General features: G+C 31.6%; 2 protein-coding genes across 2 annotated transcripts in view; one reads left to right on the forward strand and one right to left on the reverse strand.

Moving 5' to 3' along the window:
• Positions 1-17,495: 17,495 nt before the first annotated feature.
• LOC145277879 (porphobilinogen deaminase-like) lies at positions 17,496-58,510 on the forward strand. The gene is made up of 11 exons (XM_080129868.1): positions 17,496-17,689; positions 41,237-41,306; positions 43,960-44,009; positions 46,739-46,872; positions 48,253-48,330; positions 49,597-49,672; positions 54,996-55,109; positions 56,014-56,172; positions 56,383-56,436; positions 57,169-57,270; positions 58,156-58,510. Exons 1-11 carry the CDS (start codon positions 17,588-17,590, stop codon positions 58,342-58,344), a joined length of 1,128 nt encoding a protein of 375 aa, XP_079985994.1. The 5' UTR covers positions 17,496-17,587; the 3' UTR covers positions 58,345-58,510.
• Positions 58,511-63,719: 5,209 nt separating this feature from the next.
• LOC145277880 (prefoldin subunit 2-like) overlaps positions 63,720-72,089 on the reverse strand; it is a 12,795-nt gene continuing 4,425 nt past the window's right edge. Inside the window, exons 2-3 of the mRNA XM_080129869.1 lie at positions 65,738-65,861; positions 63,720-64,130 (exon numbers count right to left, since the gene is read on the reverse strand). Coding sequence (XP_079985995.1) covers positions 63,969-64,130; positions 65,738-65,861 — 286 coding nt within the window. The 3' untranslated portion in view covers positions 63,720-63,968. The remainder of the gene's footprint in view (positions 64,131-65,737; positions 65,862-72,089) is intronic.

Below are 72,089 nucleotides of genomic sequence, written 5' to 3' on the forward strand. Positions count from 1 at the left end.
TATCACCAGGACCGTTAAAAGGTAAATTTAATGTAATTTCTGATTTGCAAAAGGTTTCCACCAAATCGCACCTTCACCCATGTAAAATAAAAAGATGTGAATAACTTTGGGAAAATAACGACATCTGACAAAGAAATCACTGTATTGGAAGAAATAACATTTATTTACGTGTTTAAGAAACAGTAATTCAAATCGTTCCAACGTTAAGGTTTTTGGCAACGAGTATTCATTAGGCAAGCTTTTGTGGAAAAGGCATCAAGTTTAAGATTATTGATTTTAATGAACAGTGTGACACATGTGATTATTTCCTGAAGGGAAAAGAAAGTCATAACCTACATAAGCGTCATGAGTGTGTGTGTTCATCACATATGAAAAGAGTAGTTCGAAATAGCATTGTTGAAAAGAAGAATAATTCTTGTTTGATATGGTAATTTTCCATGCTGAGAATTTAAGATGCATGACGTGGGTTATTTAACGTCCTACAAGGACAAATTCTCTTAGACACGAGTCGGGTTGGTGAAATCTAAAGAGAAAACTGATTTGGTTTTTATGGCATTCTTGGCAAAAATATTTTACATCTGAATAGACAGAGCCCATGCTGAGGACAGGGCAGCATTGATGCTTACTCATAGAACTGTATCCTGGACTGGTTTGATTTTTGCGGGCAAAACCTTATATACGCATGTTCTAGAACGTTCTAGTTTGTTTGTTGTATCACTGTGCATGGAGCATAACGTAGTCCTTTTGTCGCATGTGTGCGGATGGGCAAATTACAACATTGTATGCCTGTGCATACTTCATATGCGTGTTGAAAACCGTGATTGCTGTGAAAATGTCTCTGCCAAAGATTTGCTATAGCCATATGTAGCTGTCGCTACAATTTAAATCGTCTATTGGGGAAAGAAAAATTATGTTCTCAATTTCTTTATTAACTCAATTTTTGAGAAGTAAAAAACTTCAAAGGAATATTTGAATATTTATGTGTCTCATATAGAGATCAAAGCCAAGTCCAAGGAAGGGGCCCCCTTAGTTTCTGAAAACTTCAACCAAAGTAAAATGAAACAAAAAGTGATGCCAAATTTTATCAACTAGTAATGCTTGATTTCTCAAGTTGTAACAGCATAAATAAGTCCACCATATTAATTTGTGGTTATCTTTATGATTACTGTTTTCAGAATTTTATTTTTAGCATCATCAGTCATCAAGCGGTGCCAGGAAGCAGGGTGGGGATTTAGCCTTTTTTTGTCTTTCTAGAGCCCACACTTCTTGACCTAGTGTGACTGGCATCATCATCATCATTATTATTATCCAGCAGTCACCTTCCTTGTTATGATAGCAGTGAGGACATAACGAAGGGCTTTTTGCCCAGTTGAGTTTTGCCAGTCCTAGGAGAGGGCGTTCTCCATTAAAAAAAAGTTTTTGATGTCAAAAATTATGTTCCAGGTTTTCTCCTTTAGGGAAAGACATTTCAATCTCATTCCCATTTAATTACAGGGCAACAAGGTCTTACCAACTAGGAAACCATTTGTCTCAAAAAGGACCAACGAAGAAAACGGTTGTTTTGGGGAGATATTTTTCGGTAAGAGACAGATATTAACTTTGCCAGCCTTTCTAACAAGAAGATGAGCAGGTTATCAGCACATGTGTTCTCTAGGAAAAGAACTTAAAGAAATAGACCGTCTTGGAAGACAGTTCAATCAAAATTCCCTTTATGTAAGGACATTTTTATTTTAAAGGAAAAAACAACAACATTAGTACCAGAAGGTTCTAGAAGATTGAGAAAGTTCCTCTCAAAGAAAGATTGACAGAAAAGAACATTTTAGAGATTCTTTTTTGCATGTTTCTTGCCTTTCAGGTTTTTACATATCAAGTAAGACTGTTTTATGTATTATTGTTTTAAAAGGAATAACAAATATTTTCCTGTTTTAATTTGTTACTATTGTTTGGACGATAAATTTAACGTTGTCATTCCAGTCGATAGAATTAATTCTAGAATAGTCTCTTGATTAAAGACCCCTTTATTGCATGTTCTATTTTTTAATTTTTTTGTAATTATTACCCTAAGGCTATTTTTTTGACCCTTGCTTTGGGAATTAAAAGCATCAGCATTTTATTTATTTTTAATAAAACTTGACTAAATTTATATACTTTTCAGGTCTAGTTTTCATTTGCTCCTTTTTTTTTTATTTTGCTTTGATTTTGTTTATTGTTATCTTTGCCTTTATTTTTCTGAATCTTATGTATTTACACTCTACATAAGATATTGGCAGAAACTTTGAGTAAAGTACATGAAGCAGATCCCATTGGAAGAGACGTGTATGGACGGTAAAGAAATTACAGTCTGGGTGGCTGCGAGTTGCAGAGTCACAGGAGTGGCATTGGAAACGAATGGAACGGTCATTGAAGATGTGTGTTGGCTATGTCCAACTAACGATGCTCAGCACATCAATCTAGCTGAACTTGACACAGCACTTGGAGGGTCAATTTGGTCCTTCATTGATTCGGCGTGCATGCATCGGTGGATTTCTGACACTTTAACTGGAAAAGCACGTTTGAACAGGAGAGCAGCTGGTGAGATGCGCATCAGGCGATGGTTAGGAACCCTGCAATTGCTGGCGAAAGAATATGGATTGACCATCGATGTAAAACTCGTGAAGTCCTATTAGAGCCACACAGATAGTCTCACCAGACTACTGCGCAGGTGGATGAATCTACTCAAGGAAGGAAGAGAGCCGGTGCTCGGGAGTTGTGCAACAGTAGGACAGTTAGATGAGGACCAGGTGGCTGACATCCATCATCAAATTGTGAAACAAATTTTACATTTTGCCAGATTGGTTGACCCGCAAATGTCCAAAATTATGTTACCTTACTTTGCTTTACCTTCCCCCCACTCCATTCTATTTGTTACACCAAAAAACGTATTTTGTTTACGACACTACAAAATACGTCACTATTCCCATTTCACTTCAACGTAATCAAAACAGCAACAAAGTCAATCAAACAAACAAGCGGGTGAAGATTTGGTCAATGCATCCTTGACCAGGACGAAATCTGCATTGGTTTAGTCTATCTTGCGCATCCTGCTGATATAAATATCACTTTAGCAAAATAGTAACAAACATTTTAAGAGCAATTTAAATAAGACTTATATCGCAATAAATATTGAAGCAACATTTCTCAACTTTCTAGAGAGGGAAAGAACAACATCGCTTCAGTCCTAGGGAAAGACTTCAGCTTCTCAGGCGAAATTTTGGGAAGAGGTGGAATTAGAATGGTGAAAGAATGCTTATAGATCTCAATTGGAAGCCATCTTCACTAACTATCTTATTGTTTTTTAGTTTCTTCATTGTTTCCATGATTGCACCTATGGTTGGAGGAGTGGTGTTACAGTCGTAGATATCTGTGTGGACATTTGGGGTCAAGTTTGATTGAATTGAATGATTTAGCAATGCTGTAAAGTGATCATTCTATCATTGAAGTCATTCATCAAGGTTAGTTATGGACTCCTTATGCTGATTGAGGATCATTTCACTGCTGCCCCCCAAATGGTTTTGTGCTTCATCAAAGAAGGTTGTACAACTTTCTGAGTTGCCAACACATAATGCTTTCTGTATATCTTTGGCCATTTTTTGCTAGCATGCATTGTGATCAGCCCTTGCAAACTTTGCTCACACTCATTAATCTGTTTAAAACCTTTTAGCTCTCCGCTAGCACAAGATTTGTGTTTCTGGTCAGGAATCACAAGTTTTCAACATTCTGTCTTGGGTCTATCAGGGATGTGTTTTGTTACCAGCTCTGTTCAACTATGCCATCAATATACAGCACAATCATGGTGACACACAGGTTATCGTCAGATCACTGAAGTTAAGCAACACTGAGCATGGCCAGTACTAGATGGGTGACCATTTGAGACTGTCAAGGTGCTGTATATAGGTGGAAGATCAGATCAGTCCTCCTACTTTCCAATGTGTGTAACGGTGGGGTGTACACACATTAACAGCCATATGAAAAAATGATGTAGTTTACCAAACTCCATTATCTCAACTGTGATCAAAAAATAAGGATAATAATGCCATCAACTGGATTACCTCCAGGGCATTGGCAAACTTTCTTACTCTCACTCTGGGCCATAATTTCCAACTGTCAAACTTTGAACTTTGTGCAGATGATATTGCTATACTGTGGGAAGGTTTCGCTGACATCTAATCTGTGATAGATGACATTCAGTGTTACGCCTTCAATATTGGCATGAAGATCAATGCCCAAAAGACAAAGCTCCTGATTGCTTGTTTTCCCCTAAATAACTAATTGTTTTCAACGAGGAAGTTCTTAAAGAGGTTGATCATTTCAAATACTTTGGCTTTATTATCGCCATAACAAGTCAAGAAGATGAGGCTATCAACAATCACACCAGCAATACTTGCCTCATTTTCTGCCGTGTACGATATCGGTTTTGACGTGAAATGAAACTTGGTACTATCAAGCTCTTGTCTGCATTATTCTATTGTACAGCTGTGAAATCTGGCCAATGGGAGCATATGATCTATGAAAGCTTGAGGTGTTCGATCAGCATGGTTTACATCACATCCTTTGTGTTCACTGGCAACAGTTTATCTCAGATGGCGCTGTTTGTTTTCACTGCAACATATCCTTTCTACATCAAGCTCTCCTCTCGAGAGGTCTTTGTCATGTTTCTTGTTGTAACCCAGATGATTTTGTCCACAAAGTCATTGATCCAGCTCCTCCTCAGAGTTAGAAAAGATGATGTGAGGTCCAGCTGAAAGCTTAGCTTAGAATGGTGAAAGATACTGAGCTGATTCTGGACCCTCACCTCTATGGGGTTCATGGCTGAAACCGTGATTGGCTAACACTTGTATCTGCTACTATGGTAGATCCTTACACCTGATCAACATTTGTTTAGGAAGCAGTAAATTCTCGGAATAGGGCCAAACCATTTACTCAAGAGTGAATGCCAAAACAAATGCAAGTAAATTAGGAAGAAAATCAGTCTGAAAAAGGTCACCTGGTGGAATGAGCCATGTCTGATTAAAATCGATATTGAATAAGAAAAGGGTTACCATTTTCCAAGAATTACGCCAATATCTCCACTAAATATGCACCAACTTTTATTCAAGGAAACACTGGAATATAAAAAAGTTGTTTGGTAAACTGGCTTTTGTTGATAACAGGATACTGTATCCTGGATTTCCATCTTGGCATGCCACTTCTTGGAAGAACTCAGGGACAGGATAATACATTATATTTAGAGGTAATCCACTCTGGAATTGAACTGAATCATTTTTTGATGCTAACTTGCTGAACGCACATTGATCTATTGCAACTGTGCAGTCGTGTCCTAATGCCTATGCAGTCATCATCACATGTGATCGAAGCAAAACTACAAATCAATATATAATGTAAGATATTGTGCATAGATACATGTATGTATGTACAAAATAGATCTTTCATACAACTTCTAAAGTCTAGACATCCATTTTTAGCATTGCTTTGGCGAATAAAAACCATCTTGTGTTTTAATCCTGTCCAAAAAAGCCCTTTACTTCACTCAACCTTTCCAGCTTGCTATTGATGCCAGTGATCATGGAATCAGATTCATGTTACTGCAGGATGGTTCCGACAACATAGAACACCCTGTCAGCTACTTCTTTAGGAAATTTAAAAGTAACCAAAACTACTCTACTATTACCCACACAATCATTCAAATCAGAGAGAAGCAACAACTTGCTATCAATAGACATAGACACCATGGCAGTTCTTAAGAGACTCATAGAGGGAATTGTGATACTGTCAACACGGCCCCACCCCATAGAGTGTTAGGAAATAAAAATAAAATGAAGAACTATAACAAAAACTATAACAGACAGTTTTGAGTTTGTGGCGGTTGACAACAGTTTCCAGTTTGGGATAATTGAAGACAGGAATTGTGATACTATCACCCCCCCCCCAAGAGTTAAGAAGTGAAAAAAAAAAAAAATAGGAGAAACTATAACAAAGAGAGGAAATAAGTTAATCAACAGAACAAAGGTTATAGGAAGTGAGGTTAGTAGAAAGACAATGGAGTAGAAGCAGTATACAAATGCGCACAAAAGCATCTGAAATAGGATTGTTAATCAAGGTGTGGCAGTAACTATGACAAAAGGTTGGACACAGAGGTCAATATATTTAGAATTAATTTATAAACTGTTCTGGGGTAATAACCACCCCTATATTCATAATATGGATTCGTATAGCCCTATGTAAGCCAGACATTTCTGCTGTCGAGCAGAGAGCACACTCACAGTTTAACTGCTTGTAGTGGACACCAGGACTCTTTCACCTTAATATTGTGACCCCTAACCAGGAGCATAATATGAACAGTTTGTAGTTTGCAAAAGTTGAGGACAGTTTTCCAATTTGGGACAGTTGAAGGCAGGTTGCGGCTTGAAGCAGATCGAGAGGAGCTAATGTCAACTGACAACGATGAGGCTTTTCCAGACTATGTAGATGTAAACGTTAATGTTCAGACGGTTATTTCTCATGATGGTGCCACACAAATCCCGACTGATATCTACGGAATGTTTTGGAGTCTGTGTTTTGCGTTGTTTATTCTTGTGAACATGTGCCCACCTCTTCAGAACTTGCCAATATGAGAGACAATGACATGATTAGAAGAGAAGATGAAGAAGAATTATGGTTGATGATTGTTGTTGAGCAATGGATAACATGGTAGCACAGAGTGAGGACTTTCTCACCTATCTGCAGAGTAAGTGTGTAGACGAAAAAATTTGTCACATATCAACCATGTGTTTACAGAGACATTCCAGTTCATAACACAAACCATACAGTTGAGAAGAGATGCTCTAATGTTTGTTGTTTGGATTTATGTTTATGCAGTGGACAGCTATATTGTATTGTTTAAGTTCAGTTTTTAGTAGATGTTTGCTTAAGGAATAAGATCCAGATCTAAGACTTATGTTAAACTAGCCTAGGTGGCCGGCGTTGCCCAGGTGTTTGCAGGTGTGTGTTGAGCAAAAAAAAAAAAAGTTGTAGGTGTGTGTTGTGTGTTGGTTGAGCAAAAAAAAAAAAAAGTTGTAGGTGTGTGTTGTGTGTTGGTTGAGCAAAAAAAAAAAAAAAAGTTGTAGGTGTGTGTTGTGTGTTGCTTGAGCCAAAAAAAAAGCAGGAAAATTGCGAGCGCAAAAAAAATAAAATAAAAAATAGGAGTAGTAAGCAGGCTCGAACCCATAATGCACCAGAGGAAAATGAGGTGAAAAATATCGAACTGTCTTACCGATGTGCCTACCGTGGTTGTGACGTCATGAACGGTCGAAATAACATCTTTTATGCGACATTGAGGGTTGAATGATTTGCAAAAAATGTCAGCGAAAAAAGCGACCCTCCCTGTAAAAAAGTGCCTAGTTGAAGATGAAGAAATTAATGTTTTTGGCCAATTTTTTGATATTTGTTGTCCGAAGGGTCGAGCATCAAATTGATACCAATCTCATGCAAATCCGTCGCCTCTGTCAAAAGTTTTAGGCATACATACATACATACATTTAAACAGACAGGTGAGATTTATATTATAGAACTAGCGAGGGGTACCCGGCGTTGCCCGGGTGTTTGGAGGTGTGTGTGGGGGGGGTTTTAAAAAAAAAGTAAGTATGAGGATCGAACCCGAACCGTTGAGGCAAAGTTGTAAATTAAAGTGTGAAAAAAAAAAGTGCGATGTTAACCGTTGCCCCACCGTGAGATGCTAACGGAAACATGTTTGAATTTATTTAATTACTTGGATTTGGCAGGTGCCCGTTTTAATGAGTTAATGAAGTCAAGTTTGACTGCGGGATAGTATTCATTTACTGCTGAACGCTTTTTTTTTTTTTTTTTTTTTTTTTTCCCAAGATGTTATAGGAAAAAGACTAACCTACTTGTGGCGAGCGACAAATGTTGAATATTTATCTTCCTGAAATCAAGCAAATTAAATAGACAGGCGAGCTTTGTTGTTGACTGTGAGATATTACGATTTATATGTGATATAAAAAGTTTTAAAAAGTTGTGAAGCGAGCGACTGCTTCTCTGAAAAAAGCCTTTTGTAGACATACAGAAAAAGCGAACACACATACAAACATACATACATTTTCGCTTTTATATTTATAGATGTAGTGAGAGAAGGATTAAAGTACTTTTGATGCATTTGTAGCATGAAAGAGAGAATTCAGTTTTGAGGAGAGTGAAGTTTGTAAAGTCAAAATTGCTGGTAAAAGTACTTCTTGGTATGACATATGCATGTTAATGGGATTATTATGCTTTAAGTCTTGTTTATGTTTGTAAATGTGGGATTTTATATTTCTTGCTGTTTTCCCTATATAAAACATTGGACATGAGACATATTTTATTTTGTAACTTGCGGCTAGGAAACAGGTGTAAAAATTTTTTTAGAGTAAAATACTTTTTCTATCCCCACTTTCCCATTTTAAGGTCTTTATCGCACAATTTTTTAAAATAGTTACATATGTGCAAAAATCTCCCATTATTGCATTTTTTTTTTAATGCTTTTGTTGTTATTTAAAAACTTTCATTTGAGTTTACCTACCGTGGAATTGGATGATGCTTTAGTTATTTGGTCTTCTCTCAACAGATGTGTTTCTGGCAGAGTTAATAGTTGAATGCTGCTAGCAAAAAAGTTTGCACTCATATAGCGAACATATGAAAGTGTAATCCTGTATCTGTGTTCATTCACTGCACAGACCATGATCGTCCAATCCTTGTGCTAGTTCAAAGTTGGTGCTCGATTTTTATATTGATCTCAGTGCCAATCATGTAGTCTCATTCAGTGCCACAACAAAAGATTCTCCTTCCAAGCAAAATCACGACTCTAGTTTAAAACAAGTAACACAGTTTTATTTTGGGAGACATTACATTTTCTTCTACTGAATAACAGACTTGCAAACCAAAACTCTGAACTGATCAGATCAAAACACAAGTCCAACAAAACCTTACTAATTTCTACTGCCCTTCTATAGATATTAGAGTTCTTTGTTGTAGACCACCCAGCCATCCACTTGAAAATTACAAACATAAAAAAAAAAAACTTACTGCCCAAGGTGCCATGTATCTGGATGAATATTACTTTTTTTTTTAAGTATTCATCTTTCATGCAATAATTGGAAATCAAATTCTAGATCAAACCAAATGCATTTCTTCCTATTTCTTTCATGGTCCCTTTTCTCTCAGTTAAATACTCCTCTCACAGCAAGCCTCTTATCTGCATACATTGCAACTATGCAGTTGACTAATCATGCAGCATTGCATATGTTTAGAAATGAATACAAGGAGTATCATTCTAACATTTAATAAACAACTTTATTGGTTATCTTCGTTAGTAGGTTTAGAGAAAGGGTTAGTCATGGAAGAGTTCACTTTTTTGTTTCATTTTACGTCAGTCAAAGTTCTTATAAATCAAGGGGCTCACTACCTGGGACTAACACTATATAACTTTATATGATATACATAGATATTCGAATGTTCCATTAAAGTTCTTTATCTCTCAAACACTGAGTTAGTAAAGAAATTCAGAACATAATTTTTCTCTCTCCAATTAACCATTTTCATATGTTGTAGTATATCTTTCGTTTTGATCTTTTGGTCTTACTTGATTCCAGGATAAGAATTTATCTAGTCTGGTGGAGTATCCAGCTTTGTGCTATTACTTGAGGTAACATCACTTGGAAAAGATGCACCATTCCTCATAAAAGCTAATGTGGGTTAGCTATAGAAAGGAGATCCTATTTGGGCTGCGAATACTATGTGATTTTGAATATTTGGTCAGCGTTTTTTTTAAGAGTTCATTTGGTGTGTTTGAGTTAACTGGCTGTCTGAAACAAGGTGTCGACAGGCATTTTGCCGAAGGCAGCACAGGTAGATATGCTGGATTATTTGTATTCATATCTTAGTCAAACCCTGAACCTAAAGGCTGGGATGGGTTGTGTGGCATCCTACATGGAGATGTTGCAAACTTGAGAGCTTAGTACAAAAAGAGAGAGTTGCCAGTTTAACCTTTTATATACTTGATCATATTACTGAGCATTGGCTTCTGATCGGACAAGTCAGAAAAGAAGTATATTCAAAATCTCGAGCCATGAGAATTAACTCTAGTTGGTTTTCCTTGCAATCCTGCCTGCTACATATATTCACAAAGATATTATTTCCTCAACTAAGATTCTGAATGAGATCAAGTCTGTGTGGATCTGTTGGCTGTAGAAGTATGATTTGCTTCAACATGGATGTATGGCATCTTGTTGACTTGCCAATGGCTTTCTGCTTATTTATGCCATTGTCTGGGCTTTTATGTCAAACATTCTGGAATGGTTTTCTATTTGTGCTTAATTGATTTGCTGGTTAATTGTTCCATATGTATTTTGTTTGCGTCTGCACATTGTTATTTTATTTTATGTAATCAGACTGGTAAGATCTTGAATTCAGTCCCGACAATCCAATAAATTTCAACCAATGAGAATTTTTGTCTTTACACGAATTTTTTGGAAGGAAATCACTTCAGAAAAGGCATAAAACCACATGATGTAAAGAGCTAATATTGTAAGAACTGAAATTGATTTGACTTACCGGGAGTGGGTCAGAGGGAAGAAAAGACACTGAACTGCTGTTTGCCGTTACTGAGAAACTGGGTGTCTATTTTCTATTAAGTTAAATAAACATTCTAATCTCGTTGGAAATCACGTTGGAATTCTTGCCACTGAGAGTTAGTATGTATAAAAGGAGTTGTCTCACTACGGGTTGGTGATTAGTTAAGAACCTAGTTACCTAGCTTGCTAGTCGGTTGGCGTCTCTTAGACTAATTACCTCGTTACTGTTGTTCGGCAAACGTTACCTGTTAATTGTTACCTTTATAAGGAAAGAAAAGACTGCTTGTAAGCAACGTCACCATTTCGTTGCAAGCCCTTACTGCCTTTTCTTACCCCCCCTTCTTGTTGGTGAAATAATCCTGACAAAATATATATATATATATATATATATATATATATATATATATATATATATATATATATATAATGCAGATTGCCAGGCATTGCCTGGTCATAAAATATGCAAAAATATTATATTTTAATTCATATAGAAACTGAGACATGTGCAGTCGAGTATTATGTTTTTTCTAAACACTTCACTTTTTTTTGTAAAGAAAAATAAATACTCGAGCTGAGATCAAAACCAAGTCAAGTACCCATCCATTCAGCATGGCCGTAGCTGAGATTGAACTCACAACACGAGTTTGTAGTGTAATTCAAATCTTGTCGGTAGCTGAATACTTGATGCTTTGTCAGGGCTATCAAGGGTATTTTTTAACATGACGCCATCACTAGATGGAGTGCCTACTATGGCTTAAGAGAGTCTCATCTACCCTCGAGAGAAGGATAGACCATGCCAGTTTCTCAACCAGGTATTTTACCTCATGGTACATACGGCGTCTCACCTTCCCAAATAGTCACTCATCTGGTACTGGCCAGGCTCAACATTGCTTAACTTCGGTGATGTGGTAAGAACTGGTGTATCAACATGAATTATGCCGTATTAAGTCAAATATGATGATCTTTAAAAAGTGTTTTCAAACCTACTTATTCTTAATATGAGGAATCTGTCACGTGAATGATTCACGTGTGCGCATTGGTGAAAATGTTAGCAAACAGATAAAAATCCAATGGCCCCGACGTACAAATTTTTCAATTTTGACCCCTTAGCAACCCTTTTTCCAGATGAAAACGGATTGAAAAGTTTCCACATATTTGAATAACTTATATACCAAATTTCTCTGTAAATAAAAAAATTTGTTGAGTATATAGGTTGAGAATGGTCCTCACAAACATATTCTCATTTTTATAGATATATAGATTACTCCCAGGTCAACAAGTGTTAGATAGATAGATTCCAACCAAGAAAACAGCAATTCTTCCTCTTTGTGATAAACGTAGCTCCTGACTAAAGGACAAAATAAGGGAAGCAAAAGTTACAAAGTTGTTGAAAGTAAACCCAAGATCCACTTGCTTCTCTCCTTAGCTACTACTAAATTAAAAACAAAATACCGATATCTATTTTCAAGATAAAATACAAACTTGATATAAATGAATTCAGTAATGAAATATTAGCATTTCTGTCAGTGAAACTTTTTCTTAAATAAAATAAGGCCAAAATAATGAAGATGATTAAAAAAAAAAAAGGCATCCCGGCCTTTGGGCTAGGATCAAAGTGTAATATCTAATTTGTCTTCAGTCAGTCAAAGAGTCCCTTTGGACTAAGGCAATTTTTTTTTATGTTCTCCTCCAAAGAGCCCCTTTTTGGGGAATTGGATTTCCCCACATTAAAAACCAAACCTTGTTTTTAACTCTGTCCTGGTAGAAAGCAAGTAAATAGGGGCTAAGGTGTAAGTGTAGAGGGAAGATGGATCAACTAGTCTCTGAAGTCATGACGAAGTTGAGAGCATGAGTCGAAACACCTTTCTTTAACAAGTAACAAAAAAAAAAACGTCAGCAAATAGGTACGACTCTGGAACTGAAATGACTGAAGAAATCTTTTGAGACTGAGGAATGTATCAAGTTAGCGTAATTTAATGAAGAAAACTTTTCGAATGTTGAATACTGTGGAGAAACAGTTTGTAAGCATAGAATATTCATTCATTGTTGCTGGTGTTAGCTTCTTTAATGAGAAATAGAATATTTCGTTCATTTGCAGCTTTTATCTGACACTCTAATCTGTGCATATTTGAGTACTAGCAGTTGAGTACGCATGGTGATAATTTTGAGTAGGTTAATCAGTCTGCGGAAGATCGGGGAATCATTGCTGGGATTTGCGGAACGGCTGTCTGAATGTAGTAGTCCTTAACAGTCCTTCGAAGTTATTTTCCAGTGGCATTACAGGTGGCGATGATAGTGTCTTGAGAGAACTCTGTCTGGTATTTGGTATTCTTGTCGACTTGGGTTAGCCGGACACTACAAAAGGTTAGAAAAACGTCAGTACTTATCTTTCTAAAAGCAAAACGATGCTTTTCTTCCCTATTCATTCTATACTTTGTTGCCAATTTAGTTTTTTAGATTTTTTTGTAGAAAGTAAAAAGCAAACAAGATTTTGAAACCGGTTTTACTATTTTTGCACGACAAATTAAAGCATGACAAATGTACGAAAAAGCACAACAACTGCTCCTGCTTATTCTCTATTTGTGTGATATTTAGGCATGACAATTTATTTTGTAAAAAAAAAAAATAATTTTTCTTCAGACTTTGGGGAATATAAAAAAAAAATAGAAGTCAGACATAAAAAGAAAAAGTTCCCTTAAGTTAAAAACATAGTTGTTCACTGTTTTAAAATCGTAAATGATTTTTTTATAGTAAACGAGCCTGGCTGCCTGGCATTACCCGAATGTTTGGAGGTGTGTGTTGAGCAAAAAAAAAAAAAGGGATAGTAGGCAGGCAGGCTCAAACCTGTACCACGAAGGAGGGAAAGAATGTAAAAAAAAAAAAAAAAAAAGTGACGTCTTTGCCGTTGCGTTCATTGCCAAACCGGAAGTGGCAAAGGTTTAAATTAAGGCTAGTCAATCGAAAAGAGAGGATAACTTTCGAAAAAAATTATTTCAATGAAAGAAGCGAAGACCAAATTTTAAAATAATGAAAGATTTAATAGAAAAATATGCAAGATTTTTTTTTAATCGGTTTTCTTTAAAAAAGATTTCAAGAAATTCAACAAATTTTAGCTTACTTTGAATATAAAAATATATATAAATTCCAAAATATCACTTACCTATAAAAAATAATAATCAATGGGTGCTTCCATTCTTCATTATTAAGATTTATATTTTATATTCCATGTACTTTTTAAATAAAATAATTTTTTAAGCAAGGATTCAAAGTGACCGCGATTTTAAATTGTCACATGAGAGGTTCACAACAGAGTTGTCTCTCTTTCTTCTAGTTGAGAAATACGAAGGCTGAAAACCGCCATAATTAATTATTTCAAAAACGTAACAACACATTAGACCAAATATATTTCAAAAGTAATCCCGGTAGTAACTATATAAAGAAATAAACATTTGAAGTGCTGATATGTGTCTTATCTCTCCTTTGAATTTCTGACATGTGTTTGCTGTCAACAACCAAGTTAGTCAGTTATGGGTAACCGTATATGAAAAATGATCACATTTCACTCATCAGTTGAATAATGAAGTTTACGTTTATACACACACTCGCCGACAAATTTTCCATATTTTTTATTCTCTTAAAGAATTACATGAGTTTTTGATTTAAAATATTTTATTTCTTCTTTATGCAATGTATTTGTTTTTCAAAAATCTAAAAAAAACAAACAAAAAACAGCATTGAATGAAATAAAAAAAATTGATGTAGGTGTCCAATTTTTACAGGACAATATTTTCAAAATATGACGTTTCACTTAAAAAAAAAAAAATCAACGTGTATTTAAAAAAAAGAAAAGTTTTTAAACTTTTGATTTGACAGGTAAATTTGCACATAACTATTCTTTTGTTTTTGTTTTAAATTAGATTATTTTATTTATTGATCTCTTATTTTCAATTTGTGAGAAAATTAATTATTTTCTTTTTAATAGACATTTCAAAATAAAAGTGAATTAAAAAAAAACGTTTGTCTAGAATATTATATTCAGTTTCTTGGAAAGAGCATACAATTTCACATTAAACCTGAAAATATCTTAAAAATTGAACCAATAGAAAAATTTTGATAGATTTTTAAATTGAAAAAATTGAAAAAAATTTAACTCGTAAAATTCAATTCATTTCATTACATAGAAAAAATAGCTGTATAAGCATGCGCATGCACTTTGTAAACACTTTTCTTTTTTTAAAATAAAAAATAATATTTCTATTATTTTTTAAAAAACTTAAATAGTTTATTTTGGAAGTATATTCCATAAAGAAATTAAACAACCCACTTTACAAAAAGAAATTACAAGTTTTGTACATTTTATTCACAGTTTTGTGTTAAGAGTGTCAAAAATTCCCTCCAAATTCTGACACACCTAGACATACGAGGGACGTGCAATAAGTAATGCCCCTGAGCCTCTTCCAGTTGTCTAATCTAGTTGAAATTTTGCATGTGCAATGATTTATATATCTACAGGTTATGTGGCAAATTACAGCTCAGAACTAATTGTGGCTTCTGTTTTACAGGTGTTTCAACTGAGTCAGGTGTGAAATGGAGCCTGTTAAATGTCAAGCAGTGATCCGGTTTTTGTATTTGAAAGGACGCACACCACAGGAGACTTTTGATAAAATGAAAGAAACTTATGGTGATAATGCCCCGTCATATGACCTTGTAAAACGCTGGCATCGTGAATTCAAACATGGCCGGAAGTCTGTGGAAACAGCTCCTAGACCTGGTCGCCCCTCCTTCTGCTATTGATGAGGCATCTGTCTGTCAAGTTGAAGCTGTCATTTTGGAAGATCGGCGCATTACTATTCGCCAAATAGCCCAAGATGTCAAGATTAGTACAGGGTCTGTGGAAACTATCATTCATGACCATTTGCATATCCATGAGGTGTCTGCCAGATGGATTCCCAAGCAAGTTGCTCACACCATTCCAGAAGCGAGAACGCGTCGAGTGCTCGAGGATGAATTTGAAGCTGTGCCAAGAAGATGAGTCAAAGTTTTTCAAAAGACTGATTACACAGGATGAAACCTGTGTCCATCACTATGATCTAGAGACCAAAGTCCATTCAATGCAGTGGAAGCACTTGGACTCACCACCTCCAAAGAAGGCAAGGGTGCAGCACTCCGCTGGCAAGGTCATGCTCACAGTCTTCTGGGACCAGGACGGAGTAGTGATGATAGATTTCCTGGCAAAGGGTACCACAATTACAGGAGCCTATTATGCTTCACTTTTGAGGAAATTAAGGGAAGCTATCAAAATCAAGAGGCAGGGCAAGATCAGCAAAGAGACCGGTCCGGTCAACGATCCAGTCCACAACTCGCATGTGGCCAGATCAGAAGCACAAGCGTGTGGTTATGAAATCCTACCTCATCCTCCCTACTCTCCTGACCTTGCACCCTTTGACTTTCACCTCTTCCCAACCATGAAGTTGTTTTTGAAAGGAAAGTGTTTCTCAGATGTAGGGGACTAGGATATATAAATCCTAATCCCATTACAAAAGAATAATGAAACGAATGGAATTGAAAGAAACAAAAACTCAATTGATGGATAAGATAAACATCGTTTATTTACTGTTGAAAGAATGAATGTTTTAGATATAACATGTGTTCATGTCTGTGCGGGTGCAACCATCGTTTGTAGAGGACTGGCATTGTAGAAGGAAAAGGAAATATGTGTTCATCTCAAGTTCGGGTCACTATCGTTTGTTCGCGCGTGGGAAGAGAAGTGAGTAATGTAATAGAACGAGAAATGGCAGTCCATCGTGTAGACAAAAAAAAGGACAGAGGGTTGACGTCAGTTAGCAGTCAGCTACGCGAAGGTGTTCTCAGGGACCAGTAATAAATAGAGGGAGAAAGAGTGAGAATGTGTACGTACGGTCTGTTAGCTTTTTGTCCACCATAGTAGCAAGTGGTGTGAGGTACGAGCGGTCTGTCCGTAGACCGACCAGCTCGAAAGCTGGGCCGAAAAAGGGTTAGAAACAGCTTGTCTCTTCCTTTTATAGTTGTTTCCGGTGGTCTTTTGCGCATGTGTGGATTTCCTTTGAAAGGAAGTGACGTCGTCCATCTGTGTGCGTACGTGTGCGCGTGTGTGAGTACATGTGTGTACGTTAGCGTGTGTGTATATACACGTGAATGTGGGTGTATGTACGCGAACGTGAATATATGTACGTGTGTGGACGTGGGCGCGTATGTTTGTGTGCGTGTATGTATATGACAAGTAATATAGCTTGAAATGTGAATGTGTGTTTTTGTGTGAGACTAGAAAAGGCTCGCGCACAGATGATGCAGCCTTGATTTCTGAAGTCACATCGTGGTTGGAGGACCAACCTGGGGTTTTCTACAAAAACGGTCTCCAGAGCTGTATCAAACGATGGGAGAAATGCATAACTCTGAGTGGTTTCTATGTAGAGAAAGACTAATAACTGTGCCAAGTTTCGTTGCTCTACTGCTATGGGAAGTGGGTCAGGGGCATTACTTATTGCACGCCCCTCGTACATACATACATACATTTAAAAAGACAGGTGAGATTTATTATAGTAAATGTTTGTTTACAAAAAGAAAAAAATACAACGAAAATTAAATATATCAACAAATTATTTAATTTTTCTAAATTTCTGCTCGCCAGTCCGATTAAAAAAATTTTTTTTTACAAAAATTTTTATTGAAAAAATAAGCGGCATACCAGTCCGCGTAGATTGAAATATGTTGCTTTTAAGAATCTCAGATTGCTTGAATGGCGTGTCTAAATATCACACGAATAGAGAAACATCAGGAGCAATTGTCGTAAAACTCGTTTTGAAACCTTTTATCTGTTAGTACCGTGAGCATAACGATTAGGCTACATCCATTCATGCGGTAACTCAGAACGAGGCCGTTTGATCCGTCGTTTACTTACACATCGCGAGAGCATGGAGTCTTCAACTTCAGCAGCATCTCCGTGCCTTACTTCGGTTTCTGATCATTCTCCTTCGAATAACGATGTCATCAAAGTTGGTACGAGAAAAAGTCAGGTAATTAATTAATTTTATTATTATTATATCCATTTAATGATAGCGATATATGACGTATGACCGCACGCCGGTAAAACTTGCATGAGGAGGCGTAGTTCCTAGCGACCCGGCGTGAATAGTATATTCCATTCGAATAAAATAATATAAAGTTTATAATAAATTTAAAATGGAATAAGTTTTTTTTGTTTTTTTTTTAAATGACAATATTTTACATTGGCATTGCTTTTAAGAATTGCAGTCTATATAAATCGTTTTTTGTTGTTTTTAATTTATGCTACGTAAACATGCTTCCAAGAGAGGGAAGGTCAAATAAAATTAAAAGTTGGTAGTTTTTTTGTTTTTTTTTAAAGAAAAAACATAAGTTTTACTTTTTATTTAATTTAAAGATATTTGATAATTGCTGTCTTTATTTCTAAAATAGTGAAACTTAAAAAAAAAAAAAAAAAAAAAGATTTAAGGACAAATACTTGACTTTTCGTTTTATTTGCAACCGAAATACTCTCACGTTGACAGCTTAAAGGCTTCAAAATCACTTAAAATATTTCTATAGAGAACCACTAAAAGGAAACGGAACAATTTTTATTTGGTATTGTACGGGGAACGTGGACCCTGCATAAACGGTGTTTTTTATTTAATGATTGCTCCCTTTTAACTTTCTTCGTATATATCTCACAGACTTTATTTTGGGTTTGTATTACTGTACACATAGATTCGAAAAAGTTGTCAAAAAACAAATATATAACAAATAAATGTTATCAAAAGCAAGATAAGTTACTTTTCTACCAAACTGGATATATTTTTCGTGTTTTTATTCAATGTAACCTGTTTATTCAGCTCGAAAAACATAGTGTTTACCGATGTATTGGAAAATTCAAGATGGCGTCTGATTCTCTCTTTAACACGATAAGTTTGGGAAAAGGTGTTATAAATAAAAACCCAGATAAAATACTGTTAAAAACTCGCTCAATATATGTTACCGTGACATAGGTTGACATATATTCGGCGGGTTTTTAATAGTATTTTGTATAGTTTTTTATTTATAACACCTTTTCCCAAACTTACCGTGTTAAAGAGAGAATCAGACGCCATCTTGAATTTTCCAATACATCGGTAAACACTGTATGTTTTTCGAGCTGAATAAATGTTACATTGAATAAAAACACGAAAAATATATCCAGTTTGGTAGAAAAGTAACTTATCTTGCCTTTGATAACATTTTTTTGTTATATATTTGTTTTTTGACAACTTTTTCGAATCTGTGTACAGTATACAAACCCCCTCAAATACCTTCATAAAGTTTTCTTGATTAAATGAACCAAAGAAAAACTTTTGCGCATGCGCTTTGAGGGAGCAGTCGTTAAATAAAAGCACCGTTTACGCAGTGGTCAACGTTCCCCGTGAAGTAGCTTTTATTTGTTTAGTTAACGAGTATCTACTTCCTTTTTAGAAAATTGTTGTTTTCTATCTAGTTCTACTATAAAGACCGTTGGAATATTTTCCCTTAGTTCGCATGATTCCCTCTCATATTTTAGACAAAAATAGGTAAACGTTCTCAGTCCTGGAAATGGCCAAAGCAGCTTACGATTTGAAAGAAAAACCAAACATAACAAACGTTTCAAAATTTAATATGACATAAAATAATACCCGATTTCCATGCCATTCTAGCGTTTAAGGACAGTTAACTAAAAGGAAGGGTTTACAACTTTTGGGTGCATATTCAGAATTGTGGCAATTAAATGTAAAGAAAATACAGAAAAGTCTGTATGATTTACGTACCAGTCATGGGACGAACGTGACATATTAACATATTAAAAAATCACATAATTTGATCAAGAATTCTTTTTAGAAAATCAAATTTTACGACTAAGCGAGTCGTAAGTGTTTTCGTCGGGTATGATGAAATAAACAATGGGGGAGAGAACTCCATTTGAAGTGTCGCGGTAAAAATCAGCCTTATCGCTAAAAATCGTAAATTTTTATTTTCTTAGTTTACAAAAAACTTGACCAATATACGTATTTTTTTTATTTATTTATTTTTTTTTTTTTTTAATATGACCTGACCTGACTTGGTCCCGTGACGAGTACGTACGTTTTCCTGTCAAATATTTAACCAAAACTGCTTTTAAAATATAAGTTAATTAAAAATTGAATACGTATTGAACACTTCCTAATTTTTTTTACATTAGGTTCACTTCCATAATTTTCTTTAAAATGACTATTACAGGTTTTCAACTATGCTGAATCATATTTAGATTTTGCAGAGATAAGTAATCATCGAGATGTATTATGCACTGTAATTCTCTATCGGTCATGTTTTTGATGCGCGATAAGCAAGTCTACTCAGCGAAGTAGACTTTATCGCGCACGCGCGTAAAACATGGCCGATAGAGAATTACAGTGCATAATACATCTCGATAACTACTTGTCTCTGTCAAATTTAAATGTAATTTTCGTATTTACCATATTTACTTATAAACATCGTCATTTTAAAGAAAATTGTGAAGGTGGACATAATGTAAAAATTTATAAAAATTTCATGAAAATGTGACCATTGGTTGATTTTTGCTAGACTTTTTAAACACGGGTGTGTTACTGTTTTACGGCTTCAAAATGATCACTACATAGAAACGTTGTTTTAACGCGTCGCGTCGGTAATGTAAACACGATTTTGGTCTGGCACTTTCATTATTTTCGTACGTTGTAAAAAAAAAAAAAAAGAAAAAAAAAGGTACTTGTACAGTTTAGTCAAGACATTAAAAAATGATTATATCGAAAAAAGTTTAAATTGTATGTATCCGAAGTTCTCCAAAAAAAAAAAAAAATTCACTTAATTTCATCAAGTAGTTTTTGTTTTTTTTACAGCGGAAAAACACGTTTTTATGAGAGCACGTTGAAGCGTGGCCTTCGTTATAAAGATGGCCGGCCAGCTGAAAAAATGACGTCATCGCCGAGGTCCCAACAAGCAAGATATGTGGAACTCTTAGACTGTCAATAATGAACAGTAATTTTTACAGACAGCGTTACAAAACTTCAAAATTGGATTAAAATAAAGAAATAAAGAAAGAACACGATTTATACTGAAATTTTATTATATATTAGATAATATTAATAATAAAAAAAATAATAAAAGAAAAACACAAGTTATTTGTTTAAGTATATTATAAGCAATTGAATATTTCGTTGTATTATAGATTTTAAAGATTAGAATGCGTTCTTTAATTACTTATAAATTACATTTTAAAAAAGTGAAGGAACACGATTTGATTTGACATAAACTTGAAGTTTATTTAATATAATTAAATGAAAATTATGCATGTAAGATTATGAATATTTGAAGCAGAACACAAGCAAAACATTTGATATGAGTTAAGACAATAAACAAATATGAAAATTAAACTTTTTTTTAAAGCAAAATGAATATTTTTTTAAATCAAAATGAATATTTTTAAATCAAAATGAACCACAATATTTTTTTCAAAATCAAAAACAATATTTTTAATAAATTCATGAAATATTGCACAGTAAAAAAATTAACCTAAAGAAAAAATCATGTTTCTTATTTAAGATTATTTCACCACATAACAAAAATAACATGCAAAATCATTTTTTTATATCCATATTTTCAGTTTGTTAAAATACGTGGGTTTGTATTACTGTACACATAGATTCAAAAAAGTTGTCAAAAAACAAATATATAACAAATAAATGTTATCAAAGGCAAGATAAGTTACTTTTCTACCAAACTGGATATATTTTTCGTGTTTTTATTCAATGTAATATGTTTATTCAGCTCGAAAAACATAGTGTTTACCGATGTATTCGAAAATTCCAGATGGCGTCTGATTCTCTCTTTAACACGGTAAGTTTGGGAAAAGGTGTTATAAATACAAAACCGGATAAAATACTGTTAAAAACTCGCTCAATATATGTTACCGTGACATAGGTTGACATATATTCGGCGGGTTTTTAATAGTATGTTGTATAGTTTTTTTATTTATAACACCTTATCCCAAACTTACCGTGTAAAGAGAGAATCAGACGCCATCTTGAATTTTCCAATACATCGGTAAACACTATGTTTTTCGAGCTGAATAAACATGTTACATTGAATAAAAACACGAAAAATATTTGGTAGAAAAGTAACTTATCTTGCCTTTGATAACATTTATTTGTTATATATTTGTTTTTGACAACTTTTTCGAATCTATGTGTACAGTAATACAAACCCAATTACGTTAATGAAATGAATTGTACTTATTTACTATGCCTCCCCACGGGACAGAGTTAGACACCAGGGTCGTTTTTTAACGTGGAGAAAAGGTACAAAAATAAAAATTGTCTCAGTCGTGAAGGATTTCTCCTCCACCGAAAGAGAACAAGAAATAGAATGCAGCATCTGGAGAACAGATACTACACTTTGATCTGGCCCCGAAGGCCAAGACTGTTTAAGACCACGAGTGAACGCGCGTTTTTTTTTTTTTTTTAGTTTAGTTTCATATATATATATATATATATATATATATATATATATATATATATATATATATATATATAAAATAAGTATTTTTAAATTTTATCTTTCTAGCTTTAAAAAAAAGTTTAAAAATTTTATCAGCCGGCATAATTTATTTTTAAATATTGAAAAATTTCAGGAAAATTAATTTTTATTAGATTTTTAAACGTGTGTCAACAGCTTAAAAAAATCGTGTTTTAAAGAGTCGATGTTGTCTCGCATTTTCATTAGTTTTGTATGCTGTAAAAAAATTTTTTTTAATATTAGCAATTTATTTGAAGCTTCTTCTTTTGAATGGTAGAACATTTAGGATGATAATATTGAATTAAATTATAGTTACATCGTGTTAAATACAGGGGGGGCACGTTAAAACTTACTTTGCTGAATGGAGATGGTGTAAAATCTTTTTTTTTTTTACTGCATTATAATTCTTTATCTTTCGGAAATGAAAATACTGTCACTTTTTGGTCCTTTACGATAATTTCCTCAGCAAGTTGGAACGATGCACCGTGAAGGCATTTTAATAAAAAAAGAAATATTACACTGACTTCAAGACGTTACGAATGCCTACCGGTGACTACCGGTGTTACCGGTATGGACTATCCGTGATGACGTCAGCAGATTAAATTATTTTTGCTCACCGGCCATCTTGTCTTTTAAGACGGTCTTGGTTGAAGGCGGCAATATTGGATTAAAAAAAAAAAAATTGTTTGAATAAATTTATAAATGACAAAGGGAGATAACTCCAGTTAAAGCGCTGACTAGAAATATTATTTTTTATTTAAAAAAAAACAACAGTGGTTACAAAGTGCCGGCGCGCCTTCATGCAGCCATCTCTAAATACCAGCTTTTCTTCATAAAAATCGAACATTTTGCTCGGTATCATAACAAATTGTGTTTTCGCTGTAAGAAAGAAAAAAAAAAAAAAATACTTTATGAAATTAAGTGAAATTTTTTTTTCAGAGAACTTCGTCCCATAACGGATACATACAATTAAAACTTTTTTTCGATATTTTCATTTTTTAATGTCTTGACTAAACTGTACAAGTACCCCCAAATATATATATATATATATATATATATATATATATATATATTACTAGTTTATTTGAAGTTTCTTTTAAATGGTTTAAAAGTTATTAAATTACAGTTAACATCGTGTTACATATAGGGGGAGTTAAATCTGTATCTAGCGTTGGAGGTACCTAACGTACATCAAAGATTTTTTTTTTTTTTTTTTTTTTTTTTTGTACTTTGGGTATCTCCACAGCTGTGTATAAAACGTCATAATTGTACACATTAACTGCAATGTCATCATTTCGTGTGGTTGTGTCAATTTCTATGGATGGGCATTCGGGTTATAATAGTTAATGGAAGTAATTTTTTTTTTTTTTTTTTGCTGTGGATAAAGATTCTTTATTAAAGAACAATATAAGACTTAGCTTTTGTAAAATAAATAGATTTTATTAACGAACTACACAGACGAGAGTTAATAAAATTAATTTTTAACGTCTTCTGTTGACACTTATGTATCTAAAGATAATGTTACAGGCCGCCATACTTTTTTAAAAACGGTGCAAAACATAAGGATCACTAGGTGTATCAGAATTTTTTGGGAATTTTTGACACCCCTAACACAAAACTGCGAATAAAATATAAAAAACATGTAATGTCTCTGTTTAAAGTGGGTTGTTTATTTTCTTTATGGAATATACTTCCAAAATAAACTATTAAAGTTGTTTAAAAAATAATAGAAATATTATTTTTTATTTAAAAAAAAAACAGTGTTTACAAAGTGCTGGCGCGCCTTCATGCAGCCAGTTTTTTTACATAATGAAATCAATTGAATTTTACAAGTGAAATATTTTTCAATTTTTAAACTTGAAAAATTGATCAAAATTTTTCTATTGGTTCAATTTTTATATTTTCTGGGTCAATGTGAAATTTTATCCTCTTTCCAATAAACCAAATATAATATTTTAGACAAAAACTTTTTTTTTTAATTCACTCCCCCCCCCCATTTGTAAATGTCTATTAAAATTTAAATAATTTATGTACCAAAGTTTAATATATCACAAATTGAAGATAAAAGATCAATAAATAAAATATTCTAATTTAAAACAAAAAAGTGTTTTTTGGAAATTTACCTATAAAGTCCAAAGTTTAAAACCTTTTTTTTTTTTTTTTTTCTCTGGATGGGCATTCGGGTTATAATTTTGATAAATTTTTTTTTTTTAATTAGAAGCTTATGTTAAGTAAATATCGGATGCTGACGACAATTTTTTTTCTATTTCATTCAATGTTTTCTTTTTTTAGATATTTAAAAAAATATTCACTCGATAAAGAAGAATTAAAATATATTAAATCAAAAATTTATGTATTTCTTTGAGAAAAGAAAAAAAGATTCATAGACTATTTTTTCTTTTTTTTTTGTTTAAGGCAAAAACTTTTAAAGGTAAAATTTTACTAATTTTCACGGCTAGACCATTAACGCAAACTTGTGGTTTCTTCTGTCCATCCGTAGTTCAAAACTAGAACAAACACTACTTCTGGTGTTTCGATAACAACGTAAAAATGCTTATGTAATGGCGGCTTTTTCAAATAGTCGTTAAAAAAGATTCTTTTATTTAAAAATTAAATGGAATTTGAAATATAAATATGGATAAATTCTTAACAATGAAGAATGGAAGTACACGTTGAATAGTATTTTTTATAGGTAAGTGATTTTTTTGGAATTTATGTATATTTTTATAATCTAAATAAGTAAAATTTCGTTGATTTTCAAATCTTTTTTAAATTTGGTCTTTGCTCCTTTTAATTGATAAAAAAATTAGGGTTTAAATTTTTTCAAGTAGTTATAAGCTTGGAAAGATAGGAGGTCGAATTATTCCATTTTTTTCACGCATTTTTAATGTCGGTTTCTGACACTGCTAAAGGATCACTCTATCAATTTAAATAATAAAATAAAAAAATTTTTTTTTTTTTTTTTTTTTTTTTTTTTTTTTTAGGCCGATTTTGGATTTGCAAATTCTCTTATATGGATATATTTTTGCCCCCCCCCCCAGACTAAAGGAGGGTGGACCTGTAAATTCATCCTTGTCCATTTGTCTGTTCATCCGTCTGCACTTTTCTCAATAACTACGCCTTGGAATTTTTTGAAATTTTGCACAAACATTACTCGTGATATAAGTAAAAAAAAGTAACAGAACGGATTTTCTGGAAAAACTCTGGTTCCCCCCCTGGTGCCTTTCCGGTTAAAATGGCAAGAACTGACACTTTTGTGCTTATTAAAAAAAAAATTGATACCTTGGATTTCTATATAATTTTGTTTGTCTATATTTTGTGATAACTCTTCGGTGTGCCCCAGAGGGCTAATAAAAACACTCCATTTTTGGGACTATTTTACCATATTTGTCCAAAATTTTCTGTGTATGTCTATTTAGCAGTTTTGCATGGTGCTGAACTCAAATTTAAATATTTTAAGGCCTTGGAGACTTTTGGGGCTAAAACTGGGTCAAATGATGGATGGACTTAGTCATTTCTTTTTTTTTTATATGGTGCAGGACTCAAATTTACATATGTTAAGGCCTAAAACTGCACTGTCTGTTCATTTTCACCAGGATTTGACGTCCCTAGGGGGCGCAAATGCTGAACTTAGTCATTTTTTTTCATTGCTTCACTTGTTATTATTGGAAATCTGTTATTAAAAAAATCTGTTTTAACTTCATATTGCGTAATATTTGAATTTAATATCATTAAATTTTTTTAAAAATAATTATTTTTTAGAATTCTGTTTTTTGTTGTAATTCAAATAATTATATTACTGAGAAAAAAAAAAAATCAAATTTTTTTTTTAATAACCTAATAATATTGATTCTTATGTTCAATTTTATTTACAATTTTAAGGTAAATGAAATAACGGAATTTTTTATATATATATATATATATAAAAATAACCATTTTTTTTTTAATTATTTGATCTTTTCAGCTTTAAAAAATGTTGAAATTTTTATCGACCTACATTTATTTTGTTTAGTTTTCGTAACATGAAATATGAGGGGTTAGAACACCTAAAAAACATATTTCCTCTAATATATTAAACGAAACCTACTTTTATTATGTAAGTTTATTTAATAATGAATAAATATTGAAAATTTCAGGGAAATATGACTGTACTTGTTAAGATAGTTGATAAATCGATTTTTTAAAAATATGTTGTTTTTGCTTAAAACAACAGTACTTACTTGTCATATCGAAAATAGTAATATATTAAAAAAAATTACGAAAATTCACAGAGTAGAAAATTATTTATTATTGAAAGTAATTTTTATGGAAAATTGGGAAATTAGATTTTCCCTAGATTGTGAATACAGGGACATACCTCACTTTTCGCCATTGTAATGGCTGACGTTTTGTTTTAGCCAATAGCCTTCCCTTTTTTTTTTAAATTTTTTTTTTTTTTTTACTAAAAATACTAGCAGTTGGTTTATTCGATAAATGTTTGTAATTTTTGGATGTATTACTATTTTCGACATGGCAATTAAGTAAGTCCTGTTGTTTTGGCTTAAAACCCCATATTTAAAAAATCGATCCGTCAACTCTATCTTAACAAGCACCTTTTTATTTATTTAAAAAAAAAAGAAGTGTAATTATGAATAAGCACCTAACTTTGCCAGTCAGACTTAGGTTAAGTGGTAAAAAAACAAAAGTTGTTTAACTGCTCTAAAAAATTTAATATGGTCCGGAAATAGAAAACCATTTTAATCCAAGTTTATGAAAAAAACTTACCCTTCACTCTAAATTCTATAAATAATTCTTTTTTGTCTTTTTCTTATTTCCACATAGTTTTTCAATGTGCTTATACATATTAGGTTAAAAAAAAATAGAATCACATTTTTTGGTAGAGTTTGTAGCTTAACTGGGAGTTTTAATATACAAATTTGCCAAAAGTTTCTTTTGCAAATAAACTAAACTTTGGACGTTCTATTTACTTGAAAAAACATCTAGTTGTACTAATTGACCCCCTCCCCTAAAAATAGAAAATAAAAAAATTCTGTGTTTGACTTGTTCAACTAGCCGGATATTTTTGTCTGTATTAAATATAAGGCGTGGGAAATAGGGAATTATTTTTAAAAGGACAAAAAACCCCAAAAACCTTAAGATTATTCACATGTAAATGCTGTTCTTTGATGAGATTCTTTCTTTTGATCTTTTTTAAATCTGGGATCGCCATTGTTCCATATCCTCAAAAGAAGTTTAGTTTATCATTGGAAGAAAACTGAAATAGACACATTTATTTTTAGTGTGCTACTTTCTTCTGTTATCGGTCGGTGAAAGAGAAATCTTTCTAGAAGCTAGACTGAAGCAATTAAAAATTGTCACATTCCAGAATGACCCATCTTGGGAGCTGGATTTCCCCCATATTAAGAACCAACCTGCACTCATGAGGAAACGAATAAATAAAAACTCTTTAATCGTCAGAAAAGATTAATCTATATATTGAACAAAGAAAAAATCCAACAGGCTAGCGTTGAAAACAGCTGCATTTTTTTTTTCTTTTTTAAGTCCGTGCAACTTTAGATCAGGAAGAGGCTGTGTGTATATATTTTCCGCTCACCACATACAAGAGAAATTTATTGAGCAAGGTGTTTGTGGACCTGACAAAAGCGTTTGACACGGTTAAAGGTGCTTGGTAAGCTTGGTTGTCCGCCAACATTTGTGCATATGTTTAGGGAATTGCATCGGGATATGAAAGCTAGTGTTGCATTCAATGGTCAGCTCTCAGATGAAATATCTATTGACAATGGTGTAAAACAAGGAGATATTTCTGCCCCGACTTTTTTTTCTATTTTGCGATTCTGTTGAGGTATGCATCCTCAAGTTGTGATGTACATCTGGAAAGGATTCGATGCAAAATCAAGTCTTCCAAGATCTGATTAGGGAACTTTTTTATGCAGATGAGGCAGACTTTCTCACTCGCACTGAGTATGACATGCAGGTTATTATGGGTGACTCTTCACAAGCCTGTGATGTATTTGGGCTCAAAATCGGCTTGAAGAAAACTAGGGTGATGTTCACGCCTCACCCTGGAGAGGAGTACATTGAGCCAAACATCTTTGTTAATGGTACTAGGCTTGAAGTGGGGGATATTTTTGTCTACTTGGAAGTGTATTATCTAGAGATGGCTCGTTAGATGCAGAAATATACGCCTGGATTTAAAAGGCTTCTGATGCATTTGGGAAAGTGGAGAAGAGTGTGTGAAGTCATCGTGGACTCCCCATTAAGACCAAGGTGGATGTGTATATGGCATGTGTTGTCACTGTGCTTCTACATACTGCAGAAATATGGATGACCCATCAGAGACGCATTAAGGTTCTAGAACATTTCCATCTTAAGTGTCTGAGAAGAATTTTGAATATCAAACACTTACCGAGGTACTAAAAAAAGCATGGTGCCCAAGCCTTGAAATCATGGTTACTACTGTGCAGTTGTGCTGGGCAGGTCACCTTGTACATATGGGTGATGATTATCTCCCAAAGCAACTCTTCTAAGGAGAACTTGCGAGTGGTAAGCATCCACAACATCAGCCCAGAAAGTGCTACAAGGATGGCCTCAAAAGCATTCTGAGGGATATAGATATTGATACTAACACCTTGGAAGAAGCTGTGGTTGATCGTGACGCTTGGCAGAAATTGATAAAAGATGGCTGTGGTCCTCTTCAGTTTAAGAGGATGGAGCATGCAAAGCTGAAAAGGGTAAATTGGTCATCTGTGAAACGTGTGGTTGTGCCCTCTTTTCAAAGGCAGGGTATGTGAGCCACTTGAAGTCCTAAAATAACAGACCATCATCATTCAATGTTCCACAACAACCTCATAACACAGTGTGTGTAATATGCAGTAAAATATGCAGTTCGATATTTGGACTGGGAGGGCACATGGTTGTGCACAAAGACAATATTTGTCATCTGGATCAAATCAACCTCATTAAAACATTAAACTTGGTGTGTCATGTATGTCATCGTCCCTGTAAGTCAACTGCAGGCCTTTAAAGTCACCTGAGGACGCGAGAGGATACGAGAGTACATGAATCTTGAGACTGCAATCATCTGTGAAGATACTGCAATCATATATTAGGTTGATGCAAAAATGTTTTTTGATGTTCAACTTTAAAAGAGCATAACTCCTTTCATATAAAACTTTATTAATCGAAATTAGAATCGACACATTTTTGCCAACGAGAAACAAGTTTATTTATTCCATTAGCATAGAAATCTGGAGTTCTGGAAGCGATGAAGTCATTGAAGGCCGATTTGGCATCATCTCGGCTTTTTGAAGCATTTTTTTGCACAGGAAGTTGTTGAGATGCTTGAAAAAGTGATAATTAGTGGGCGACGGGTCCGGTATGGTGTATGACGCAGAGTCTCATAGCTCAATTTGTTCAGCTTCTGCAGGGTCAGTTGAGCAACATGCGGGCGAGTGTTGTAGTGGAGCAGAATTGGTCTCTTTATATTCATCAATCTTGGACACATAATTTGGAGCTTCTGGTGCATTTTGTCAATTTGTCAGCAGTACTTCTCCACTGTAATCATTTTGCTCAGATTCAAGAAGCTGTGATGGAGGAGACCTGCTGCAGACCACCAAACAGTCGCCATAGCCTTTTTTTGCACAATTTCGGCTTTGGGAAGTGTTGTGGAGCTTCTCTGGCATCCAACTACTGTGCCGAACATTGCCAATTGTTGTAGAGGATCCACTTCACATCACAATCCGCTCAAAAAATGGGTCGATTTTGTTGTGCAGAAGGAGCGTAGAAAACACCTCAAAATGACAATTTTTTTTATTATCGTTCAATTCATGAGGCACCCACTTATTCAACTTTTTTGACTTCCCTATTTGCTTTAAATGGCGAACGACTGTTGAGTGGTCAACCTTGAGTTCAACATCAACTTCATGTGTGGTTTTGCAAGGATTGGTTTCAGTTAAGGCTTTCAAATATTCGTTATCAACTGCAGTTGGCCGGCCATGACAATTTTCATCTTCAAGGCTTGTCACCATTGCAAAATTTCTTGGATCACTGTTATCCCACACGTTTGTTAGTGGTTCCTAGGCCAAACGCATCATTGATATCACGAGCTGTCTTGGCAGTTTTTCGGCCTAGTTTGAACTGGAACAAGAAAATCATGCAGATTTGAATTTTGTCCATGCTGTTGAAAAGCCTGCAAAAAAAAAAAATGAATGAAGAGATCAAGAACGGTAATGAATAACAGTATTTGATAGAACGAAAAACGCGCTTCAAAATGATATATAACATGGCTATATATATCAATGAATTAATTCAGAAATTACATAAAAGTAATGTATATGAGAAAACAATACTGTTTTATGAGGATTGCTATTTTTTGACTTCAGCATCCATGTGCACATAGATGGCGCTTCAAACCAGCTACAATCTTGAAAAATCATTCACAGAGGTGAGAAGGGAACTTGCCAATATTTGGTGTTAATGGTGGGACTTTATTATGCACCTTTGAGAGTCTTGTCAAAAATGCTTGCTGAATTAGAGATAATACCAGAGATATTACTGCAATACTTGTGTGGTCTGGTAAGCAACACAGCCTCATACAATTGTTTGTCATGCCTGATTTAAAAAAATTTTTATTTTACTTTGGTTATTTTTAAGAGATCAAGTGGTTCCATCCTGGAGCAAATATTTATTTCATTATGTATTTGAATTTATATCCGAAGGCTCTTTTAAAAACAGATGCTCTTCCCTTTATGGCTGCTATCTGTATTTCGTGCCAGCTTTGTCTTCCAGGGATTGCTTCCAAGCATTTAAAATTTTTTTCATTAGACTAGTTGTGTGACCTCACATGATTTACTAAACCAGCTTTAGACAGAAGAAATCTGCCACACATATGTATATAACTTCGTTATTGTAGCAAAATCCGACAGCCGGAAAAATGAGTTTTCATTAAAAAACAAAACAAAACAATAACTACTTAGTGTTTTTATCAATTTCAACAATAAGCAATGTTATCTACCTAATTGTCATGTCACACTTAAATATTACTTATATTTATTATTACACAAAACAATTATTTTGTACAAATAGACGAGTGCATGAGTTACTTCCCTTGACTTAATGCTATTAATTTATATACATGCTTGAAATTTTTTCAAAAACTATTTTCATTAATAATTACTTTTCTGTCTTATGGTTTTTCATAATTTTTAGGTATTTTCATTAATGCAAAATGACAATTAAGTATATACCATTGGTTTTACTTGAAATTCAATATTTCCGTTTTCGAATTTCACTACATTAACAAAGAAGAATATTTATAACTTTTTAAGTCAACATGATTAAATACAAGAGAACTCTGCCTTTTTTTTTCAAGTTTTTGTGTCAAAATCTAAAAAATTGTAATAAAACGATCCTTAGAAAAATTGCAAAAATAGAAGGTATTAATCAAGCACACATATCTGCAAGATGGCGCATAAGTCACTTTACCATTCTAAAAATGAAATATTTCTTAATAAATTAATTTTGATGTCTCTTTTCAAATTTATAAAATTAAATTGTTGTGAATTTAAATATGAATAAATTCATAACCAAAGAAAATTAATAAAGTACCCTCATTTACAAAAAAAATGTGCAACTCTGTATATTATATATCTCAATAGCATTAAAAAAATTAGCCTCTTGGAGTTTGAACAAATCTGAATGGAGACAGAAAATTTTGCACACAAGCAAAGTGTTCGATATCTATTTGACTCTGACTTTATAACAAAAATACAAATTTTAAGATAAGTCCTTTTAACTTATCTCTTCTCTTCTCTATTCTTCTATATAAATAGAATGAACTCATTTTTTCCCCTCCGACTTTGACGTTTATAGGACTGCACCTGTATACATTTGGTGCAGCCGTATCATTCACAAACTGAATCACGACATCTTTATCTTTCCTTTCGGTCTTTCCTTCTTTCTTTCTTTTCTCTCCAGTTTCTGCTCTTTCCATTGTTAAAACGAAACAAAACAACCGGATATTCCAGGTTTTACTTACACTCTATCACTCTACGACTATTACTTGTGTATCCAACTCTATTTGTGCCAGTAAAAAAAAGTAGCATTTATTGCTTTTCGTAATAATTATTAATTGCTTATTTGTTTTGTTTTTTACCCTTTTTTTTTAGACTAACCATTCTTTAATCTCACTATAAAATCGATTTTTCCAACTACATTTTAGGTGGGGGGGGGGGCATTCCAACCTCCGAAGGGGGTTTGTATTACTGTACACATAGATTCGAAAAAGTTGTCAAAAAAAAAAACAAATACATAACAAATAAATGTTCTCAAAGCCAAGATCAGTTACTTTTCTGCCAAACTGGATATCTTTTTCGTGTTTTTATTCAATGTAACATATTTATTCGGCTCGAAAAACATACAGTGTTTACCGATGTATTCGAAAATTCAGGAAGGCGTCTCACACCCTCTTTAACACCGTAAGTATAGAAAAAGGTGTTATAAATAAAAAAATATACAAAATACTATTAAAAACACGCCGAATATATGTTAACCTATGTCGCATTAACATGTATTGAGCGAGTTTTTAACAGTATTTCATTAGGTTTTTTATTTATAACATCTTTTCCCAATTCAATGTAACATACTTACCGTGTTAATGAGGGTGTGAGATGCCATCTTGAATTTTCGAATACATCGGTACGGTAAACACTGTATGGTTTTCGAGCTGAATAAATATGTTACATTGAATAAAAACACGAAAAATATATATATCCAGTTTGGCAGAAAAGTAACTTATCTTGGCTTTGATAACATTTATTTGTTATATATTTGTTTTTTGTTTTTTTTCACAACTTTTTTCGAATCTATGTGTACAGTAATACAAACACCCATTTTGTGTTTTATATAGATAAAGTACAACTGTTGAATGTTACTGTTTTGATTATATTTGTTGGGGGGGGGGGACAATTAAATAATTAAGAAAGATTAAAATGAAGCGAAATTTAAGTTTCCGTTCCATTTTTACAACAACCGTAAAACAGTGCATACTCAGCAAGTTTTATCGTATTTTATTTATTTTTTTGCATAATTAATGATGGAAGTATTTTTCTGCTTATTTTCTTAACATCTGTTAAAAAAAAAATAAATAATTTGTACATTCTCTTGAAAAAAAGAATCAAACTTTTCTCTACTTTCACATGTGTTCCATTTTAACAAACTGAGCCACAGCAACGCGTGGCCGGGTACAGCTAGTTGTTATATATATTACTAGTAGGCTGCCCAGTGTTACCCAGTTGTAAAATGCGCTTAAATATTATATTTTAATTCATACAGAAACTGAGATCTGTGTATGTGAGTATTGTTTTTTTTCTAAACATTTCACTTCTTGTAAGTAAAAAAAGAAAAATACTCCAGCTGAGATAGAAATAAAATCTAAAGACAGTGAGTTAAGTATAACAATTAAGGCGGTTTGACACGATCTTTTAAAAACCTTTTCAAACCTACTTATTCTTAACATAAGGAATCTGTCATGTGAACCATTCATGCATGCGCAATCATGAAACAGCAAATGGAGAAAAATCCGGTGACTATTATTTTATTAAATTTTGACCCTTTAGCAGTCCTTTTTCCAGATGAAAGCAGATTAAACTTTTATATATACCTGAATACCCAATACCGAATTTCAAGTTTGTAGATCAAAAATTTGTTGAGTATATAGGTTGAGAAGTGCCCTCACAGGCACATTCTCAGCTTTCTAGATATATAGATAGATTACAAACAAAAAAATATGTAGAAAGGCAAACAACACTAAAATATGTGAATATAAATCCAAACTGATAGCAGCTGTTCAGCCTCTCAAAGAACTGATCACATTATGACAAAAAGTAGTCTCATGGAAAAAAAATCAAAACTAACAAATGCAAACAGAAATACAGTCTTTTAGTTAGATTAGGGTTGATTTAAAAAAAAAAAAAAAAAAAATTAGCCCTTTCCTCCACACATTTTCTTCCAAAAAATAAAACAAAAGAAATAAATTGATTCACTACTGATTTGAAGATGATTATTAAACTTATTTTTAACACCAAAGGTGGGGGGAATTGACCCTAACCTTAAGTTGTGAGAAAAAAATTAAAAAGTTGTTTTCTTTAATGTTGATACTAATTGACTGTTCAGAGATGGCAAAACCATTTCCAGTCTGTTTCATAAATCGCAATCGGAAGCATTTGGATTGATGTGGATTCCATCTTATAGAAATATCAAAAGTGCTTTTACAGATTAACCCCCATGACTGACATTATTTTCTGTGAAATTTAGAACAAGTTACAAAGAATAGTCCACCTTCCAGCAGTCAGAAACAATTAAGAAAGATATATTTGGAACCGTTTATAAAGTAGGTATCTTGGATAGAATGTAGATGAGGAAACAACAAAATGCCAAATATACAATTGCAAAATTAAATGATACTTTTACAAATCGCGTTTCATTACTGGTAATATTGGCTCGGTAAAATCTGGTAACAAGTTAGCTCTCTATTCTGTAGTTATTGCCTGGAAGAATGTCTTCCTGGGATTATGTGATTTGAACTTTATTTAATTTATCGAGTTGTTATTGTTTCCGTGTATGTAACAGAGCCGGTGACGCTGGTAGCAGCAGCTAACATATGCAAATGTGACATCACAGAAGAGACAAAAGGACATACTTGAATGGAAAAGTGTTGTTCAGAGAAGTGAGTCTTCGAGACATGTTTGTAGTTTTCGAGACGTAGAGGATTTGAGAGATGAGAGAGCGGTAAAGTATGTGTTGAAGACACAAGAGCAGGAAAGGATGAGTTTGGGACATATCTGGAGAAGAGGTGTTCGAGACGCGTGGATGGCATCAGAGGAGAGATGAAAAGTCACTTGCGGTCGAAAAAGGATAAATAAACTGTTTAAATCTTTAGAAAAATGTGTTGTTGGAAATACCAGATATAAAGGCTTTGTTTAAAACTGAAAAACAAGTTTCTTCCTTTGCTCGGTTTGTTTGATACAACAACTATGTTACAGGTATTGTCTATCCCCTCCATAAACTTGTCTATGCTTATCCTAATAAAGCAGATAACCTTTTTTTCTCCTTTTTTAAGCAAATTTGTACAAAAAAATGGTAAAAGTTTACTTTAAAATTTTAGATTAAGATAAAAGCTCAGTTTGTAATTTCCAGAAGGCTATCGACTATCATATACAAACAGCTGATTAAGAATTAGAGTACCATTTTGATAGTAAATTATGAAGAAGCTTTTTTAAAGGAAAATAAATTCCATAACTAAGACTTGACAAATACTCAAAATATCTGATCAAATAAATCTTCTAAACGTGTATTTGTATTAATATTTTTAATTAGTTTTCCTTGCTTATTGTTGGAGACGCCCCTCCATGAGATTAATGGACTATCTCATGACATCACCTCCAGTATTGAGTACCGGTGCCAGGCAGTCTGAGTTTGGCACGTGACCAAGGCGGTCGGTTGCTAAACACCCAACCGTTGAGGAAGGATATTGCTCCACCTGTTTTTGCCTGTAATATATGTGAATACATGTTTCGTTCCTAAAAATCCTGTGTTCCTTTCGTTTATTACCATTTAACCCCATAACAACTGGCAATGACGGATTCGACTTTCACACTGGTTAACTTCACAAAAAAAAAAAATTCTTATTGTCTTCAGAAGAACATCGGATTTACAAGCTAAGAAGTCGGTTGGCAAAAAAACAAACAAACAAAAGAAAACGAACACATGGCAAAATTGTAAGTTAATCTTTTTGTCTCTATATTTAAATTGCAAAGAACTGTTCTAAACGCATTTTATTAAGGTCGTAAAAGTTTATTTGGTTGCTCATTGAAAAAAGAAAAAAGAGAACAATGTTGACCCAATTTTCGCCACGAGAACAATTCTATTGTAAACTGTTGATTGTTTATTCGTATGCAAATTTGAACATTTTTTTTTTAAATGAAGTGAAAAGTTTATTTTGCCTTTGTTTTGTGCTGCTAACTTTATACAATATTTTAACGGGAGAGAAATGTTGTTTTTTTCCCCCCCTTTTCGTTTTACTTGGACTAAAAGAAAGATACTTTTTCATTGAGTGGAATTTTCTGAAATATTCTATTTTTAACTGTCAGTTCTAAAGTGAAAAACTTTCTTCTGCTGCATGGGGACAACTCTCCCCACACAGACACATAAAAAAAAAACAAAAGAACCCAGCCATTTTGGTTAAATGCCAGACAATTCCACAAGTATTTTTATTCTTTTGCAACTGTAGTGTATCACAGTATATATTTATTTTGTTTTTGTTTTGCAAGTAAAAAAAAAAATATTGGGTAAGCTTTTTACTAAGAAGCAAGGGATAAATTGCTCCCTCTTCATACGCTCACACTCAAGGAAAGGATATTTTCTTTTTTTATTTTATCTCTCTTCTCCAGTCCAAAATGGAAATAATTTTTTTTTTTCGTGCGTTTGGAAAAAAAGCCATTAAAAGATGGATGTTAAAGCAGTATTAATACAGCTAATCAAGGCTCAGATGGACCAGCAGCAGAAAGCTGAGGAAAATTAAAAAAAAACGTGATAAACAGCTCCAGTTACAATTTCAAGAGAGGCAACAAGCGTTGGAGGAGAGAATGCTACTTCAGCAACAGAGACAAGAAGAGCTATTGTTAAAAATGTTTGATAGAACGGAACACAGGGATGACAGTTGTGCTTTTTCCCAAAGTACAATATGGAATGCTATAGAAACGTTCAACTACCAACCGGAGTTGGATGAGATGTTTGACGCTTTCTATCAGCGATATGAGGACCTATTCACCCTGGATTGTCAAGAGTGGAGCAACGCTAAGAAAGTTCACCTACTTTTGAGGAAATTAGGGACCACAGAATATAGCAAGTTTGTGGATTATATTCTCCCCAGGAAGACGAGTGAATTGGAATTTTCTGAAGCGGTCAAACTTTTATCTGAGCTGTTCAGCCCGAATTCTATGCTCTTTCATAGAAGATGGAAGTACTTTAACCTGCAAAAAAGCGACGATTACCTAACCTTCGTGTGGTAAATAAACACTGCGATGATTTCTGTCTATCTGACTTATTGGCAGATGACTTCAAGTGTTTAATTTTTGCGCAGGGTCTAGTCTCATTCAAAAGTGCTGAGATTAGACATGTTCTTTCTAGACTTGAGAGCAAACAGGGCCTCACCCTCCAGAAGTTGGCTGAGGATTGTCAACGGATAGTCTGCGTAAGGAATAATTCGAGACACGTCGAGGAGTCAGGCGCAACATTCATTAGAAGGACGAATTTCAGACCGGAAAAAGCTGGAAGTAAGAAAACTCAGGCTACACATAAGTACCACCCAGTCACAAGACCCGGATCCCCTACAAGCCCGTGCTATCCCTGTGGCAGGAAACATTGGTCGAGTCAATGTTTTTACAAACATAAGTACTACAATAAATGTTGCAGGAAGGGCCACAAAGCGACCTAGAGCAGGAAGAACAAGGTCAAGAACAGCGTCCGACGGACTAGATTTCGACTTGGATTCAGATAAGAACTGGCGCAAATATGTCACAGTTAACATCGCAAATAAAACTGTGCATCTACATTAGATTCCGGATCAGACCTGTCCATCATTAACCTTAAGTAGCAATACACATGACAAAATTAAATGGCTTAAAATATTTCAATATTGGTATATATAGAAAGAGCTTGATAAGCTAAGAAAGAATCTTTTTAAATTTTTTAAATCCAATTAAAATCAAGGAAGTTATGACTATTTTTATGCCCTGCGTGTTTGGATATTTTTCCCTCTTTAAGACCATATGCGTTTTGTCACATTTTTTGCACTACTTTTTCAGTAAAAATGCTATATTTTTGTTAAAACACAAGACTAAGCAATGAAATTTGCCATATAAGTGTATTTTTGTGCAAGGAATCTGAATATGCTATTGAAAATCTCCATAAATGAATGGTTTCCAAATAATCTGCAGTAAATGCACATAAATATGCTGCGATTGCTTAAAAATGCCATGTATTCATTAAAAGAAAAGAAGTTAGAACTCAAAGTTTAGTTGTAATGCATTTTATGTGCCAAAAACTTAAATCGAAATCTAGGATTGGTTAAAAATGAATATATTGCAATATTTCTTTGGTATTATTATAGATTAATACCTTCTGTTACCCCTCCCCATCTGACCACCTCTCCAAAATGTGATTTTACCTTTATAGAGAATTGCATGTGAGCAACTTGAAAAACTTTAATAAAAGATAAAGATTATTTTAGAATTTAATGTAAAATTATTTCTCATTTTGAATCATTTGAGCATTTTAGGGCAGTTAACCCCCCCCCCTTTTCCTATGATAGATAAATCCTGGGTGTTTTTTTTTGTTTTGTTTGTTTGTTTTCTAAAAGGTGATTATGCATGGTTTTAAGAGGGTCTTTGTGCAATTATGAGAAGGTAGGGAGGTTGCCACTCTGACTTTGGGTTAATGATAGGGCTAAGGAAAATTATGTGTGAACATCCTGAAGACTTGATAGAAACAAAACAAAAACAATTTTAGAATTTAGAGTGGGGGTTGATTTGACATAAATGTAAAATAATTCACCATTTCAAGACGATCATAGCGTTTTAGGACAGTTGACCAATTTATTGGGGGGGGGGGAGGATTAATCATGTGCACTTTTCTTTAAACGTTTTTTATGCTTTTTTTTATTTATTTATTTTTTTTTTTTTACGTTTATATGAGCTCACAGGAAGTTTTAGTGGGGAGCTCTGCCACTTGTACTTAGCGTTATTGTTAAGGCTAAAGGTTTTAGGAGGAGGCTTGCCACTCGTACCTAGGATTAGACATAGAATTAAGCGATTTTTTTTTTCAGATGGTGTTTGATACCATTGTGAAACTTTACAAAAATTATGACAGACAAAAATAAATGTTATTTAAAAAAGTGACGTCCCTCTAACAGAAAACATGATGCTTGGCAAAATATCAAGTATTTAAATTCTATTTAAATATAAAAAAAGAAACAAGTTTTTGCTAAAGCTTGCAAATTGTTAAAAATTTTGAATTAATGTTATTTTGATATTTAATTACATTTCATGTCTTTTCCTACCGTTTTTTTTTTAACTGAGCACCTTCTACAAATATTTAAATATTGATTATTTTTATTTTTTATTTTTTTTTAATAATCGGGTAGATTAGTTTCCATTCGATAATAATTCACTGAAAACATTTTTTAAGGGACGAAAATTAGAAGTGTGTGTGCCGTTCGTACACGTGAACCAAAACATCATATTTCACATTTTCGCTTGTTAAAATTTTAAAATTTATTACTACCCAATTTTTAAAAATATTTGTATGGTTGATAACAAAATAGCTCTAACTAAACATGTAAGAATTTTTTTTATAACCAGATTTTCAATTAAAAAAAAAAATCGATTTGGAATAAAAATAAACAACAAAAACAAACGTCTGTTTACGCTATGTTATCGCTGCTGCTATCAAGTCTTGATTCAAATTCATAACGATTTTTTCGGATATTATGAGGGACTCCAACAGATGAAGCACTTCAACAATTTCTAAACGTGTATAGGATTACACACAACTCGAACACACCAACAGCAGTCTCACCTACAGAAACGATGTTTGCGCAGAAAGTGAGATCTGTTTTTGACAAGCTCTTACACAAACAGTCAAGGTCACTAGTGACCACTTACCCAGTAAACGTTTCATACCAGGTGAAAGAGTGTTTTTCAAAAGTTATAAAGACAACACATCATTCTAGGAGGTGGGTACAATTACTAAGAGAGTTGGTGACATGGTATACATCATCCAAGGACCAACATATACCCACAAACATTATCAGAACCAACTAAGATGTTGATCAGTTGAAACCAGCAACAGTCCACCATTGGAAGATGAGCCGATAGATGCTGTCTTCCAAACTTTTGATCTTGAACCTTCTCAACCAACACCTGAACTATGGCGGTCGTTCCATAAGAGAAAGTTTACCGAGCCATTGATGGTAAATCCTAAAAGGAAGAGGTACTGACAGCTTTTATGAACAAAAATCTTGGGAGGGGGATGTTGGAGACGCCCCTCCATGGGATTAATGGACTATCTTATGACGTCACTTCCTCTGGCGACGTCTCTTCCGGTATCGAGTACCGGTGCCCGGCAGTCTGAGTTTGGTACGTGACCAAGGCGTTCGGTTGCTAACATCCAACTGTTGAGGAAAGGTATTGCTCCACCTGTTTTTGCCTGTAATATATGTGAATACATGTTTCGTTCCTAAAAAGTCCTGTGTTCCTTTTGTTTATTACCATTTAACCCCATAACACTTATCTCATTCCATACACAAATCATTTCATAGTAAATCCGCTAGTGCTATCAGATCAGGCCAACTGGAGATATCGACTTTCTGACCTAAAATGCACCCAACATAGATTCTATTGTTTCTTTTCTTTTTTTTCTCTTTTTTCCTCTTTGTAAAAGTCAATCATGTTCTGCAAGATCAAAAACGTTTTTTTTTTTTTTTTTTATAAAACAAACTAAACATTATTTGAATATATAAACGACTTAAATTTTTTTTTGGAGGATTAGGGTTCATGAGTGTATGGTAATTATGAGGACACTAGTGTAGTAAATGTTAGTAGTGGAAATTTGGTAAAATTTGATTACTTAAGGGAATGGCTCAACAAGAACCTGTTTATGTTGGGCTTGAAGACAGCCGTATTGTGGCCAGCTGAAAAGCAGGTAAAAAAACTTTTACCAAAAACTGAACCCAAAAAGGGTTGATATGCCGTAAAACGAAATAACAAAACCATTTCATAGTAAATCATGTAAACTCTCTGCTCATTTGCGACGCTTAATTTTCAAATGAAATTGTCATCGTTAAACACATGGATTAAATTAACATATCTTAAGAATATTAGATTATTAATATATAAAAAGGTATTTTGTGCTGACAACTTGTATCATAATATAAATATTTTTTTCTTCCTCAGCTTGCTTGTATTCAAACGCAACACGCAATTGATGCTTTGCAGAAAGTATGTGATAAGAAATTTGAAATGGGTAAGATTTCATTTTAAATGTTTAATTCTTAATCTATTAAATAAAAAATCAATGTATGGGCCATGCATACTGTTGTGTTTGGAGAAATGGGATGCCAGAATCATCGGATATTCTAATAACAGACAAGCTCATTGTATTTTTAAAACAATTTATTCATGGCAGAAACATTATTTACAGAACAATATTGAATGTCAAACAATATTGAATGTCCACCGTGTTGCTGTTCCATCTCCCTAAAACTGTCTGATCTTTTCAAAGATCCCTAAGGGGCGATAACTCTTTATTTAGAGTTATTCCCACTTTTATCGCTATAACACCTCCCCTACATATGATTACATTACTAGAACGACATACTATGTGACCTTGTGTCCATTTTTCTTTACCATTGTGGTAATCTTTTGTCAATACAGGTTGTTCTGGGAGGAATTTTACATAACCTTGCTCCATGATGGCGATTGAATTGGTTTTCCATCGTCCTGTTTCTCTTGGGAAGATTATTTGATGAACAAATAGCATAAATAAACAGTAAACATATTTTTCTGTTTATCAGTGCTTCAGCAGGATACTTTGGATTTGGGGTTGCTCTATAGCTACTTTGGAATGTTTCTATGATCTTTCAAGTAGTTACTTCCCCTTTTAACTTCGAGTGCACTCTTTAATATGTTGACAAAGCGTTCGGCTTGACCATTTGATTGTAGATGGAAAGGTGGAGATCTGAGATGCTGAATATTATTTTGTTTACAGAAGTCGGAAAATTCTGCTGAAGTAAATGCAGTACCATTATCAGAAACTAAGATTTCAGGAATGCTCAACCTGCTGAAAATTTCTTGTTTCTTTACAGTTTAATTTGAGGTAGTATGGTTTATCTGGAAAACTTCTGGCCATTTAAGTAATATTAAGTAATGTTGCTTATTAATTGGTCCTGCAAAGTCCATGTGTAGTCATGACCAAGGGATTTCTGGGGTAGGCAATGTTGTTTTCGAAAGAGATTTTGCAACCAGTTGACATTTGGCTCAACTTTTTACAAGTCCATCTAATTGTCTGTCCATGTTTGGCCAATACACATAGCCACATGCCAAGGCTTTCATCTGATTAATTCCTTGATGTCCATAGTGGAATTGCTTGAGAACTTTGTTCTGGAGTTTGAATGCGACAACAACACGTCTCTAAAGAGATAAAGATTTTCTCTGAGAAAATGGTTGGAGTTGCTGATCAGTGCATGTTTTTGGTCAGCTTGTGAGATGAAAGTGTCAAACTTTCTGTAATAATGGATCTGCGGCTGGATCATCTCTGAAGTGACAGGTATCAATCTCACTGTGGAACCAGTGCAGTAACACCTTCAGGTCCTACAGATATAGCAGTGATGACTGTGTTTTCCATTACTTTTTGATGAGAAGAGATGAGTCTGGATAATGCATTTGGCTGGCCAATTTTACTGCCTGATAGGTACTTTATAGAAAAGTCGTAATCTAAAAGTATAATTGCCCATATCTTTTTTTTTTCATAGCTTTCAAATCGAGACCTGTTTTGGCCATCTCTGGTCTATTCTATAAATCTCAATCAAACCATTTGTGTCAATTTGGTGGAACCATTCAAATTTTGTTTAGTATAAATGCATAAAATATTTTCCCTTAAAAATTGATGATGATCATCATCATAATATCTTTTTTACATGCTGGCATGTGTTGGATGGCTTTTAAAAATGAACTTCCAAAATAGCCTATCTCTGACCAGGTCTTTATTTATCCCTCTTTCTTTCAATTCCATTCTTATTACTTCCTCCCATGTTTCCCTTTACTTTCTCCTCTGAACTGAACCTGTTATCTCAACTGTTCTACATCTACTAATCCAAAAACCTGTATGCATCCTTTCAATGTGACCATACCATCAATGGCTACTGTTCTGCACACTCATCTTTATATTGTTCAGATTTAGTCTTCCTCTGAAATCCTCAGATCATAATTTCACATTATGCACGTGTCATATCATTATTGTATGAAAATACCAATTTAAATAAGGATCCAAATGAAATTGTAGGATTAATAATTCAACTTGCTAATTGCTTTTTATTTTATATGGTACTGAATCCTTGTTTAAAAAAAAATTAAATCCGTGGTTGTCCAGAATTCCTTCTATATTAAAAAATAAAAATACAGAAAAATCTGTATCATATACATACCATCACAGAATGAAAAAATAAATCATATTCAAAAAATTATGTAAATTAATTAAGTATTTTTTATGTTGAAAATTGCTTTTACGATTTTTACAATTAATGGTAAATCATAGCCATTACAAGGCTAAAAACAAGAAATCTTGAAATTTGAATGCATTTATGCCCCTTTGTTTATTCAAGGTGGTGGAACTAGACACTCTGCCCTCGTTTTCTCATAAAATTTGATTTTTTTTAGTTAAAAAAAACCAAAAAAATCTACATAATACAGATTTTTTATTTTTGTTTTTTTAATGTGGTGGGGGAGAATTCTGGATAAGAAAAAAAAAAATTTACATGTAAACTTTTTTTTCCATGACTCCTTATTTATTGATTCTTTTACATTAGTTGATATTCTATTTTAAATATATGTAACCTGTTTTTGCATGTATTTATCTGCTTATATTAAGGTTGAGATTATTATTTTATTTTTTTTTCAAGTTTATAAAGATACACAGGGAGATAAACAGCTGACAAGTGCCTTGTTCAAAGTAAGTAGACAGTTTTTTTTTTTTTTCTGTGTGTTCTTTTCAGATAGTGGTTATAGTAAAGTTTTATCAGATAATAATTTAAATAATAATAGAAATTCAAGCAATTATATTCAAGTTTTGTGATCTTACCACTTGGTAGATTCCTCACCTTGTGATTGAAAAAAAAAAATCAATGTTTAAGTAACCTGATGGAAAAATAAAAATTTATTTAAAAAATAAATCTTTATTTTTCCATCAGGTTACTTAAACATTTATTTGATTTTTTTTAATATTTTATACTTCTCCACCAAATTTCAGTTATGAATGCCCAACATTCTTTGTTTTTATGTGTCCTGTGAACTTTAGCCCTGATGAGCCTTCCTGGTACCAAGAATTTTGAAAGACTTTCTTCTATCATATTTGCCTTTCTTTTGATATATTTTTCTTGCAACACTGAGTTATTGATTTTTCTAAAATGAATAAATAAAATTAGTAAACAAGACCCCCCCCCCCCAATAAATAAAACTCAATTCTCTGGATTTTGTGTCCTCTTTCCCATTTTTGCTTTGGTTGAACTTTTGTGCTTTCTACTAACTTGCCATTCTTGCTTCATTCTTTTACCATATGCACAGAAGCTCTAACGGGTATATAAGCACTTTAGACAATACATGACTCCGTATCATAAGGGGCTGACATTTAATGGGATATAGTTGGTTGGCACATTTATGATCGTAGACTCTACTGCTTTCACCAAGCCAAAATAGTGCTGGGACTGAGGTTAATCCAAAACTTTCAAAACTGGGTCAGAGATGGAATACAAGTTTATCATGTAATTAATTTTTTTTTTTTTTTTTTTTCTAACAGTGAAGATTTAGAAAAATAATAACTGCTGAGATAGTTTTTTTTTTTTTATTACTTAATATCAAAACATTATCTATTGGAGATTTTTTAAACATTTTCTTCATAGCTGGAGAGATTGTTATAATGTTTAAGTGATGTAGTGGTATTTGTGAGTTGTAAGGCAGGGATATAAAGAATGAATTGAATAAAATCCATTTTGTGTAGACAAAAGCAACCAACAGACAACTGAAAAATTACTTTATAATTAGGACATAACTATAAGTCACTGTGCTACCTGTCCAATTTCAAATATTGACCGACTAGATTCCAAGAACAGAACTGTTTTCCAAAATACAGTTTGTGTCAAGGGAGATAATAAAGGCCAAAGATTTACTTCCCTTTGAAATATATATCGTCAAATTATTATTTTTAGATGATATGTAGCTACCTAACAGATATTGAATGTGGAATGTATAGATAATATAGGATGGTAAATTATGACTATAAATTCAAGTCAGGAATAAAGTTAACGTGACAAATGGCATAATTGGAAGTCTTAAGTGAGATATGGCAGATAAAAATCAAGAGGCATTCTCTTGGAGTTTTGATTTGAAAGAAACCAAATGTGTTTTTCAGAGTTTTTCGATTTTGTTTGAGGCACAAAGAGAGAGAGAGAGAGAGAGAGAGAGAGAGAGAGAGAGAGTGTGTATGTGAAAAGGAGAGGACTGATAATTGTTTAAAAGATACTGAAAAATAATTTAAAAATCACAATAGAAATCTCATAGTAATATGTGTTATCGTTTCTTTGCTACAACTACTACTACATCTACTACTAAAGAGAACAAGAGGCAAACATCCTATAGCATAGGTGCTGTGCCATCTTTATCATTTCAAATGACTATCACGAAGACCAATGTGCCTAGCAACACAGCTCTTTATGCATGCCATCCAGATGTGTTGTGATCAAAAAATTCCATGTTGATTTTTACTTTTATGTATTAATGAATCATCACTTATGAAGGCCCAAGGACCACTTGAGGATAAGATTAATGAGTTTCTCAAGTGGATGGTTAGTCAACATCATGAGGATTGATAACACTGGTTGAAACTGGACAAAATTTGATTAAGGAAACAACTCTGAAAGAATTTAATATTGGACTTAAAAACGTCTATGCTGTAGTCAGCTGGGAAGCAGTCACATGATATTGTTCCATAGATGAGTAATTCGTTGAAAGAAACTTAGTTTATAGAATTTCCATTTAGTTTTAGGTACACAGCAAAAAGGGAAAATGTTTGTAGTGAGACAAGTTTTTTGTTGTAAATGTTTTACACAGGGAAAACATAGACTGGAGCTCAATCAAGCACCTGCCGTGAAAATGATAGTAGAAACGGACTAGCAACCTCTGTTATAACGAGGTAGTAAAGAAGAGAACATTCCATACTAGATTCTAAAGTTGTTTATTTATTTTTTTTTCTTATTCTGTTTAGGCAGAAAGGTGTGCTCTAAGTGATACCTCCCAATATGTGGCAACAGTAATCAGTCCAAAGAATTCTAAAAAAACAAATTTAGTTATTTCTAAATAAAGTGATCAATTACAAATTATAATTTATAAATTTTTTTATCATAAATCTTTCTTTTAATCTTAGTTAAGGATTTAAATTTATGAATTTCAATGTTCAACTTTAAAAGTGTCTTTTTAAAATAATCAAATTTTATATTTTATCTGTTAGAAATCACACTTGAAATTTTAAGAGATTTTTTTGGCTGATAAATTAAATTTTATTTTAAGGGGTTAAGAGGAGAGTTAAACAGAGGCATACCACAGAAATAATGTTTTTATAACCATTTCAGATTTTTTTTATTTCTGATATTTCAGTTTCCATAAAAATATTTTCTATTCTTATTGTAGATTCCTTCAAAGAATCTCTTCACTAAAGAACTTGAAGATTGCCTTATTAATAATGAAATCGATTTCATTGTACATTCTTTGAAAGATCTTCCCACCACTTTGCCAGACAACATGGCCATTGCTGCTGTCATGAAGTAAGTTTTAACCTGTTGATAGCAAATGAAACATAATTACTTTAAAAACCAGCATGATTGTTCAGTTGTTGCATTGTCTATTGCTTTAATTTATTTTTAATTCAATGTATTTTGTTATAAAGTGACATGTCTCGCAATGCAATATAAATAAGAGATTTAAATAGAATAAAAAAAAATGTTTTCTCAGACTCCGTCTTGAGTCTCAGAGAAAATACCAATGAACACAACATGCTGAAAAAACAACAATGACATAGAAGATTGTAATCTATTAATAAGAACATTAATAAAAGGTATGAAACGATCAAGAGAATAAACAAGGTATTAGTGGAGGGTGATAATGTTCTAGATTGGAGTAAATGAAGATGTTTTTAGGAATTAAATAAATTCAAGAAAAAGTTTTTAGATTGCAATAAAAAAAGTCTTTGGGAATGAAGGAATTAAAAAGGTACTTATCTTTTGAAGGAAATGACTGTCGGCTAAAGTTAGGAAAAAGATGAAATGTTCAAGTCTTTACCAAAAGCTGACTTCAATTTTGGGTTTGGATAACAGATGATATACGAAATAAATGGAAGACTGATTTTGAAACGAGTAGTAGCAGTTGCCCTTGTGGAGAAGGGGTATTTACTTTTTTATGGTTAGACAAAAAACTGATTTGTGCCTGTATGTTGGAAACGATGGGCTTACACAATGAGTCAGACATAGATGATGACACGGCTGTTATTTTAATTTCATGCTTCCTTCGAATTACTATTTATCATAAAGATGGAGTGATTTTCATCTTGATTTCACTTGTCTATTGTGAAACACAAGAAAGTGAGGGAAGAGACTTTGATTTCCCAATCTGACCAAATTAATCTTTTGCTTGGTTAAATTTAAAAAAAAATGAATGAAAAACAAAAAAAAAATTTGTAATACTTCGGAAAAAATGAAAGATTTTTAGCCTTTAATTAAATAAAAAATTTTAGGAATAAGTCAAACAGTCAATCTAAAACTGATTTTTAAGAAAGAAATACTGAAGACAACATTTCTACTTTTATAATAATTGATTTATTTTTTGTGGACTTTTTTAAAAGCAATGCAGAACAGAAACTTGTAAATTAATGTTTTTAAATTATATTTAGTATCAAAATTGTTGGTAGTTTTATTCTGTATTTATAGTAATATTTCATCTTGCTCTTTTAGAATGTGTTACACTCTTCTCTGTTTATATTTTTTATTAAAAAAGAAATGTAATCTGATCTTTATCCATTTATTTTGAATTCCTTAAAACACACACATACAATAAGGAAACATGGCCATTATGAAAGGACGTTCCTAATTGGTGTATTTTCTTTATCATATAATATTAACAGATTTATTTTGTTTAATAAACTATTTCAGGAGAGCTTGTCCATACGATGCTGTTGTGATGCACCCAACAAATGTAGATAAAACTCTTGCTTCATTATCCGAAGGAAGGTAAACTATGTTGTTTATTTAAGATTATCTACAATTTTAGAGTGTACTAGATGTATTGCCCTGGAGGATCATTACATTCAAATTTGTTTTGTAAATATTTCTGTTTTTATTCGGTTTAGTAGATAAGTTAAAAAATACCCAATATGTTTTGAAATTTTGGGATAATGATTGCTAACTTGTATTATTTGTATTATTTGTATTGTATCAAATGACTGTTATTTTCATAACCTTTTGGCTGATATAACCTCTGACTTTCTTCAGGTGCATCTTTGTGAAATTGGGAATCCATACACAAGTAAAAGTAAAAAATTCCTAACTAAGAATAACATATGTTAACATGCTGGTGCATTAACCATTAGCCTCTCCCACTTGGAAAAGATACAAAAAAGAATTTCTAATCTAATAAGTCCTGCACTGTCTGTCAAGTTACAGTCCCTGTCACATCTCCACATTGTTGCATTTATGTCCTTGTTTTACAAATACTTCCACAGGATGTGCTCCAATGAACTTGCTGCACTTGTATTTTCTCAATGAAAATACCCCTGCCTTACTCAACAAGCAGTAAAATTCCACAAGAGGTTCTCCAGATGTTGGAGGATTTTCTACTCTACTAGTTTTTTTTTCTTTTGACTGTTTACCTTTGGAATTCTCTCTGTTTTCTGACTGTATCAAAATGTAGAAATTAAAACATAATATGAACAAACATCTTGTTGCTCATGCCGCCATTTCCTCCCCTCCTATCCCCTATAAATCTGCTCCATATCACAGTAATCCTTTATACTTAAGTGGCAATATACATGTTTGGAATGAATAAAAGTTATATATATATATATATATTAGACGTTACTATTCAGTCATGGTTGTCAGAATGAAAATAATCTACACCCATGAATTAAGTAAAGAATTCACTTCAAAATCTTGCATGGATTCCTGAGTTTGAAAGGTGCACCTAAAGAAGCCAGGACATTGTGAAAATGACAAAGGTTAAATATTTCATAGTCTTTTTAAATATTGTGGAATTTGTGCAATTTCAAGAAAAATTAATAATTGTAAAATTAAAAAAATTAAGTTTATATTTTGATAATAAAACTCTCAATGTCAGAACATTTAAGTTTAATAAGTTTAACTGCTGTTTTTTTTTATGCAGCAAAGTCATTTTTTGTTAACAGTTTCGTTTTACATTCATGATAAAATTAGTAAATAATTTGCTTAAACTTTCAGGCTTTTTTTCTTTGAGGACATTAATAAATTATCTTTTGGTTTCAGTGTCATTGGCACCAGTTCTCTACGCAGAATAGCTCAGCTGAGCCGTAAATATCCACACTTGAAATTTGAAAGCATCGTATCCTTTTTTTAATTTCAATTAATCTTGAATTTTATGCAATATTATAATGAATAAAATTAATTCACAGAACTGTTAATTTATGAAGATTAAAATCAAGAAATATATATTCTACTAACCTTTGTGTCTAGAATTCTTATCTAAATTTTGACCAAAATCCATTGAATGATTTTGATTCTATAAAAATGTCAACGTTGGTAGATTAAACTTAATGGGCTTTAAGAAATTGAAATTCATTTCGTGCAAATTGCGAACATTTGACTTTTCCAATGTAACTGAAATTTTCAGAATATTTATTGATGTCATAATATCTATGCGTGAAAATTTCATCAAAATCATAAATATCTGAATTTTCATAAAGGGCTTCAATCCCCTTTGCATTAAATTAAATATCCCACATTACCCACCCTCATGCCAAGCTGTTGTATTCCAAAATTCATAATTTGAGGTTCCTGTCTGTTAAGTTTCTCAAATGTTCCTGAAATTTTAAAGACTAGTTGTGAAAGTCTTTCAGTTGTTAGATATTGAAAATCTTCCAAATAAATAATTTGTATTTTGACAACAATATTATTTAAGTTTATTTTATTTATGTTTTCACTTAAAACTTATTTCAATATCAAATTCAAGTGTAAAAGTGCATCCAGTTATGAAAAATATTAAATTAAAACCAAGACTGAGTAATCACAATATTTATCTTCATTGAGAAAATTAATTTTATTCATTAAAGTGAGTTAGCAGATAGTGAGTAATTGTCTATCATAATTCTTTGAAATTCTCAAAGTTGATTAAAATATTTTTTGATCATATAATTATTAAAAAATTTTTTTTTCTAAATTCAGTTGTACTCGTTTGTAATCAATAATAATAAAACAAACAAGCAGCTTAACCAATATACTAGACTTTCAAAGATCAACACCGAGTGGGGTCAACTAGCATAATCAATTATAGAAATATTAAAAATGTTGGTGCTTATTTAGAATACTTATTTAAAAAAAAATGAAAATATTGAAAGATCTTTACAATGTATTTGTCATAGAATGAAGATGTCATATTCCAAAAATCACATAAATTTTTTATCAAGTAGTCTTTTTTTTTAACTTATAAAATTAAAATTTATGTTTTTTAGTGATTTTAAAGTTTTATTTTGAATACAAACAAAATCTCGCTAGCTGAATTCTCACTGTTTAATTTTAAAACCTAATGGTGACACCTAGATACTGTGTTGCGTTTCCATGAAATTTGCTGTTTTTTAGTTAAAAAAAAAAAAATTATTGATCATTTTGTGATTTTTGGAATATGACATCTTTGTTCAGTAAAGAGTACATACATCATGAAAATTTTTCTGCATTTTCGTGTTAAAAAGTGTATACAAAATGTATATAATAATTATAATGTAATAATAATTTTAATAAATGCATATCAAATCTAATTTGATAATTTTAAATGTATGTAAAATGCAACAATCTTTTAATTTTAATAAGTAAAAAAAAATAAGATGTAATAATAATTTAATCATTTTGATAAATGTATATAAAATGTAATAATAATTTAATAATTTTAAATGTATATAAAATGTAATTAATAATTTTAAATGTATAAAATGTAATTAATAATTTTAAATATATAAAATGTAATTAATAATTTTAAATATATAAAATGTAATTAATAATTTTAAATATATAAAATGTAATTAATAATTTTAAATATATAAAATGTAATTAATAATTTTAAATATATAAAATGTAATTAATAATTTTAAATATATATAAAATGTAATTTAATAATTTTAAATGTATAAAATGTAATTAATAATTTTAAATATATAAAATGTAATTAATAATTTTAAATGTATATAAAATGTAATTAATAATTTTAAATGTATATAAAATGTAATTAATAATTTTAAATGTATATAAAATGTAATTTAATTTTAAATGTATATAAAATGTAATTTAATTTTAAATGTATATATAATGTAATTTAATTTTAAATGTATATAAAATGTAATTTAATTTTAAATGTATATAAGATGTAATTTAATTTTAAATGTATATAACATGTAATTTAATTTAAAATGTATATAACATGTAATTTAATTTTAATAAATGTATATAAAATGTAATTTAATTTTAATAAATGTATATAAAATGTAATTTAATTTTAATAAATGTATATAAAATGTAATTTAATTTTAATAAATGTATATAAAATGTAATTTAATTTTAATTAATGTATATAAAATGTAATTTAATTTTAATTAATGTATATAAAATGTAATTTAATTTTAATAAATGTATATAAAATGTAATTTAATTTTAATAAATGTATATAAAATGTAATTTAATTTTAATAAATGTATATAAAATGTAATTTAATTTTAATAAATGTATATAAAATGTAATTTAATTTTAATAAATGTATATAAAATGTAATTTAATTTTAATAAATGTATATAAAATGTAATTTAATTTTAATAAATGTATATAAAATGTAATTTAATTTTAATAAATGTATATAAAATGTAATTTAATTTTAATAAATGTATATAAAATGTAATTTAATTTTAATAAATGTATATAAAATGTAATTTAATTTTAATAAATGTATATAAAATGTAATTTAATTTAAATAAATGTATATAAAATGTAATTTAATTTTAATAAATGTATATAAAATGTAATTTAATTTTAATAAATGTATATAAAATGTAATTTAATTTTAATAAATGTATATAAAATGTAATTTAATTTTAATAAATGTATATAAAATGTAATTTAATTTTAATAAATGTATATAAAATGTAATTTAATTTTAATAAATGTATATAAAATTTAATTTTAATAAATGTATATAAAATTTAATTTTAATAAATGTATATAAAATGTAATTTAATTTTAATAAATGTATATAACATGTAATTTAATTTTAATAAATGTATATAAAATGTAATTTAATTTTAATAAATGTATATAAAATGTAATTTAATTTTAATAAATGTATATAAAATGTAATTTGATTTTAATAAATGTATATAAAATGTAATTTGATTTTAATAAATGTATATAAAATGTAATTTGATTTTAATAAATGTATATAAAATGTAATTTGATTTTAATAAATGTATATAAAATGTAATTTGATTTTAATAAATGTATATAAAATGTAATTTGATTTTAATAAATGTATATAAAATGTAATTTAATTTTAATAAATGTATATAAAATGTAATTTAATTTTAATAAATGTATATAAAATGTAATTTAATTTTAATAAATGTATATAAAATGTAATTTAATTTTAATAAATGTATATAAAATGTAATTTAATTTTAATAAATGTATATAAAATGTAATTTAATTTTAATAAATGTATATAAAATGTAATTTAATTTTAATAAATGTATATAAAATGTAATTTAATTTTAATAAATGTATATAACATTGTAATTTAATTTTAATAAATGTATATAACATTGTAATTTAATTTTAATAAATATATATAACATTGTAATTTAATTTTAATAAATGTATATAACATTGTAATTTAATTTTAATAAATGTATATAACATTGTAATTTAATTTTAATAAATGTATATAACATTGTAATTAATAATTTTAATAAATGTATATAACATTGTAATTAATAATTTTAATAAATGTATATAACATTGTAATTAATAATTTTAATAAATGTATATAACATTGTAATTAATAATTTTAATAAATGTATATAACATTGTAATTAATAATTTTAATAGGTGTGTAATAAAATGTTTTTAGCATTATCCCCAAGGTGCAATATTTTTTTTTCTTAGACTAGTTCCATCTCTCAATTCTATGAACTTGTAATTTTCAACAATTATGCCTCATGCTTGGAGATTCTCAGCCCAACTGGCACACATATTCAGTGTCTTTTAAGCTATGAAAACATTTTGTTTGCAGCATCAATGCAAAGAGCTTCCTATTCCTCATTCGCTACTCCTTCTGCAAACTACCTCCTGAAATATTTCTCCCACTTTATATTTCCCTTGTCAGGACTTTGTTCCATATCTAATACAAGATATCCACTATCTGAGAGTGTTCAAAGACTCCCTATTCAAATGGTGCAGGAATTATGGTATCTGCCTTACAAAAGCTGGTTCAAGAAGCTTAACATTATCTTCCTTGAGTGCCGGCGATCTGCAGTGATCTCATTTTGGCCTATAATCTCCTCAACAGCCATTACAATCTCCCTCGAGACCTGTTATTTACTCTTGCACTAAAAAGAAGTCTATGCAGGCATCACTAAAAACTATTTCATTGCTGATTTTGATTGAACCAGGAGGGCAGAATCAATGAGGATCCCTTGATCTTGGAGTGGACTTTTGGGAGATATAGTAAATCACCAATGAAGCAGCAATTCAAGACAATTGTACAAGTGCTGTGTTACTGTATCTTCTGTGTAAATTTTTACCATCCTTTTTTTACATGGCAATTTTTTAAATTTTTGTTTTTATTTTTTTGCCAAATTTATTGAATTGCTTTATATTGACCATTGATAGGTTCGGCAGTTGAACTAACATTTGCATGAATAGCTGTGGTGGTGTGGAGTGGCCATCTCTTAACCACCGGGTCTTGAATTCAAGAAGCCTTCAAATTGCCAGCTGTGTGTAACTAATACGCAATCTCAGACTGACAGTAAATTCTATAGGATGATATGGCTCTCATTCTAGTCGGATATGTCTCTATTAAATGCTTCAGATACTATTGTAAAAGGATGAACTCATAGTTAGGTGGTACGACATAATCACGTTGACACACCGGTTCCCATCAAATCACTAAAGTTAAGCAACATTGAGCCTGGTTATTACTAAAATGGGTGACCAGTTTGGAAATTCCAGGCACTGTATGTAGGAGGACGTTGGCACCTCCCTGTGAGAGTTGCAAAAACCTAACGTCGTCATCTCCCCTAACAGGGATATATATGCGACTGGGGACCGCTTGTGAATTTCATACTCCCATGAAACTTCCTCCTTTGGAGAAAGCTGGTTAAACTCGAATAGGGTTAGTGCCGACCGACACTAAGTGTTAAGTGCATGTAAACCCAACTGACTGACTCGTTGAAACATGCAAACCCTCTGAACTGTAGCATTAAGAAGAGCATCCAGCTGAAAAATCCAGCTTCGAATATGCTCTAGTCGAGAGAGTTTGTTTATGCAACTCTTTTGCATTTTCTTGCCTGTTTTTGTGTGCAGATCATTCACACACACTTCATTCTTTTTTTAATATTTCTTTTATCTTTTAAAAACAAAAAAATGTTATGTTTCCTTAACTTTCTGCCTAGCGTGGCAACTTGAACACAAGATTCCGAAAACTTGACGAAGATGATAAATATGCAGCAATCATTTTGGCTGCAGCTGGTTTGGAGAGAATGAAGTGGAATGATCGCATATCACATGTAAGTATGGATCAAAAACGTTTTCTTAATATTATGCTTTTAAACACTCTCAGCTTCCCTCAATATTGTCCAGTAATGGAGGAACCCCTTGTGAACCATTGCTCTAAGACCTCGTATTACTAGTTTTATTAATTTATAATTTCTCATAATTTTCAGTTTAACATATAAAAATTTTCAAAGTCATAATTTTCAAAGTCATAATTTTCAAAGTCATAATTTTCAGTTTAACATATAAAAGATTTTCAAAGTCAGATCCAAGAAGCATTTAAGTTGAAAAATTACATTTTACTTTCGACAAGACCATTTTCATTTGTTATAGTTGTATCATGTTATTGGCAACATAACATACTTTCCTACAAGTTATTTAATAATTAGTTGAGGAATTTGTGGTGGTTCCAAATTGGAAAATTTTGATTTTTAGCTTTTTTTGTTCTTGTCTATCCTCGCATTCCTGATATATAATTCTTATAAATTTATAAATGAAAAAAATAAAGAAGAAACTAAGTTTCTGAAAGATGGAATCTTGAAACGACTATAAAGATGTTTACAAGCTGGTTTAATAACAGCAAAAGACAAAAATTAAAAATGCTATTTTAAAAAATTTATTTCATAGGATCATAATTTTTAAAAAATAGATTCCTATGTAATTTGAAAGTTTTATTTAATATTATAATTTAAAAATATCTTTAATGTTCAATGCAGATGTTAAAAAAAATTTGGGGGACATACTTTTAAGTATTCAAATTTTTGTTTTCTTTTCATAAATATTGATTTTTTTTTTTTTTTTTTTTTTTTTTTTGCCATCAGATTTTATGAGATGCCGGTGGAGGGGGATAAATAAAATCTTAAATAACTTTGTAATTCAATATCTGAATAATCTATCATAAAATATTTGTCTTTTTAGATTTTAAAAGAAGATGAATGCTTGTATGCTGTGAGTCAAGGAGCCATTGCAGTGGAATGTCGAATGGATGATGAAAAAATAAAAGAACTGCTGGCTCCTATTCATGATACAGACACAGCACTGCAATGTGTTGCAGAAAGAGCTTTTCTCAGAACTTTAGTAAGTGCAATTTATGTGAATCGACTTGTTTAATCAAATTGAATGATGTTTGTATTCTATTTTTTTTTTTTTTTTTTTTTTTTTTTTTGTGATATAATGACACTTTTGTTATATATTATAAAATAATGTATTAATTTTTTTTTTCTGGTCTCTGCTATAGCGACTTACTTTTTTCTTTTTTTTAATGTCTTTGAATTCAAATGTTTTCAGGAAGGTGGTTGCAGTGTTCCAATTGGTACATCTTGTCATATAAAAGATGGAAAGGTAATTATTTTTATTTATTTAATCTTTTTGGTATTTGTCCAAAATTCTCCCCCATATATTTCAAAAATAAAGAAAAATTTTGATGTACCTGTGATTAAGTATTTTTTTTTTTTTTTTTTTTTTTTTTTAATAAAACTATTTTATCAATTTACGCAATTTTTGGTATACAGTATTTTCTTTTTGTCATTAGTACATAGATCATAGATTTTTCTTTCATTTTTAATAAGAGGAATTCTAGACAGTTATCTCCTTTCCTCTTTTACTGATTTCCAGATATCGCAAGATCGTCTCTTGTAGTTTCGCCATAAAATTTGATTTTCTTATTTAAAAATAAAACTACTTGATTGTTTTTTTGTTTGTTTGTTTTTTTTTTTATAAAAGAGGAATTCTGGACAAGCATTTTATTTTTATTTTATTTTTTTGCTGATCATTAGTATTTAATTAAAAATGGGTTTCAAATTCTTGGAAAAATCCAAAAACTTTTTTTTTTTTTTTGTTCAAAATTCAAAATCCCACAAAAAATTGAACCACTTGAGCTAAAGGGCTGAAATTTTTAGTAAATGCTCATTTTAAAAAGTACTAATTATTGGCAATAAAGAAAAAAAAAAAAAAGACTGACTTCCCATGAGTGGATCACGTTTAACTGGAAATTTTTTTTTTGTTTTTTTTTTTTTTCATCTTTATAAATTAATTATAAGTAAAACAATTTGGATGTGTTTTATTTCTTTTCAGCTTTCAATCACTGGTGCTATTTTCAGTCTCGATGGTCAAGAATGTGTGATAGAGACTTGTGAGAAATTATTGCCTTGTGATTCTGAACCGCCTTCAAAGAAGGTGAATATTTTTCAGCCTTCTCTTTTTTTAAACTGCTACTCTAATATATTACATACTTTGATTCATGCTGTAAGGCAATTGTACTTTTTTTTTTTTTTTTTTTTTTATATTAATTAATCCTATCACTTTTTATAGTGAATAATTTAAGTGAATCAGCTGCTTATCCCAATTTTAATCAAAATCCATTACATAATTTTGATTCTAGAGAACCTCTAAGTTTAAGAAACTGAAATTTAGGGAAGCTTGCTGACTGGATCGAATTTGTCGTACAGTTTCTTTGGAGCATTTTAAGAGATATGCATCTATTTTAAAATGCTTCAAAGAAACGGAACTTTTGAGAATATTTAGTAATTAATGTCTTAATTGATAAAATTTTACAAAAATTAGAGGTATCTGAATTTTCATGAAAGTGTTCATCCTATCCCATTAATCCTATCCCATTAATTCTTTACATAAAACTTAATATGCCCCACATTATCAACCTTTATACTTACCAGCTGTGTTCCAGAATTCATAATGATCAGTTCAATAGTTCAGGAGTGAATCTTGTATAGACACATGCACATGCATAAAAATCAAACATTTTTAGTTTTGGAAGGCACTAATAAGTTTTCCAGCTCTCCTGAAAACTAGCCCAGTTTAATAACAAACCAGTAATCCCAATATGGGTATGCTCTCAGTGTCCTATCAAATATTGCTTGTTTTCGACTATTTTTATTTATTTTTTTTTTTTCTAATGCATTTATATTAGCACCTGTTTTAGGTTAACTTAATCTATGCTGTTAACCCCTCTCTCAATTTTTAAAAAAGTTAACCATTTGGAATATCTTCAATTTTTAATTTTTTTTTTTTTTTTTTTTTTTTTTTTTTTTTTTTTTTTTTCAGTTGTCTGTTGCTGATAGTCATCATTTTGTTCATATTATGCCCGGCCACATTTCTCCTTGTTTGTTAGAAGCTGCAATGGATTTGGGCGTCGAATTAGCCAATATATTACTGGAAAAAGATAACGGACGAGAGATCTTAGCAACTGCAAAGCAAACGATAGAAGAACAAAGAACAAAAGACACTGATTAAGCCTTACATTCATTTGACCATAGAAACATTTCAATTATTTCATTTTAGTTTTAATATACTGCCATCTATGTGACGGAAAAAAAGTTTTACTTTATTAATCATCAATTTTATACAGTGAATATTGTTACAGTCATGAAAAAAAAAAAAGGGAAAATTTTATCATGGACCCAATGTTGTTTGTTTTTTTTATTTTTAATTTATTTCTATTTAAAGTATGAATTCAAATTTGAAATGTTTTACTATGAATTAGGGTTAGTTTTTTTTCATTCCCACTACAGATAAAGCATATTGCCACTGAAATTGGGCGACCAGATTTGAGACTTTGGCAGCAAGATCCTTTTTTCACATTGCATTTAAATTTCTGCATGCTCGTATGACCAGGGAAATTGAGCTGGAAGGAAATTCCAAAGGTAAGTAGTCTGGGGAAAAAGGCCATTGGAGTAGAAAATCTTCTGACATCTAGAGAAGTCTACAGTGAAGGGGTGAGATTTTGTTGTAAATTAGAGGTATTTTCGTTAAGGATATATATATATATATATATATCTTTTTTTTTTTTTACATAGGCGTCACCACTTATCAAGGCCGATAGGCCACTCAAGGATAAGGGTTAAAGAGTGTAGAGTAGTCAAAAGGACCATATAGTAATGGAAGTTCGGTAAATTTGTTAACTTAAGTGAACGGCTCATCAGAAATTTGTTCACGTTGGACTTAAAGACAACCATATTATGGAAAGCAGGAAAATGGAAGACAATTCCACAGGCGTGCAGTTCTAAGAAAGAAGCTTTGATCATGGAATCTATGTTTAGGTTTAGGCACAGATAAAGAGTGTTTTCAGCTAGTCTAGTGTTTCTTGTGAAAGTTTGGCGAGCGGGACCATAGATTGAAGCTCAGTCGAACACTTTCCATATATCCTCTTGACTTCTAATGGAATTTTCTATCCTAATGAAAATAGTGTTCTTAACATTAGTTTTACACACCTGTACCTAAATATTGGGCTCTTGCCCAGAATTCTCCTTCTACTAAAAACAAGTCTGTATGACAAAAATGTATTCCAAAAATCATGTAAATTGATCAAGTAGTTTTTTTTTTTATTAGAGAAAATCATTTTTAAGCAATTAAGAATTCGTAGGCATTATAACATAAATTTTACAAGTTTTAATTTTTTTTTTTTTTTTGTCTATTTTGAAAATAATCCAATCACTCTTCGGTTACTCATAAAATTTGATTTTCTTAAAAATACACGATTTTTGGAATATATTTTCATTTCATCATGGGTATGTACATCGTACTGATGATTCTAAATAAGAACCAAATATTTTTCAAAAGGAATAAACTTGAAATTGCAAAGCATTTTAAAACAAGTGTCTGTGTAGGCATTGAAACAATTAGAATCATTTAATTTGTCAATTCTGTGAGTAAAAAAGTAGGACACTGTTTTTTGTAAATAATGACTTTTCATGTTTCTATTTGTCTATTTTTGGGATGAGGAATTTTATTTCTTCCAAACATGATAACCAAGATGGAGTCGTGAACAAGCCAAAACAATTTTTATAAATCCATTCACTTGGCAGTTAATATATCAACTAGTTGAACCTACCTTAGTAGTAACCGAGAATTTCTATTTTCATTTCACTTTTTTAAATTTATAAATCAGAACTGTTCCAGTGTTTTCAAGGAAAGTAGAGGAACTCGACTATAAACTATTTGCTACTTAATCAGGGTGTCTAAAAATAAAAAAAAAAAAAACAAACTGACACTTCAGCTGTTATTAATACAGGGTGACCAATAATAACGGGCCTAACTCTAATTAGGCCCCATTTTCTTAGTGTTTTGTCTGAATGAAATGAAACTTTGGTCATAACTAGTTTATTATATTCAAAACATCACATCAAAATACTAGGGTCTTTGGCCTTTTTTCTCTCCGTTGACTGTAAAATGCTCAGAAAAACAATTGAATGTCCTGTGTTTTATTTGGGTCACCCTGTATTATTGGAAGCTATTCCATTTTACTCTATGTTCATAAAGGTTTCATCATCATTTGGAGTTCTTTTTTTTTTTTTAAAGACACCCTCTCTTTGTGCAGCTTGAATACAGACTCCACAATATTAATGTGAAAATGACTAAATCGTATATTATATAATTGGATATAAAAAATCTATTTACTAGAAAGTAATAAATTTAGAATGAGTAAAACTTCAGTCTAAGGTGGTGGCAGTGACAGATCTGAATGTGTCACCATGTGTTCCCACCCCCACCACATCATTGATCTTCCATTCTGGCAGTCGTCTCACAAGTATATAAAAAAGAAACTTCACAGGAAACACAAATTCTGACACATGCCATGGATAGTTGAGCTCTGGGTGCATACGTGACACCATCGCAGGAAATGACCCTCTAAACACTAACGTCCATATCTAAGTCATCTGTTGAGGCCTCTTTGTTGTTGAATGACATCAGCTCATCTAGATCTGCTCCAAACTGCTGTCTTAAATGTGAGGCAGTCTGTAAACTGTCCATAAACTATGTTCGGTCCTTTAACTCGATTAACAACCCTATCTCAGTTGCCTTTGTGTACCTTGGTGAACAACTTCCTCTAACCTTTGTTCTGCTAGTAAATTTATTTCCTCTCTTTTTTTTTTTTCACTTCCTAACATTTTTTTTGTTGGGGGTGGGTTGTCAATACTTTCACACGAGTATGAGGTAAAATACATTTGGCTTCCTGTATAAATGACTGTTAAAATTTGTTTGACAAAAAAAAAAAAAATGCATATTTTCTGAATACATGCAAGAATTGGCTTAAATTGCTACCAAAACAAACTTTTACTGCAGAAAGAACTCATTTTATGTACAAGATAATCCACAGGTACTAAATCAACAGGCTGATAATTAAGAAGTGCTGTGTATGTTGTAAATTTATAACAGAAAAATCTGAATTTATTGATTAAGCATTACTTTCTGATTAAAGGGGGGGGGGGGAAAAGTACCGTAGAAGTAAAGTGATGGATTGACAAGTGTTATCCGTACTTTGCTTGATCGGAAACAATGATTAAACTTAGAACGAGTCATACAGACAAATGATGCTGAATGTCCAGGTCACCTAAATTTGGAATTTGTACTAAAAAAAAAAAAAAATAAATAAATAAATAAAAAAGTTCACAAACTCACTCTGGGCAATCATAAATTGAAGTTGCATGAAATAGTTGGAAGATACCAGAAGGCAACATGAAGGTTTGTCAATGAAAAAGCCGTATTCAAAATGGATGCTGCATTTGCTTACAACTGATCAGAAAACCAACATTGATTCAAAACATTGTCAATGTGTGACTGTGGATGGAAGTTAAGTTATTCAAAATGACCAAAGATGCAAACATCAGCAGGTAAGGTTTTATGATGCACAAGGTATCTTGTTTATCAATTACCTCAAAGGAACTATCTTATCTATTATATGAATCTCACCTGTCTGTTTAAATGTATGTATGTCTGCCTAAAACTTTGGACAGGCGACAGATTTTCATAAGATCGGTATCCTTTTTTAAGCTCAACCCCTCGGACAACAAATATTGAAAAAATTGGCCAAAAAACGTTAATTCCACCATCAACGGGGCAGTTTTCTACAAAAAGGGTTGGTTTTTTCGCTAACATTTTCTAAAAGTCATTCAAACACAATAGGTACAGTGTTAAGAGCATTTTTTTTTCACCTCTTTCCCTGGTGCATTATGGGTTTGAGCCTGCTTACTATTTTTTTTTTGCTCAACACATACTTCCAAATACTCGGGTATATATATATGCGAAAGTGTGTGTGCATTTTTTCTGTATGTCAGCCAAAGGTTTTTATCTGGCAGCTTCTCGGCTTGCTCGCTCATTTTTATATGCTACCTAGATACGAATTACGAAAGGGGGTGGTGTGTATCTCTTATTTGTGTGACTTTTACACGCTATTTTTTTTACTCTCCGCGTGTTTATTTGACTTTGTCATTATATATATATATATATATATAGAGAGAGAGCGAGAGAGAGAAACTGAACCGTAGCAAAATTAGCCTCCCTGGCACTCGTACTCGGGATGTCCAGAAAGCAACAAAGTTTGATCAATGCAGCCAAAATTCCTCATATCAGGCAATTGTTATTCATTATGACACTCCCCTTTAAATGGGGAGCTGGTTTTCCCAAACATCTTCGGGGAAGCAAACAACATACGCAGAAACTGGTTTGCAGCCAAAGTTAAGTGCGTTTCATTCCGTATGGCGTGATGGTTGACCTCATTTAATTGACGCACATGTCACATTACTTTTTAATTGTTTGCCTTTTAATCGTTCACATTTTCAGTTCTCTGCCAGCAAAGCGTGGCCGTAAGTCATCAGCCTATTAACCTCAGGGGTTCGAGCTTACCTACCTACCAAAACTTTTTTTTTTTTTTTTTTTACATCTCCAAACACCCGGGCAGGCAACGCCGGGTACCCCCCCGCTAATATTTAATATAAATCTCACCTATCTGTTTAAGCATATGTATGTATGTATGTCTGCCTAAAACTTGACAGAGGTAACGGATTTTCACGAGATCAGCATCATTTTGAAGCTCGACCGTTCGGAAGACAAATATCGAAAAATTGGCTAAAAACGTTAATTCCTTCACTTTTCTATAGGGAGGGAGGGGGGGTCGCTTTTTTTCGCCCATATTTTCGAATTGACTAGCCTTAATTTAAACATTCGTCACTTCTGATTTGGTGATGGGCACAACAGCAAAGATGTCACTTTTTTTCATGTTATTTTCCTCCTTTGCGGTACGGGTTCGAGTCTGCCTGCCTGCTTACTACCACTTTTTTTTTTTTTTTGCTCAACACACACCTCCAAACACCTGGGCAATGCTGGGTACCCAGGTTAGTTTTGAATAAATAGCAAATATTAGATAGCATTAAATGATGCTTTGAAGGAAGAAATTGCTAAAAAAATGTCTACAGATGAAAAAAAGGAAAAAACTTTTTCAACAAGATGGTGTCACAAATCAATTACAAAACTACATGAATTACCATTCGAATTGTTCCAACATCAACTCTATTTTTCAGATCGAGTTCCCTGAAGAAGAGATTTGGCACCAACAAAGAAATGATATCAAAAATTGAGACGCATTGAGGTCAAAGAAAATCGTTCTCCACAAAAAAGGCATTGAATTTTTGGAATCGGTGGGTCACCCTAGAACAAGACAATTTTGATGAATAATGTTGAATTTTACCTAAAAGTTATTTTGTTAAAAAGACCTGAGACTTATCGTGTGATGTATTATTTTGTGCTAGTGACTTTTTTTTATCTTTATTCCAATTGCTTAATAGTAAAAAAAAAAACACATGCCTAAATCATAGTTGGGATAAACACAAACACACAAGATGATCACAAATTTAATAATATAGAGATAAACAACAATACAAATATTTTTTATGCATTTTTCTTTTTTTTTTTAATATCAATTTTTAAAAAACCCAAATTGTCATCTGCCCCCATTTATTTTTGGGGGAAGAGGAGGATAACTGTATTGGATTCATTTTGAACATTAGTCAATATAATTCAAAGGTGCGAAAGAACAAAGGCGTGGGGAATTGATGAGATGCATAAGGGGCTTGTAAAAAGTTTTAACTGACAAGAACTCCCGTGGTTCCTGCTTTAGACTCTTGTTTTTCTGGTTCAGAGCTATTTTCTTCGCGTATTTTAAGATTATGCGTTTCTCTGTATTTGTTAATTTCCGTTCCCTTTGTTTCCAATTGTTTTGTCAGGGTTTCTATCAACTTGGCCATCTAGAAGAAAAAAAATATATAAATATAAATATAAAAAGATTATATAGAAAAATGATTTAATCAAATATATAAATATATAATCAACACTATTTTTTTTGTCTGACTGCATTATACAAGGTATCTATGAAAAAACCCCAAAAAACTTTGAATGATGATAGAACCTTTATTTATAAACATTGAGTGAAATGGAATAGCTTTGAATATAGAAGACAAATGTAATCAAAGAATCATGTTGATAAATGTTTAAATTGATGACAGTTATTGTTCAGACAATGCTCAGAAAAGTTAAAGTGCAAGTACATTTTTTTGAGACATGCTGTACATGTAAATTTAATCATGTCTTTGTAAAATCTATCAGGCTTGTGTACGTAGTGTGATGGATGGAAGTGAAACCTGGCCAATGAGTATTGAAGACGTGTTGCATGGAGAGAAATGATGCGAGAATGATATGATGAATGTGCAATGTGAGTTTTAAAGACAGGTTTTTATTCTGATGAGCTCAAATGAAGATTAAATCTGGCTAATAAGGAGATGTGAGCGGAATAGGAGACTTCAATGGTATGGCTATGTTGAAAGAATGGATGAAAGTAGAACAGTTAAGGTAGCTAGTCTAGTTCACAGAAAAAGCCAAACATGAGAGTAAGTGATATAAATGGATTTGAAATAGGGATAAACAAAGAGTTGGTCAAAGACAGGTTAGTTTGGAAGTCAATTTCTTAATGGCGTTCAACACATGCCAGCATGTAAAACAGACATTAAACTGATGATGAAATCAAACACAGAATTGTCAAATGATTAAACTTAGTTACCATACTTAAAAAAAACTAATTTTATACCAAAGTTGGGTTAATAAACGTTTGTTTCCCTAAGGTTTTTTTAAAATTATTTTAATCACACAAAATACATTTTAAAATATACTTTAGTTCTAAGATTGATTTATATTAATTAAAAAAAAAAAGAAAAGAAAAAGTTCTTGTCCAGAATTCCACCTATATTAAAAACAAAAATAAAAATCTGTATAATGTACATAACCATGACGAAACCAAAATATATTCCAAAAATCATGTAAATTGATCAAGTAGTTTTATTTTTATAAAAATCATCTTTAAGCAATTAATACAAATTCTTAGGCATTACTACATAAATCTCAACTTTGAATTATTGCTGAGTTATCTCCCATTTGAGATATTTTTCAAAATGATGGGCGAGACAGTCACTTCTTGGATACTCATAAAACATCAAGATTTTTCTTTTTTCGTTTTTTAATGTCGGGGGAATTCTGGACAAGAACGAAACACCTTTTTAATTCTTCTAATGATCTTTAATTTATAATTAACTCAAGTTACCCCTCTCACTATGTTGATTTCCTCATTCTAATTTGCATATATGTTTCTGGTGCGTACAGACACACATGTAAATTAGATGAAAAAAAGTTTTTCTGTTACTTCTATATAATACTAAGGCTAATGTAAAAGCAAAGAACATCTTAACCGATATGTCACGGTTATGAATTTTCAAAAGAAATCAAAGAAATTGTGGTTGTGATTCATCAGGTCACAGGCACATCAAAAAATATAAATTTTAATGATACTAAAAAACCTGCTCACCTGTTGCTTGTTGTTAATTAATGCAGGTAAGACTTCTTTAACAGTCCTTTCCACCAATACACCTCCCAACATCCGGAAACACTTTTTGGCTGGATCGACATCACTCAAATTTTCTATTACAAGCCTTGAAAATATAAAATTAAAAAAATAAATCACTGCACAAGCAGAAAGACTCGGCATATAAAAATCAATAGTGGGTTCTTTGATAAGACAGAGACAGTTAAAAATGTTTCTGTTCAGAGCACAATACTTGACTTTTGAATTTTAAACTTTAATCCAAGCCATTATATATAAAATAATTTTATAAAATCAACAATAGTGCAATGTAAACTACAATGTAGTGGTAGTACGATTAATTGGAATTGTTAATCGTAAGAATCGTGTATTTTTTTTGGAGGGGGGAATCGGAATCGCATTGTTAAAAAATACCTTAGATTTACAATAGTTTCATTACGATTCTCTTATATTTTTAAGTTGAACTGTTAGTTTTAAGTGAAATTAATTATTTAAACAATAAAAGGTTTAATAGAAAAATGCGGTAAGTGAATTTATCTTTTATTTTCTTTTAGAAATTTACATTTCATTAAAATATTCTGCGAATGAAGCAATTAAACATTTCCTTTGGAACTTCTTTGCACAAAAAAAAAAGTCAGAGACAACATTAAGGCGGAGGCGATTTCGAAAGTTCAATAAATAACTTTTTATTTAACAATAGAAATAAACAATCACCAAAAATTTACTTTTTTATATAAACATAAAGAGGTAAATTAAGACATTAAATAAGAACAAACATTAAAGGACAATAAGTATAAAATTATATAATAAAAATAAAGAAATAAATCAATGGTAAATGTTACCTTATGCTACAACAGAACACCGACCACTCAATTTGGTTTTTAGGGGTATTTGAGGTCACTGACAACGAATCTGATAATCAAACCTGCCGCAAATTTACCGTTTGCATGGTATGAACCCCTAGACCTTGGGACTATTTCATGCCATTTCACCACTTTCGGTAGTGTTTTTCTTCCATGATACGTTCGCGAGCAAATGGGCGTAGTGGGGTGTCTTATATCGTGTAGAAATCTTTAAGCGGTCATTTCAAATCAAGTTTAAAAAAAAAAAAAAAAAAAAAAAAAAAAAAAAAAAAAAAAAGGATGTGGTTTATTTTTTTTTTTTTCTTACGTAGTTTTAATGCCTTTTAATTGATCTAAAATAGTTTTCACAAGCGGTTTACAAAAACATAACCAAACATATGTTTATGTTTTTCTACTTTTTTTTTGGGGGGGGTATTCAATTATAGGACTTGTGTAGTTTAACAGGTGCTTCTGCAGTTTAATTAACCGTTTTTTCGTAAGTAACGCGCTGACATTTACCATTTCACAAAAATTCTGTTTACATTGGGGTGGGGGTGGGGCAGTGTAAACAAAATTTTTGTGAAATGGTAAATGTTGGTGCGTTACTTACAGAAAAACATTTAATTATACTGCAGAAGCACCTGGATCTTGTTGGTGTTGTTCGACAAGTCAAACTCTTTTATAAAACTCATATCATGCCTCAGGATTGTCTGGTCCGTGTGAAGTCCTCACATCTATTCGTTAACCTGAAACATTTGCATGTGAAAAGTCGAGTAAGGCTCATCTCAGAACCAATGTTCCCATTCTCACTATTGATTTGGTATTTTCCATACACAAAGATGACCAGAGAATAACTTATTATGATGCTGATATCTGGATTTTCACCAGAGCAAAAGAGAAACTAGACTAAAAGACAGATCATGCAATATATTAGTAAATATATCATTGATTGATCATCTCTTACAAATATTGAAATTTTGCCTTTTTGGGGTGGTGGTGGATAATATGGTAGATTTGTGTCAACTAAAAATAAAAATCAATGATTATTAAAAGTTAAACTTATTACTTGATGGCATGGCGGCAATTTTTAAAAATCGGTAATCATTACTGTTACCAATATAATTTACTTAAAAGTAAAAACAAAAACAATTTATTTTTGTTTATCTACTCAATACTTACGATGTATTTGCGTTAAAAATTAATATTTAATCAGAGTTTGCATCAATACCAATTCTAAGCAAGGCAGCCATTTTGTTTACGTTACATTATAAAACAAAGACACTTGCTTTGCTCAGAATTTATGTGAACTTTAAAGGCTTAACTTCTCTTTGATAATTAGATACTTATGCAGTATACTGACTGTACTATTTTTTAAAATTGGATTTTAAGTTAAATTCAATTTTTAAGACATCAAATTGTTAGGTGAAATTACAGAATAGTTATAAAACACCCACCCCATATAATGAATGGGTTCCTAATGTATTTTTTTTTTTTTTACTTATCAAAACTTGTTGAAAATTCTCAGACACCAAAGTAGTGGATAAATCAGAGTTGGGTCTGGTGTTAAATGTTGCAAAATATTCTTAAATTGCGACCCCCAGCTCTATCAGGAGTCCAGTAACACAAGACTATAAATCATAAACCTGTGCATCTGAACACTAGTGAAGGTAACAAATTGAGGTTCTTTAGAAGTAACCGTCGTGAAGGTAACAAATAACAAGGTTCTCCAGAAGTAACCGTCATCAAAACTTCTCAAAGAGTTCCAGAAGTAAGCCATAGAAGAAGCACCCTATCCACCCAAATAGTTTGCTGTGTAGGTAACAGAAGTACACCAAGGTATGTTCAAGCAGATAAGGTGCTCAAAACAGGCCCACTCGAAGCTTCAATTCAAAAACTGCCACCGAAAGAAAGCAATGCTCTTAAATAACAACTGTCACATATGCAAATCACTTCCAGCCAGCAGCAGTATAAGCTAGAGCCATAATTCTAGTGAAGGTAACAAAATAAGGTTCTCTAGAAGTAACCGTCAGCAAAACTTCTAAAAGAGTCCTAGAAATAAGCCACAGATGGATAGGTACCTCAAACGCATGCCACAGATTTACCCCCCCCCCAACACGATGGAACTAATTTAATTTATTATCATCCTAACTTTTTTATCATCTATAATATAAATTTTACCTGTCTGTTTAAATGTATGTATGTCTGCCTAAAACTTTCATCATAGGCGACGGATTTTCATGAGATCGGTATCGTTTTGAAGCTCAACGCTTCGGACGGCAAATATCGAAAAATTGGCTAAAAACATTAATTCCTTCACCCTCAACTAGGCCGTTTTCTACAAGGAGGGTCGTTTTTTTTTTTGCATAGCCATTTTTGTAAGTCATTGTATTGGTTGGAATGACTTTACTAATTTCAACGTTCCGAACTTCTGATCGTGTTATGGAGTAGGAGTAAGACATCAGGTTTTCTTTCAATTTCCTTCTGCGTCAAAAGTTTGAGCCTACCTGCCTACTACCACATTTTTTATTTTATTTTTGCTCAACACACACCTCCAAACACCCAAGCAACGCCGGGTACTCAGGCTAGTTTAAAAGAAGAAGCTTCAAATATATTGCTAAATTAAACATTTTTTTTTACAAGATATAAAAATAATGAAAATGTGAGAGTAAAATAGCGTTTACATTATCGACGCTTAAAAAAAAAAAAAAAAATTAATAAAGTTCTATGTTTTTGAAGCCATAAACATATGCATGTTTTAAAAATCCAGCAAAAATCAAACAATAGTCATATTTTCCTGAAATTTTCAATATTTACTTATTATTAAATAATCTTTCATAATAAAAGTAGGTTTCGTTAAATATATGAGGAAATATTTTTTAGCTGTTCTACCCCCCCCCCCATATATTTCAGGTTACAAAAACTAAACAAAATAAAGGTAGGTCCATAAAGATTTCAACATTTTTTAAAGCTGAAATGGTCAAATAATTAACCTGTTACCTATTTCACTTATCTTAAATTGTAAATAAAATTGGACATGAAAATTAATATTATGTCAAAAAATAAATAAACGCTTTTTGTGATAATTATTTTTTTTTCTCAGTAATATAATTATTTGAATTACAAAAAATAATTCTAACAAATAATTATTTTTAAACAGCTTTAAATGATATTAATTTCGAATATTCTGCGATATGAAGTTTAAAAGATTTTATAACAGGTTTTCAATATTTAAAAAATATATTCATATAATAGAAAATATGATTCTTGGTAATATTAAAATCGGAAATTTAACATCGGCCTAAAAAAATTTTGTTATGATTTGATTATTTGAATTAATATAGTGTCAACTTTATTTTTTTGCACCTTTTTCAAAAAAACGTATGGAGGCTTTTAATAACATTATCTTTATATACATAAGTATCAGCAGAAGATGTTAAAATTAATTTTATTAACTTATCTCTGTAGTTCGTTAAAAAATATGTTTTATTTTTTTTTGTACATTTTATTTATTCATAAATTTCTGCATAAAAAATGTATAACAAGATTATCAAGTAACGTATAAATTTTGCTTTTTTTGCGGCTTTTTTTTTTTTAACAAGGAAGTTTTTTTTTCGTAATATGAAAAATTACTTTTTTTGGAACTTATGCACTTATGTGACCGTGCTAAAATAATAACGTTAGTATTTAGAAAGCCATTTTTAACATGAGAAAGGGAGGGAGTTTTGTAACTACTTTGTACTTTCACCTAACAATTTAAAAAAATATCATAACTCTCAAATTTAACTTGAAAATACAGGTTTTAAAAAATAGCATGGTAATATAAGTCCATAAGCATCAGCTTTATTAACATCTACAAATTTAGAACGGACTTTCTGAATAAGGACTTAATATCTATATAGAAACAACTTATATAAAAAAAAAAAAAAAAAAAAAACATTAAAAAAACAAAAAACTATTACTGGTTTCGTTGTGTTACATATAGTGGGGGATTGAATTTTTTTAATATAAGCAAACGAGCAGAATAATTGATAAAAAGTTACTTCCATTAATTAGGTATGTGCAAAATGAATATCAATGCTCAAAAAGTGTAAACATTTTGACCCTTCCTTTACTTGAAAATTCACCAAAAATTAGGAAATTAACCAATTTTAATGACATTTTCAGTATCTATCAAATAATGGAATATAATGAATCCACTATTTTTATTTAAATCTCAGTGGAAATGTATTATTTTGTTTGAACAAAAAATACTTTTACTGAAGTTATGGTTTTTGGTAGTAAAAAAAAAAAAAAAAAATGCATGAATTTATTTTTACTTTTTTATGAAAATAAAGCATCGTAAATTATAACAATTAAAAATTTTTTTTTTACAGGAACAGTACGAAAAAAGCCTCTAAAGTCCGTATTAATGAATTCGATATAACTCGAAAAATTAATTTCTCAAACTACTGATATTATCATTGAATTAAGCATTGTTTATTTAATGTTTTCACACAAAAATTTAATTGCAAAAAATATTTCTACTTTTTTTTTTTAATTACAGGTTATGCATAATTTTTATAAGTAAGATTCTAATATTTTCCTTGCTTGCATGAATGTGAAACTTTTGGCTTAACAATTTTGATATAATCTTGAAAAGTAAGTTTTTAAAATTTAAAAGCAGAAACAAAAAAATAATTAAATTAAAAAAATCATAAAAATCATACAAACGTTCACGATAGGAGCATGGATGCATTGCTGGGGTAGGGGGGGAAACAGCACCCCTACCTCCCTTTAACTACCTGACGTCATTTTCAGACAGCCTTCCGACTGCCTAAGATTTGGGGCTTCTGTATAATCCATCTTTAGAGACTTCAGTTTGTTGACATTCTGCCAAGCGAGAATCTCTCGCTTTTGGGAGCTAATTAAGCTATTTTTTGTACAAGGTGTTATTTTTTTTCTTTTTTTAGAACTTTACCAATTATAATTGAAATAGATACAAAAAAACTAATATTTAGTTTTAAATAGGCACCGCCAAAACTGGGGGGGGGACAGGTAAGTACTTTTTGACGGACCATCTTTTTAAAAATCTACCAAAAATCAGGTAATTATCCAATCAATACAAAATTTTCAGCGATTATTAAGAGAAGAATGAACTTTATAACAGTGCACTTATTTTTCATAAACAATATTTATATATATATTTTTTTGCTTACAAAACCCTCCCTTGTTTTAACGGGGTTCCAAATATGCTTAAAATAATCATCTGAAACTGAACAAAACATTATGTTGTTGTAAGGGACGGGATTATAGATTAAAAAAACAAAAAAAACAAACTTGTTTGCATATCTTATTTTGATGTCTGAGTATCAGAACTTCGATTGTGTTTAATTATCCCGCTTTTGAGTTTTGAAGTGTGAAATTCGGTGAATATGTTAAGTAAAATAATTAATTTAAGTTAAGCAAAACAAAAAAATTTTTTTTTAACATTTATACGAAAAAAGCCATTTTAAAAT

The sequence above is a fragment of the Euprymna scolopes genome, chromosome 6 (assembly GCF_053919585.1).
Source record: "Euprymna scolopes isolate OS-2025 chromosome 6, ASM5391958v1, whole genome shotgun sequence".
Lineage (NCBI taxonomy): Eukaryota > Metazoa > Mollusca > Cephalopoda > Sepiida > Sepiolidae > Euprymna > Euprymna scolopes.

Coding starts and splice junctions, on each gene's coding strand:
- LOC145277879 (XM_080129868.1), top strand. CDS start 17,588: ATGGAGTCTTCAACTTCAGCAGCATCTCCGTGCCTTACTTCGGTTTCT. Junction 44,010..46,738: donor TGACAAGTGCCTTGTTCAAA/GTAAGTAGACAG, acceptor TTCTTATTGTAG/ATTCCTTCAAAGAATCTCTT. Junction 49,673..54,995: donor ACTTGAAATTTGAAAGCATC/GTATCCTTTTTT, acceptor CTTTCTGCCTAG/CGTGGCAACTTGAACACAAG.